This window comes from Thalassophryne amazonica, chromosome 14 (assembly GCF_902500255.1).
Source record: "Thalassophryne amazonica chromosome 14, fThaAma1.1, whole genome shotgun sequence".
NCBI classification, from domain to species: domain Eukaryota; kingdom Metazoa; phylum Chordata; class Actinopteri; order Batrachoidiformes; family Batrachoididae; genus Thalassophryne; species Thalassophryne amazonica.
In genome coordinates this window covers 29,088,800-29,160,888 of record NC_047116.1, presented here as the reverse complement: position 1 = coordinate 29,160,888, position 72,089 = coordinate 29,088,800, and the positions used below count along the sequence as shown (strand labels likewise).

The 72,089-nt window shown below is 41.6% G+C and overlaps 3 protein-coding genes across 7 annotated transcripts in view; 2 read left to right on the top strand and 1 right to left on the bottom strand.

The window, feature by feature from the left end:
* The first annotated feature begins 21,874 nt into the window (after window positions 1–21,874).
* Window positions 21,875–61,967, top strand: itga6a (integrin, alpha 6a). 4 transcript variants are annotated; one of them, XM_034185942.1, is made up of 26 exons: window positions 21,877–22,134; window positions 37,244–37,368; window positions 37,672–37,751; window positions 37,854–38,115; window positions 41,227–41,358; window positions 43,449–43,656; window positions 43,773–43,966; window positions 45,430–45,524; window positions 46,780–46,907; window positions 47,001–47,090; window positions 47,168–47,229; window positions 47,327–47,496; window positions 49,282–49,425; window positions 49,514–49,629; window positions 49,923–50,085; window positions 51,700–51,786; window positions 51,894–51,973; window positions 52,079–52,156; window positions 55,843–55,945; window positions 57,586–57,762; window positions 57,892–57,990; window positions 59,311–59,427; window positions 59,516–59,614; window positions 59,689–59,814; window positions 60,531–60,665; window positions 60,888–61,967. In XM_034185942.1, the coding sequence occupies exons 1-25, from the start codon at window positions 21,956–21,958 to the stop codon at window positions 60,636–60,638; spliced, it is 3,222 nt and encodes a 1,073-aa protein (XP_034041833.1). In that variant the 5' UTR covers window positions 21,877–21,955; the 3' UTR covers window positions 60,639–60,665; window positions 60,888–61,967. The 4 variants fall into 4 exon arrangements, with proteins under 4 accessions (XP_034041834.1, XP_034041835.1, XP_034041833.1 ...); XM_034185941.1 differs by having other exon boundaries at window positions 21,878–22,134; window positions 60,893–61,964; XM_034185943.1 differs by lacking the exons at window positions 57,892–57,990; window positions 59,311–59,427; window positions 59,516–59,614; ... (1 more) ...; window positions 60,531–60,665; window positions 60,888–61,967 and adding exons at window positions 56,885–56,950; window positions 57,314–57,353 and having other exon boundaries at window positions 21,875–22,134; window positions 57,586–57,725.
* Window positions 61,968–64,038: 2,071 nt separating this feature from the next.
* nup62l (nucleoporin 62 like) lies at window positions 64,039–67,989 on the bottom strand. 2 transcript variants are annotated; one of them, XM_034185946.1, is made up of 3 exons: window positions 67,542–67,989; window positions 65,849–67,493; window positions 64,039–64,551 (listed from the first exon to the last, which is right to left on the bottom strand). In XM_034185946.1, the coding sequence occupies exons 1-3, from the start codon at window positions 67,736–67,738 to the stop codon at window positions 64,393–64,395; spliced, it is 2,001 nt and encodes a 666-aa protein (XP_034041837.1). In that variant the 5' UTR covers window positions 67,739–67,989; the 3' UTR covers window positions 64,039–64,392. The 2 variants fall into 2 exon arrangements, with proteins under 2 accessions (XP_034041837.1, XP_034041836.1); XM_034185945.1 differs by having other exon boundaries at window positions 65,849–67,989.
* A 3,562-nt stretch (window positions 67,990–71,551) lies between these two features.
* The window catches only part of pdk1 (pyruvate dehydrogenase kinase, isozyme 1), a 26,826-nt gene continuing 26,288 nt past the window's right edge, over window positions 71,552–72,089 (top strand). Inside the window, exon 1 of the mRNA XM_034186469.1 lies at window positions 71,552–71,955. Coding sequence (XP_034042360.1) covers window positions 71,847–71,955 — 109 coding nt within the window. The 5' untranslated portion in view covers window positions 71,552–71,846. The remainder of the gene's footprint in view (window positions 71,956–72,089) is intronic.

The following is a 72,089-nucleotide window of genomic DNA, read 5'->3' as shown; positions in this document are numbered from 1 at the left end:
CCACTAATCACACACCAGACACAGCCAGTGACGTTGGTGGTGTCTGGGAATCACAGGGAGGAGATTGTGTTTTATGTAACACCTTCTACCTCCCGAGTGATTTTGGGTTTTCCATGGGTGTTAAAACACAATCCCCGGATTGATTGGCCGTCTGGGGTTGTGGTTCAGTGGAGCGAAACCTGCCACCGGGAGTGTTTAGGATCCTCGGTTAGACCCGGTGTGACAGCTACGGAGGAGGTTTTAGTCCCCCCCAATCTGGCGGCGGTGCCGGCCGAGTACCACGACCTTGCTGACGTCTTCAGCAAGGATCTGGCACTCACGCTGCCCCCGCACCGTCCGTACGATTGTGCCATTGATTTGATACCGGGCACTGAGTACCCGTCCAGCAGGCTGTACAACCTCTCACGTCCGGAACGCGAATCAATGGAGACCTACATCCGGGACTCGTTAGCTGCCGGGTTGATCCGGAACTCCACCTCCCCGATGGGTGCTGGTTTCTTTTTTGTGGGCAAGAAGGACGACGGACTCCGTCCATGCATTGATTACAGAGGGGTGAACGAGATCACGGTTCGCAACCGATACCCGTTACCTCTGTTGGATTCAGTGTTCACGCCCCTGCATGGAGCCCAAATTTTCACGAAATTGGATCTTAGGAATGCTTATGACCTGGTTCGGATCCGGGAGGGAGACGAGTGGAAGATGGCATTTAACACCCCGTTAGGTCACTTTGAGTACCTGGTCATGCCGTTTGGCCTCACCAATGCGCCCGCGACGTTCCAAGCATTGGTTAATGACGTCTTGCGGGACTTCCTGCATCGGTTTGTCTTCGTATATCTAGACGATATACTCATCTTTTCTCCGGATCCTGAGACCCATGTCAAGCATGTACGTCAGGTCCTACAGCGGTTGTTGGAGAACCGGCTGTTTGTGAAGGGCGAGAAGTGTGAGTTCCACCGCACTTCTTTGTCCTTCTTGGGGTTCATAATCTCCTCCAACTCCGTCGCCCCTGATCCGGCCAAGGTTGCGGCGGTGAGAGATTGGCCCCAGCCAACGAACCGTAGGAAACTACAACAGTTCCTCGGTTTTGCAAATTTCTACCGGAGGTTCATCAAGGGCTACAGTCAGGTAGTTAGCCCCCTGACAGCCCTGACCTCCACAAAAGTCCCCTTCACCTGGTCGGATTGGTGTGAAGCTGCGTTTAGGGAGTTGAAACGCCGGTTCTCGACTGCACCGGTTCTGGTGCAGCCCGATCCCAAGCGCCAGTTTGTTGTTGAAGTGGATGCCTCTGACTCAGGGATAGGAGCCGTGCTATCCCAGAGCGGGGAGTCCGACAAGGTTCTCCATCCATGTGCCTACTTTTCCCGCAGGTTGACCCCAGCTGAACGGAACTATGACGTCAGCAATCGAGAACTTCTTGCGGTGAAGGAGGCTCTTGAGGAGTGGAGACACCTGTTGGAGGGAGCATCGGTACCATTTACGCTTTTCACGGACCATCGGAACCTGGAGTACATCCGGACCGCGAAGCGTCTGAACCCCAGGCAAGCCCGCTGGTCGCTGTTCTTCGGGCGTTTTGACTTCCGGATCACCTACCGCCCCGGGACAAAGAACCAACGATCTGACGCCCTGTCCCGGGTGCATGAAGAGGAGGTCAAGACCGAGCTGTCAGACCCCCCTGAAACCATCCCCGAGTCCACTGTCGTGGCCACCCTTACCTGGGACGTGGAGAAGACCGTCCGGGAGGCCCTGACACGGAGCCCGGACCCGGGGACAGGTCCGAAGGACAAACTGTAGGTCCCACCAGAGGCCAGGGCTGCGGTCCTTGACTTCTGTCACGGTTCCAAGCTCTCCTGTCACCCAGGGGTGCGAAGGACCGTGGCAGTGGTCCGGCAGCGCTTCTGGTGGGCGTCTATGGAAGCCGACGTCCGGGAGTATGTCCAGGCCTGCACCACCTGTGCCAGGGGCAAAGCCGACCATCACAAGGCCCAAGGCCTCCTCCAGCCTCTGCCTGTGCCTCGTCGCCCCTGGTCTCATATCGGCCTGGACTTTGTCACGGGCCTCCTGCCGTCCAAGGGCAACACCACCATCTTAACGATAGTGGACCGGTTCTCCAAGGCGGCCCACTTTGTGGCCCTCCCGAAGCTCCCGACGGCCCAGGAGACTGCAGACCTCCTGGTCCACCACGTCGTGCGTCTGCATGGGATTCCAGCAGACATTGTCTCAGATCGTGGTCCTCAGTTCTCCTCCCAGGTCTGGAGGAGTTTCTGCAGGGAACTGGGGGCCACCGTCAGTCTCTCGTCTGGGTACCACCCCCAGACGAACGGGCAGGCAGAGCGGACGAACCAGGAACTGGAGCAGGCCCTCCGCTGCGTGACCTCCGCGCACCCGACGGCCTGGAGTGACCATCTGGCCTGGATCGAGTACGCTCATAATAGTCAAGTTTCATCTGCCACCGGCCTCTCCCCGTTTGAGGTGTGTTTGGGGTACCAGCCCCCATTGTTTCTGCTAGTGGAGGGAGAGGTCGGGGTGCCCTCGGTCCAGGCCCATCTGAGGAAGTGGAAGTCGGGTGTGGCGTACCGCCCGCTCTGCCCTGCTCAGAGCCCGGACGAGGGCTAAGGCCCATGCAGACCGCCGGCGTTCCCCGGCCCCTGCATACCAGCCCGGGCAGGCGGTTTGGTTATCCACAAAGGACATACCTCTGCAAACGGAATCCCAGAAGCTGAAGGACAGATTTATAGGACCCTTCACCATCGTGAAGGTCCTCAGTCCAGCCGCAGTGAAGCTGAAGCTGCCAGCTTCACTGTGGATACATCCAGTATTCCATGTCTCCAGACTCAAACCCTGCCACACCTCTCCCCTCTGTGCCCCCGGACCGGCGCCACCGCCTGCCCGGATCATGGACGGGGAGCCGGCTGGGACTGTGCGCCGACTCCTGGACATTTGTCGAAAGGGCCGGGGGTTCCAGTATTTGGTGGACTGGGAAGGATATGGACCCGAAGAACGCTCCTGGGTGAAGAGGAGCTTCATCTTGGACCCGGCCCTCCTGGCCGAATTCTACGCCCGGCACCCGGACAAGGCCTGGTCAGGCCCAGGAGGCGCCCGTTGAGGGGGGGTCCTGTTGTGTGGGCCGCTGAAGAGGAGGTACTGCTGGCCCACCACCACCAGATGGCGCCCTGCTTGGAGTGCGGGCTTCAAGCACGAGAGGGCGCTGGAGCCACTGGGAGTGACAGCTGTAACTCATCCTCAGCACCAGCTGTCACTCATTCATCTCATCACCATCACCATAAAGGCCGGACTGCAACTCCACCTCCTCGCCGAGAAATCAGCTACCATTCAGGTAACTTTCTCTGCTGACTCAAAACATTGAGTATTAATCTGAACTTCTTTGCAGCCGTTTTCCTGGTGTGTCCTTATCTGTGGGATTGGCGTTTGGTGTGATCTGCGACGGCTTCGCCTCACACCCCAAACCAGATAAGTGGTTGAAACAGGAGCTGCACGAGTGTGTGATTGGAGGTGGAGGTGCTCCCTCCTAACTAAACACTGACTGTGGGTATTACTGAGTGTGCGAACTCACACTCATCAGGACTGTCTCTGTTTTCTGCCAGCAGTACCGGGTCTGACTGCTGAAGACAGCGGCCACCTGGGGCGCAGGGCTTGGCGGCTCCGGTGTTCTTCAGCTCCGTTGGTGGTGGAAGTTGTGTGGGGATCCGGCTCTTCTCTCGCCAGGCGTCTTCTATCGTCGAGCCTGCCCACACGTCACCTGGTGTATAATTGATATTCCACCATATTGTTATTGTCTGTACGTCGTTGTGCGATTCACAACATTAAATTGTTACTTTTGGCTTATCCATTGTCCGTTCATTAACGCCCCCTGTTGTGGGTCCGTGTCACGACACTTTCACAACAATCTGAACAGTAAAATATATATAATTGCTTATGACTAACAATGGAAATTTTCAACTTGCAGCTCAAGAGTGCTAATGACAAACTTGATGGCGAGGACAAGGGAACCAGGTACCAGAGGAATGCCCTAATCAATACCTTAACTGCATACACCCCTGGAATGGAACAAGGGAAGGATACGGCAACAAGCATTGTCAGGGGCGCCTTGTACGCTACGGCTCCTGTTTATCTTTGGCAGTCAGGACAAGTCAGGAACCGTGAAAGGTAGCCTTGCCAGGGATGTGCCACAAATTTACAGAGTTGTCATGGTGGCTGCAATAAATATCGCATCAATGGACAGTATTACCATCATTTCTACAATTGTACCATAATCCGAAGATGTCCTCTCCAAGCAGAACAAGTATAGACGGGACCATCCTGAACTTCTTCCTGACCCAGATAACAGGTTTTAGAAACTAACAATCTTGCAAATCTGTCTTTTTTTTGGGGGGGGGGGAAGACAGAGAGGCACCGTGATGTCTGGTCTCTCTCTGGCTGCTAATGTAACATGGCAGAATCTGCTCCAAAACAGCTTTATTTCTGTGTAAATCTAACATGTCTATCATATATTATGTAAAAGCTACTGAAAAACACTTCGAAAACGGAAAACGCTGTTTTCACAACCTGATAACACAAGACATCTCGCGGACATCAGTGTGCACACACATCCTGCAGTCGAAAGCAACTTCCACATTTTTCAGAAGCTCATGCATGTGCACATGCATGTCCTCCTTTAGGTGCCATTAAAATGTTATTGAGTTTACCCTACAACAGCAATATAAACATACAGAGGTGAATATATCAGTGATACACGGATAACACAATAAAGGGCACATATATATACACACACACTTTGCACTGGGATACCAATTAAGTAATTATTAGGAAGACAATGCTCATGCAGCTGAGGGTATTTTAGCATTGTGTTTATATTTCATAATATCAAAGCTTATGAGCAGATTAGCAGCAGCATTTAATTTACATTGTACATGGAATATTTTTGATAAAATTTAATTTTACTTCTGGAGAAACTTTTTCTCTGGGGATCAAACATTAATTTAAATTAATAATTTAGTATTATTTTTGTATGATATATTTTTTTTATCATATGAATTTCCTCAGGAAATTTTATTGTAATGTGTTTGTGTTAAAATTGTTCAATTTTGCTTTAAAAAGTATGTGTTCAATTATATTGTCATATCTGACTGTCATACTTCTATGTGATAAAAACTTAGTGTTTTGTCATGTAAATTTTCTCAGGAAATTTATTGATTGTACTGTGTTTGTGTTAAACTGTTTAGTTTCGCTCTTAAAAATGTGTGTGTTCAGCTAGTTGCATTGTTGTATCTGACTAATGTCATACTGAGTCTTCAAATCTGTGATTAAAAACTTACAATATTTTTTCATAGGAATTTTCTGAGGGAATTTATTGAGAGTAATGTTTGTTTTAAAACTGTCCACAGTTTTGCTCTTAAATATGATGATGTGGATAGCTAAAGTAATACCTCTGTTTAAAACTGGTGACAAACACACCTTTTCCAGTTACAGACCTATCTCACTTTTACCACAATTTTCCAAAATACTAGAAAAATTTTTTGTAAAAAGACTGAATAATTACTTACTAAAGCATGAGATACTCTGCGAAGAACAATATGGATTTAGAAAATGTAGGACTACTTCACATGCATTGATGGATTTTGTGGAAAATATAGCGACTGCAGTTGATAATAAACAATATACAGTAGGTATTTTTTTTTATTTACAGAAAGCGTTTGACACTGTTAACCATGAAATATTACTTTTCCTGTGCCACCGCACCGCGCCGGCTGCGTCCCGACGCGCGGACCAGTCCGCACGTCTTTCATTAAAAAAATCTCCTTTAACAGTGGAATATCCGGATAAAATGCTGAAACCGACTTCTTCTAAAACTTCTCTGTTCTATCACGACGTCCTGGATCAATAGAGCCTGAAATGTGGAGGTTTTCAGCTTGAAACAGGCTGACGACAGTGCCTGGGAATGCTGCGTGACGTCCCGCACCGTGGGAAGTCCTTAAAGCGACAGTATCACCTCAAAATCTCTCATCAGCCATTAAAATTTTCACCGAAAACCAGCTTAATTTTTCGAACCGTGTCCACTTCGATGTGTCTCACAGGTTTAGAAAAAATTTTGATCAAACAAAGCGCCAGTCTCTCAGCAACTTCTCAGACAAAGGAATTCCGACGAGGGGCTGGACGACTCCTCCCACAAGGAGTGCTCACAGGCGAATGACGTCACCGACAGGCGTGGAAAAACTCACGCATGCGCACGAGGGTTCAAGCATGTCTGACGTAAAAACATATGAATGAAATCATATAGTTTTGAAAAAAATAAAAAGGACCTATACTTTATTGACAGCCCTCGTATATGGTATGTATCTGTGGTGTATATATGTATATATAGGAGTGTGAGCAAACATGAATATGTATTTATGAGTCTGTGTTTTTTGAGCATAAGTGTTAATAGTGTTGGACTTGGACTTTTGGTATGGGGGGTGGGTAACTGATAAGCTTTGCTTCTTCCCACCCCCTTTCAGACACACAGTGCAAATTTTGTTTTTGTTTTCGGGTTTTGATACGTTGTGACTGTGCTGTGTTGCTGAAATAAATTTCATTCATTCATTCATTCATTCATGTGTTATTAACTGTATGTAGATGTCTAATAGATTGTAGTTTTTGTTTCAAGCGGTGATTTATGTTTAAGCTGAATTTATTTTTGCTCCTAAAATGTGTAGTTGTTTGTAGATCAATAGATGAATTTTTTTAGGTTTCATTATTATTTCTCGAAGATTTATTCTTATTTTATCTGACCATTTTTTTGCAGTAGTGTCGGTGGTATGCCACGTAAGAAATCTTTTGTCAAGTTTTCATTTTATGTGCTTTTTTTATTTTTGAGCAATGATGTTTAATTCTGTAAAGATGAATTCCATCATTTAATCTGTAAGTGATTTCAAAATTTCTGCATTATTGATTTTATATGTGAATTCTATAAATACATTGCAAGTTACTATTGGAATAAACCTATTGAGTTTTAAAACATTTAGAAAGTTTGTTTTTTAGTTCTCAATAGGAAAAATCACAAAAATTGTAGATATACTGAGCAAGAACATTGCACAAACATCATATGAACAAAGAATGAGGACAGGTAATGTTCGCATTCGAACATTCTACAGATGTTCATTTAATGTTCTGGTTCAACTGCTCATATGATGTTTGTGAACATTTGTGAACATTTGTATAATGTTTATTGAATATTTGCATGCAAACATTACCTGTCCTCATTCTTTGTTCATATGATGTTCATGCAATGTTCATGCCATGTTTGTGAACGTTCTCATGCAAGCGTTCAATGAACATTCAAAGAATGTTCAGTTTCCGGGTGGGCGGCCTGGAATTTACCAAAAGGCACCTCAGACCAAGAAACAAAATTCTCTGGTCTGATGAAACAAAAATTTTACTTTTTGCTGTGAATGCCAGGCATCAAGTTTGGAGGAATACAGGCACCATCCCTACAGTGAAGCTTGGTGGTGGCAGCGTCATGCTTTTGGGGATGCTTTTCCACGGCAGGAACTGAGAGACAGGATTGAGGGAAAGAGACATCCTGGATGAAAACCTGCTCCAGAGAGCTCTTGACCTCAGACTGCGGTGACAGTTCATCTTTCAGTAGGACAATGACCCTAAGCACACAGCCAAGATATCAAAGGAGTGGATTCAGAACAACTCTGCAAATGTTCTTGAGTGGGCCAGCCAGAGCCCAGACCTGAATCTGATCCCTATCCATCCTGATGGAGCTTGAGAGGTGCTGCAAAGAGGAATGGACAAAACTGCTGAAAAATAGGTGCGCCAAGCTTGTGGCATCATCTTCAAGAATACTTGAGACTGTAATTGCTGCCAAAGGTGCATCAGCAAAGTACTGAGCAAAGGGTGTGAGTACTTACGTACATGTGATTTCTTAGTTTTTTTATTTTTAATAAATTTGCAAAAAATAAATAAATAAAATAATTCTTGTTGTCATTATGGGGTGCTGTGAGTAGCATTATAAGGGAAAAATAAATTTGCTCCATTTTGGAATAAGGCTTAACATAACGTGGAAAAACTGAAAATTGGAATATTGGAATCCCAGTGAAATAATCTGCATTAGTAAATCACTGAGGTAAGAGATTCTCCATAGTGCCAACTGAAATGTTTATCCAACCTCTCCCTGAGATGTCCATCATCCAGCAATGTGAGCATCTGTGTTCAAAAGTTCCATTGCAGACTACGTGCATATCAATGGAAGTATCCAATGACTAATACACAAGGTTGGGTAGGATTACTTTGAAATGTAATCCAAAAGTATGTACATACATACATGTAATCCACACATACATACATGTAATCCACATGTATTCTTTCAAAGTAATCCTACCCAACCTTGCTAATACATAACCATGAGTTAAACCCACACTTATGCAAAATCCTAAATTCTTTCAATACCGACACTCATGAGTGCCCAAGTCAGTTACTCCACAGCACATATACTTAAAGATACAATCTCTCCAACAGTCATAAATTCAGTTTAATTTATTTTCATTTATATAGCGCCAAATCACAACAGAGTTGCCTCAAAGGGCTTACTGTTGTGAAAGTGTCGTGACACGGACCCACAACAGGGGGCGTTAATGAACGGACAATGGATAAGCCAAAAGTAACAATTTAATGTTGTGAATCGCACAACGACGTACAGACAATAACAATATGGTGGACTGTCAATTATACACAAAGTGACATGTGGGCAGGCTCGACGATAGAAGACGCCTGGCGAGAGAAGAGCCGGATCCCACACAGCTTCCACCACCAACGGAGCTGAAGAACACCGGAGCCGCCAAACCCTGCGCCCCAGGTGGCCGCTGTCTTCAGCAGTCAGACCCAGTACTGCTGGCAGAGAACAGAGACAGTCCTGATGAGTGTGAGATCGCACACTCAGTAATCCCACAGTCTGTATACAGTTAGGAGGGAAAACCTCCACCTCCAATCACACACTTGTGCAGCTCCTGTCTAACCACTTATCTGGTTGGGGTGTGAAGCGAAGCCGTCGCTGATCACACCAAACACCAATCCCACACATAAGGCAACACCCACAGGAAAACGGCTGCAAAGAAGATCAGACTATTAGTCAGTGTTAAGTACAGCAGAGAATATCACCTGAATGGTAGCTGATTTCTCGGCGAGGAGGTGGAGTTGCAGTCCGGCCTTTATGGTGATGGTGATGAGATGAATGAGTGACAGCTGGTGCTGATGATGAGTGACAGCTGTCACTCCCAGTGGCTCTGGCGCCCTCTCGTGCTTGAAGCCCGCGCTCCAAGCAGGGCGCCATCTGGTGGTGGTGGGCCAGCAGTACCTCCTCTTCAGCGGCCCACACAACACTTACCTTACCAACCCCCAGAGCAACTGTGGTAAGGAAAAACTCCCTCTGAGGAAGAAACCTCAAGCAGACCAGACTCAAAGGGGTGACCCTCTGCTTGGGCCATGCTACAAACATAAATTACAGAACAATTCACGGACGAATATACAAGAAATGCTATTGGCACACAGGAGAAGGAGGATCGCCAGCACAAATACAACTCCCATCTCTGGATAGAGCTGCACCTTAAACAGAGAGAAAAAACAGAATCAGGCATTAGAAAGACAAAAAATACTATATAATTTGCCAGCATTAAACAACAAGAAAAACAGAAGAAATACTAAGGTGATCGTCGGCCACTACCCCTAAACTTCACTAAAATACCCAGAATTTAGGGAAAGTTGAGGCCGCGGCCCGCTCCAATTACTAATAAAATTAATTAAAAGAGTAAAAAGCGTAAAACAAAACTGTACCAGTATGCTAGCCATACGAAAGGGAAAATAAGTGCATTTTAAGTCTGGACCTGAAAGTCTCCACAGAATCTGACTGTTTTATTGATGCAGGGAGATCATTCCACGGAACAGGGGCATGATAAGAGAAAGCTCTGTGACCCGCAGACTTCTTACTCACCTTAGGGACACAAAGTAGTCCTGCACCCTGAGAATGTAAAGCCCGGACCGGTACGTAAGGTTTAATTAGGTCAGCTAGGTAGGGAGGTAGGTCCATCAATATTTGTAGTCTCTCTAAGTAGCCGCTTGCTTGACACATGCTCAAGGATGTCTGAGAAGCCTTTGAAGAGACCTACGACTGGTACTACTGTCATCTAGTCCTAGATCCTGTCATTGGTTTTTAAATCTCCCTAATGGTGTTGATCTTATCAAATCTGCTTTTAACTTATTAGCCTCCCAGAACCCTCAACGTTTTCAGTAAATATTAACCTTTATATTTAACCAGATACAAAGCCGATTGTGATCGAAACCTCTTTTACAAGGGTGACTTGGCCAAGAAAGGCAGCAGCACACGTTGTAAGAAACAAATGAACAACATCAAGATAACTATTAAATAAATAAAATCCAAGTAATCTATAAATAAAACACAATCATTTTTGGTCATCATAATAATAATAATATATAAGTTAAAAACAATTTAAAATTTAAAAACACAGGCACTGTTCAAAAGATTGAGGAGTGGAAAGCATTCAGAGAAATCAAGCACAGCAGTTTCAATTCAGATTGGAGGGCATTCAAAGCAGAGAGAGCAGAAAAACTAAAAGCTTTTATCCCCATTTCAGTGTGAACACGAGGTACACAAAAGCACAACATATCATTCGAGCACAAAGCATAACGGCTTTCAGATCTCCAAAGTAAGCTGGGCAAATAAGTCGGAACACAGAACCAACCCAATAAGAGCCTTGTATACCAGAGTCGTCCAATGTGTATATTGCTTTACATTCAAAGAGGGCATGGCAGCATTAGCATACAACTCACAGTGGCGGGTGAGGCGGCTACACCCAATGATGAATTTCAGAGCACAATGGTACATCGGAGTCATCGGAGACTGTAGACTGTAGACGCCTGTCTGAAGCACACATATACACATCATCACCATAATCCAGTGCAGGCAAGAATGTAGCAGTTATCAGGATCTTCCAAGCTCCTAGGGCAAACATGACTTGTTTCTATAAAAGAACCAGAGCGTCACCCTTAATTTAGAGATCAAGTGTTAGCAGTCCAAAGTTCACACCAAAGCCTGTACTGAAGCCTCTTTTTATTATTATGGTGCATGTCTCCAAAACAGCCTTCCTGAAACCTGAAGGCAGCTGTGAGTATTCAAACTGAAGACCTACCTTTTGACTAGCTGTGTATTCTGGTGTGTGCGGAAAAGAGAAAGGGCACAAGTGGTCTTGAACTGGGAACCTTCTGTTTTCAAAGCAAGTTCACTGATTACTTTGCCTCCATACTGAAGGTAGCCACATGGCAACAAGTCCAATATTGCCATGACATTCATGTCTGTGATGAGTGTTTCTAAAATTCAATTTCAATTCAATTCAATGTATTAAACTTATAGAGCGCCAAATCACGACAGCGTCGTCTCAAGTCGTGTTCACATAAAATAACTCAACAATAAAAAACAAAACAAATTAAATAAAAAAAAAAAATCAAAGAGCATGATGAAAAGGTTAAAACATGATAAAAAAAAAAGCTAAAAAGGTAAAAAAATAAAAGAATAAAAGCATAGCAAACAATATATTAATTATATAAAATAGCAAACAAATGTGTCTTCAGACGTGACTTAAAAAATTCTGACTTGAGCTGCACTTATTAATCAATGATTAATCCAGTACTAAATGAATTGCCAATTATTTTCATAATCGATTAATTGTTTTGAGTCCTTTTTTCAGTGTCCAGATACTTTGATTTCAGCTTCTTAAATGTAAATATTGTGGTGGTTTCATTACTAGCTTCTTTCCTCCTGACAATAACCTGAATATTTATGAGTTGTGGACAAAGCAAGACATTTGAGGACATCATCATGGGCTTTGGGAAACAGTGACTGACATTTTTTCACCATTTTCTGACATTTGATGGACCAAAAATGACTAATCATGAAAATAATCAACAAATGAATTAAATATGAAAATAATCCGCCCTATACTTGTGACCCCACTGAATTGCAGCTCATCTCCTGCTGGGTCACTTAAAGCATAAATCACCATGGCAACTTTCATTTCATTCAAATCATTCATTCATCTTTGTCTTAAAACTTTAAATACCTTCACAAAATCCCATTTCAAATAAATTAAAGCAATAGCAGCTGGTTAATTTGATCTTCTATTGTTTCCAAATGTTTGGATCGTTAGCAATGGATCCCGTCGAAAACAATGGATTCAGCCTCTGCATCCATTCACCTCATTTGCTTCTGGCAAACAGGGAAATAATTTGGCAACTGTTTCTTGACCTCTGCAGTTTAGTTGGAAAACTTCACTGTGGGTTTCCTAAGCATTAGTCATGTTAGCTTTTACCCTGATGAGCAGTTATTTTTAACAACAAAGGCTTAAAAGGTGAACACTGCGGCTCGCAATAACAATTGGCAGGAAGTGTTGAGTCTTCAGCACATAACAGATGCTGAGGTCAAAGTGTGACACTTCTCACTGGGAATAGGATTTTTATGGACAAATATAAGGCTACAATCTTCAAAATGTATGGATTGCACTTATGGGAGCAACACAATTGAGCCTTATTTGATTGTGAAAAGACATTTATTCCCTTGTTTGGAGCATTTTACTACATGTGGAGGTCTAAATCACAGTTTGCGGTAATTCTACAAACTCTCAGACTTGGGAAAACTTTTAAACTTCCACCAGATTTACTCCAGAATAGGCAAAGCTTCATATAACAGACTCAAGGTTATGAAATATGATTTCTCATAATAGTGACATAAGTTAAATTGCCCTAATTGTTATATGATAAAATGCCAACACATCCAAGGGGGGCATTCCGCAATTTGATGGGCCAACAAAGGAATCCCCAGAATTCCCTGTGTCATGTGCACGGCCTTCCTGTGAAAGAATTCATTGAGGTCTGTGAGGTCTCGATCCCTTTATTGTTGATTCAGCAGCACTCCCCCACCCAAGAACCCTAAATGGAAGCGTCCCTTTGTGAGAGGGGAGTGGAGCAGATTTACTGCGGAAGGTCTCCGTACAAAGGCCTGTTCCACTGTCACAACAGGACCGGGATCAGCTGTTCCCTGTTTCACACAGCGCGATTTAGCGCCACGCTTCACACAGCCACTGATGCAGACACAACTTGGCTCAGTATTCACTGTGGTGGTGATGACTTTCATGTTGAAGTGCTTAGAAACTACGTCTGTATGTGTGCCATAAATGGCATTATCAAAAATATAGAGGCCAGTCTAAAAATATTTTTTGTAAACCAACTGGATCATTACATGCAGCAATGGTTTCTATGTTGGAAGATACTCTCAAAGCTAAATCTGTAAAAACAAATATAAAAAAATAAAAATTTTTACCTGAGGCCGTCAAATATGGCCATCGGTATTGCAAAGACGTTGCGTCCTTCGGTCCATCTGTCTGTCTGTGCTCCACATAAGTCCAGTCCTATTACTGCCAGCGTCTTCAAATTCACAGGAAACATTTTTGGGTCACAGACCTTGGACAAGTTAAAAAAAAAAGGCTAACCTGGATGTATTTTAAGTGGTTAAAAAGTCACATTCTGTTCCTATTTTTATGGTATGATCTTGCGGACGTTAGCATGGTGATGTGACTTCCTGGTGTTGCTAGCTGCTAACTACGCTTCGCTTTTTGTTAAATATAACACCTTTATTATATATTATATAAACGCTAGCGAGTAATAAACACTTCTAACACTGGAAATGCTGTTTTTGTAACCTGATAACACATCTGAAATGATTTAGAAGACATTTTGCAGATGTCAGGGTGCACGCTAACGTCCGCTAACTCAAAGCTAAACTTCCGCTGTTGTTTAAAGCTCATAAGAGTAAATATCATGAGTGATAGAGGGGCTTTATTGAACATGTACAAATTGTAAGTAAGACAACAGGATCTTAATAATTAATGTAATTAATGTAAATAAGATATATATATATATATATATATATATATATAAATACTTTGCACTGGGATATCAATTAATCCATTCATTCATCTTCAACTGCTTATCTGGGATCGGGTCGGGCAACAACTCCAGCAGGGAACCTTAGACTTCCCTTTCCCGGGTTACATCTGCAAATTATAAAGAAGACAATACGGCAGAGGTTATTTTCTTCTATTAACAATCAAATATAGTTGAGGTTTCATGTTAAAAAATCCCACAGTGTAACTGCATGTAGGAACCCTCCATCTATAAGCAAACTCTAGGCCAGAAATGGCTCATTTTACAATTCACAGAAGCCCATATGTCGAATCCTGCTTGCGTTTTTGTGTAAATCATGCTCACATATTTTCCTGGGAGAAAGATGGTGAGATGGCCCCTTTCCCAAAGTAAAGCTGGATTTACAAAATAGATAGAACTTATGACTGGATATGATTTCCTTTTTGACAGTCCTACAAATTGGGGAGACATTTAGAAAAGAACCCTCTTTTGGTAGAAATGTTCATAGAACTATGTAGTCTGTGACAAAGGCTTACATGTACACATGTACATACTGTTTTATTTTAAGAGATCATCAGCTGAAAAAGTTGGAAACCACTGATGTACAGTGATCAGTATGTTTTAATGCCTTGCAACAGCAGCTGGCAAAATGCATACGCCAACTGTGCTTTTTGGCCTTGTTTCCCTGCCTCGCCTTTAACATGTGACCTTGGTTTCTTCTGCCATTCCCTGGTTTGTTGGCCTCATTACAGTGACACTTAAGGAGCTCGCCCTTCTGTCTTCTCAAGTGTTTGAGTTTCAGCACCTTCTAAAACCTAATTTCAGCAGTGTGGTTGCAAAGAAGTGAAATGGCCTGTAATTGCAATAAATATCCATGTTGTGTTTGCAGTACACGTGCATCCTTACAAGCACACAAGAATATGAAACCTTTTGAGCAAATATTTCTTTCATGTTTCTTTCACGCATATTTGCATATGTAAGTTGCGTCAGAACATTGCACCCTTTACACAGTAAATTTTGCAGAATAAACTATACTCTGCCAGCATAACATTTCATCCCAGTTCAATAAAGTTAAATATACTCTATCACAGTGCTAAATCAATTCTATCGCAGGCAAAATCAACTGTATCATGTTGTGAATAACTCTTATTGGAGTTGAAAAATGCGATTTGACAAGACGGCAGAGCTGATTTCACTCTATAATAGAGTGTATTTAACTCTATTTGGACTGGGACCAAATGTTATCCAGGCAGAGTATATTTTACTCTGCAAAATTTATTGCATACATGCCACAAATACACTGCACTCAACTTTAAACCAGGTTTTTGCTGGTCTATGCACAATCACTTCCTGCTTCCATGTGATACCAATGACCCATCACTGCACCTGACCACTACTCATATTTAGTCCAACATGCCCACAGATGAGCACAGTACGTATTTACATGATGTGGGCAAAAAACAAACAAACAAAACAAAACCCCAAAACAACCCACAATTGCATCCAATGGAAACTACTAATAATATTGGCATAGTGCTGTGCGCTGCTTTGCTCTAGGTGGCAGATAGGGCCCTTTACATTTTAGTTCATAATGTCTATAAACACATAAAACTTGAGATGAAATGTCATTTTTAACACAGAAGAAGAAGAATAGAGCTTTATTTGGGAGCAGAAGGTGCACACAACGAATCTGGGGGAAAAAAAGTCCTTGTCACCTCTAGGGTTCCACCTGTTCAAGCTGCATGACCTCTCTGATTTTTCTCTTCGTATTGACCTGAGACAATACAGGGCTGAGCTGTTCACCCCCCGCAGCTCATATTACTGAAACCCAGGGCAAATGTGGACATCAAAGCACTGTTTGTGTGGTCAGTTGAAGCCAGGTAAAGGTATTTCTACACCTTTTAGCTTGGAGCTTGGTGTGACACTGCACAGTATGTGTGTGTGCGTACTTGCTTTTTACATTTTTGAGGAACCTATACGTAATATTATGTTATGTTCATTACCTCCACCAACTGACAGGCAGATGTTGTACGATTGCTTATGTTTGTTTGTGTACATGAGATCTCAAAAAATAATGTGTTGATTTCAATCAAATTTTGTGGAGACATGGATGTTGGGTCTCCAGAAAAGCACGTTTGTTTACAATAGTTTTATTACTGAACGAGTCTTTCTGTTATCATGTACAACAGAGCAAACCTACAAACAAGTCTAATTAAAATGAGCTCACTTCATAACTGATTTGTATTGGAACTGAAAAACTGAGAAACATTACAACTTTGATATGATGGGGCAGAATTCACTGCATTTTTATCAGCACTTTAGGGTGTGGAAAACATCTGCATATTACTGTGTTTGTATTAGGGTGTAAGTTATTGACAAAAAAAAAAAAACACATCAAAAACACAGTTTCACATGATGTAAAAGATGCCAATGTTGTAGTCTTAGATCTACTTGTCGGTCTTCACCAAGGTTGTGGGCCAAATATGTCCAGATCAAATTCAAAATAAAATCCCTCCTTTTCCAACACATTTTCCATCTGCTCACCAAATTTCATCAACATCCTCTGACAACTTTTGGAGTTAAATATCGCCATGTGAAAAACATTTTTCTGGATCTCAGTTCCAAAATACAATTTAGATCACCTCCAAAACTGAATCACCTATTTCTTGGAACATCATCTATCAGCTCAGAAAATTTAATTGAAATCTGTTCATGACTTTTTGGGTTATCCTGCTTACATTACCTACTTGGTAAAGGTTAAAAAAAGATTGTTTTTGGAGTAATGCTGCTAACACTTAGAGAGATATAACATGGGAAAATATAACCTCTATTTTATATATAAACATAAATATGGCAACGTGTGGTTGGGTTTCACCACAGATTGCAGTGAGTAATTTAATTTATTTTAAAATGTCTTATATCTTAACATGTTTGCAACAACTACATTGTAAGTCAAAAATGTATTTCTAATGTTGAGACAAGTCTGATTTGCTGAAACCTTATTCAGTGCAATGGTTATGTTGAGATGGGCATCCGAAGGAGAATTTCCTATCAGACAGTTATGAAGAAAGTTGCTGACATCAGTGAAGAAACTTGTGAATTGTTTCAGCGTGATGCATCTGTGACCAAACCCACAGCAACAGAGATTCCATTCACATATCTTACACTACAACCTCCTAGATCATTTGCTGCAATTACATGCATGCACGCGCACACACACACACACACACACACACACACACACACACACACACACACACACACACACACACACACACACACACACACACACACACACACACACACACACACACACACACACACACACACACACACACACACAGTGTCCACAGTGTCCACGTTGTGTTGCGGTCTTGTGTGTGTGTGTGTGTGTGTGTGTGTGTGTGTGCTCGGTTAAGGTCACTTCAGACTTCATGTACATTATCATCAAACACCCAGCGACAAACTGAGATAAATGTGCTGGTGATTCATGAAGCTGCTGTTCCTCAGTGAATGTCTTCATTCATTGTTGTCTGGCTGTTTATGAAACAGTTTCTCGCTCTTATCATTCAGAAGTTAAAGCAGGAGGATTTTGTAAAACAACAGCGATGATCTTGTTTATATAAAATACTGTCAATATGTTTGGTTCAAGGTGATGCCCGTGTGTGAAAATGGGCCTGTTTGACATTGTGATTATTTATTTACCAGCTATTCATTTGTTATTAAGCAGCAGGTGTTACCAATGAGAATTTACATTAATATTTTATTACTTTTTGTGTGTGTGTGTGTGTGAGATAGATGATCTTATGCAAAATCAGAATACACTCACCGGCCACTTTATTAGGTACACCTGTTCAATTGCTTGTTAACACAAAAGGCTAATCAGCCAATCACATGGCAGCAACTCAGTGCATCCAGGTATCTAGATGTGGTGAAGATGACCTACTGAAGTTCAAATCAAGCATCAAAATGGGGATTTAAGTGATTTTGAAGGTGGCATGGTATAGTGCAGCAGATAAGAGAATATTTAGAGCAGAATCCTGCAAATGGTGATAAAAGCATCAAATTTGACAGAAATACTCCTCAGACAATCCTCTTTTGAAAAAAAACAAAAAAACAATTGGCCACTTGAATTTTCAGTTGGTGTTTAGGTAGAGGTCAATTGAAGAATTACAAAGGAGTCAAAATTTAAAGATGCTCCAATCATATTGAAACCTATGCCACATTATTTGCCTGATCATAAAGATTCCAAACGGTATGCTTTGGATGGTCTGCAACTGAATTCTATGGAGTTATGTGATAAAACAGCAAGAATGGTGACAAAGGTCAGTGTCGGTTTGTACAGGGGTCAAAAGTTAAAGTCGCTCCAATTTTGATAAAAAGTGATGGAAATTACAAGTTGAGTTAACACGGTTTTAAAAAGGAATAGTCTGGACCATGTATCATCCTTACTTATCACGTTACAGGGTAACATATGTCACATGTCATAGAATCCAATAGATGTAGACCTTGTTTGACCTTTATTTTGGAGACCAAGCATTCAACACTGTCAAAACTATTCCATTTATTAATCCTATTAGCTGAACCAATAATTTGCATCACTTTTTACCAAAATTGGAGCAACTTTAACTTTTGACCCCTGTACAAGATGAAACTGACCTTTGTCACCGTTCTTGCTGGTTTTATCCCATAACTCCATAGAATTCAGTCACAGATAGTCCAAACTATACCTTTTTGGAATCTTTGTGATCAGGCAAATAATGTGGAATATGTTTCAATATGATTGGAGCATCTTTTAATTTTGACCGCTGTGTAATTCTTCAATTGACCCCTACCTGACCACCGATTAAAAAGTCAAGTGGCCAATCGTTTTTTTCAAAATAGGAGTGTCTAAGGAGTATTTCTGCCAAATGTGATGCTTTTATCACCATTTGCATGATTGTTTCAGTTATCTGCTGCACTAGTAGTTGGTTTCTCAGTATTTCAGAAACTGCTGATCTACTGGAATTTTCACGCACAATCATCTCTAGGATTTACAGAGAAGGGTCCGAGAAGGAGAAGATATCCAGTGAGCGGCAGTTGTGTGGACAAAAAAAATGCCTTGTTGATATCAGAGGTCAGAGGAGAACAGGAAGACTGGTTGAATGGGCGACTGCATGATGCCATCATGTCAGTATGGACCAACATCTCTGAGAAATGTTTCCAACACCTAGTTGAATCTTTGCGATGAAGAATTAAGGCAGTTCTGAAGGCAAAAGGGGGTCTAAACTGGTACTAGTGTAATGGAGGCCAGCAGGTGTCACTGTGCAGATGTAGTTAGTAAACCTCACTCCCAACAGCTCAAAAGGATTCTCTGGGCACAAGGCCAGAGCCCTGGGTTTTAGCCATCTGGTTAGAGAGTCCGACACCCATGCCGGAGCTCGTGAGTTCACGTCCCGAGGGGAGGGAATGGGCGGAGTCATAACAACACAACGCAGAGTGCAGTCGCTACAATGGTGCCGTGACCCGGATGGGAGTGAGTTTAGGGGGGTGAGTGTAACAGAGGCCAGCAGGTGTCTCTGTGCAGATGTAGTTAGAAAACCTCACTCCCAACAGCTCAAAAGGATTCTCTGGTCACAAGGCTAGAGCCCTGGGTTTTAGCCTTCTGGTTAGAGAGTCCGACTTCCATGCCGAGGATCGTGAGTTCGCGTACCGAGGGGAGCGAATGGGTGGAGTCATAACAACACAACGCAGAGTGCAGCCACTACACTAGCAAGGTGTACCTAATAAAGCGGCTGGTGAGTGTATATGACCCCTGTTAAAACAGTCATCACTGTCCTGTTAGAATCTCAGTGCATGATTTCAATTCACAGGTTTCTCCAAAAAATGCAAAAACTAACTGAAATCAAAGACTTTGTCCACCTGAATTTGTCCAAATGTGTAACTGCTTCAAGCCAAGTACAATATCAAAGCACCCTTCTTTTTTTAAATAAGATTTTCTATTGTTCTGAAGTAAGAATTGCAAATAGTGTACAAGTATGCAAATAGTATACAAATGGTGACCAAATGGGGCCATTTATGATTCCAGCTGTGTTCCATCTTTAATTGGAAAAATGTTGACTTTGTCAACCTGCTTCTCCTGCACCTTTTCATAGTGTCTTACAGGAACTGGACCATTGGTGCGGCACAGATAATCGAAAGCTTTGCTGGGTAAGTTATGACCCCAGAAAGATATGTATGCTTTTTCACATTATAGGTTGTGATTTTATTATAATGTTTCACTTCTAATCACTAATGCTTTGCAGTGATCATGGTTAACAGATTTCAAATAGCAAGATTTACAGTGAGGAAAATAAGTATTTGAACACCCTGCGATTTTGCAAGTTCTCCCATTAGAAATCATGGAGGGGTCTGAAATTTTCATCTTAGGTGCATGTCCACTGTGAGAGACATAATCTAAAAAAAAAAAAAAATCCGGAAATCACAATGTATAATTTTTTAATAATTTATTTGTATGTTACTGCTGCAAATAAGTATTTGAACACCTGCCAACCAGCAAGAATTCTGGCTCACACAGACCTGTTAATTTTTCTTTAAGAAGCCCTCTTATTCTGCACTCTTTACCTGTATTAATTGCACCTGTTTGAACTTGTTACCTGTATAAAAGACACCTGTTCACACACTCAATCAATCACACTCCAACCTGTCCACCATAGCCAAGACCAAAGAGCTGTCTAAGGACACCAGGGACAAAACTGTAGACCTGCACAAGGCTGGGATGGACTACAGGACAACAGGCAAGCAGCTTGGTAGAAGACAACAACTGTTATGATTATTTATTAGAAAGTGGAAGAAACACAAGATGACTGTCAATCTCCCTCGGTCTGGGATTCCATGCAAGATCTCACTTTGTGGGGTAAGGATGATTCTGAGAAAGCTCAGAACTACACAGGAGGACCTGGTCAATGACCTGAAGAGAGCTGGGACCACAGTCACAAAGATTACATTAGTAACACATGATGCTGTCATGGTTTAAAATCCTGCAGGGCAGCAAGGTCCCCCTGCTCAAAACCCTGCACTCCAAACCTGAAAGATCTAGAGAAGATCTGTATGGAGGAGTGGACTAAAATCCCTGCTGCAGTGTGTGAAAACCTGGTGAGAAACTACAGGAAACGTTTGACCTCTGTAACTGCAAACAAAGGCTACTGTACCAAATATTAACATTGATTTTCACAGGTGTTCAAATACTTATTTGCAGCAGTAATATACAAATAAATTATTAAAAAAAAATCATACATTGTCATTTCTGGATTTTTTTTTTTTTTTTTTAGATTATGTCTCTCACAGTGGACGTCCACCTAAGATGAAAATTTCAGACTCCTCCATGATTTCTAAGTGGGAGAACTTGCAAAATCACAGGGTGTTCAAATACTTATTTTCCTCACTGTACTGCTACAGAAACCTCGACGCAGATATTTAATGGCCAAAGTGAGGTGATGAGGATCTTCCTGCAAGGGGAGGAGGTGGAGGTGGAAGTCAGGCAAGGACCGGCTGGTGGTTGAGTCAGAGTTTGTGAAGGAGCGAGAAACTGATGCCAAGATCTGCCCCCCCCCAGTGGGCCTACAAGGTGATCAGTCTGTCTGTAGGAAACAATGGACTTCCTGATCAGGACAGGATTTACAGGCCATACACAGGAAAAGATGGAACCATATGGGAAATACAAACTACAATACTTGATCTGGAAAATAAAGCCAGAATGTTCAACTACTGTTGAAAAACAGTTTTGTTTTGTTTTTTGTTTTTTTTGCCATATCTTTGATTTGTTACACAGAGTGGTGATTCCTTCCTTTCTGTCACGCAGGAGCTGCTCGCTGATAAAAGGTGATGTTCGTCCTGATGGCCGGAGGGGGCGCCGTGGAGCAGCAGCGGAACCCAGATCGGCGCGCGGATCGTCGGGCTTTGCGCCGCACACCGGGACCGAGCCGTCATGCGGGCGCAAAGAGCACAGTGCGCCGTTTCTGTGGCGCTGTTTTACATCCTGGAGCCGGCTCTGGTGTTCGCCTTCAACCTGGACCCCGAGCAGGTCCTGAGGAAGGACGGGGAGCCCGGCAGCCTGTTCGGCTTCTCTGTGGCTCTGCATCGGCAGCTCCAGCCCGATCACAGGATGTAAGTCATGCGTTCGCAACTCAACACTCCAGCAAGTGTTTTTCTCTCCTTCTTCACAAACCTCATTGTTCCAACTCAGGGAAACGAATCAGACAAAGAACAAGTGGCTTTAATGACCGTGCAGATCTATAATCCTTCAGGTCAAACACTCTGATAAGTGAACTTTTTTATATTCTTAACATTTTATTATTATCATTAGTTCGGCGTTATATTTGTGATGTTACTTCTGGATGTTAATGTTCATGACATTTGCAGAACTGAAATAATCTTTTAATGTTGCAGACATAATTGTATTTACAATAAAAATTGAAAAAACAAACAAACAAACAAAATGAGCTGTTTTACTCATCAGTTAAGAGTTTGTCATTGAAAAAATTCCAAACATTTTCTGGTTTCAGCTTTTCTCGGTTTTATATTGTTAATATTTTAGTTTTGGACAAGGCATTTGAAAGACATCACTTGATCATTGGAAAAATACACTGTAAAAAAATAGTTGAGAATACTTCAAATTTGCAGGCAACAGTCTGCACTAAGACTTTTATATTGTGCCGATGATGAACTATATACTATAACATATATTTCATCATCTGAACAACATAAAAGTCTTAGTGCAGACTGTTGCCTGCAAATTTGAAGTATTCTCAACTATTTGTTTTTATCATTTTCCATATATATATATATATATACATATATATATGTGTGTGTGTGTGTGTGTGTGTGTGTGTTGAACAATTAAACATCTTAATCCCAGGCTTGTGAGAGACCAAAGTGCACCCTTGTTGAGGAGTTCACTTTCTTCCTAAAGAAAGCAGTAGGAGTTGAGGACTAAACAATATTGAATGGTGGAAAAGATATCATTTTACGATGGAAAATGAACTAAAAGAGCACGGCTTCCAGTGCACAGTTATAATACCTGCAAATAAAAAAAAGTAACTTTATTTGTTGAATTAAGACATTGAATTAAGAGATGATGGTCTCGTGGTTATGCAGTGGGCTTCAAACCAGAGGATCCTTAGTTCAAACCCCAGTCTTGCCAGACAATCACTATACGGACCCTTGAGCAAGGTCTTTATTCCCCAAATTGCTCCTGATGTGTAGTGAGCGCCTTGCATGGCAGCACCCTGACATCGGTGTGTGAATGGGCGAATGTGAGGCATCATTGTAAAGCGCTTTGAGCATCTGATATAGATGGAAAAGTGCTATATAAATGCCGTCCATTTTCCATTTCAGTTATGTTATCAGCCAACAGATGGTTTTATTGGTCAGTATGAATCACATCCAGAATTTGCTTCCTCTGCCCCCCACCACCCGACCCCACCCCTTTGTAATATTTTTCAGTTCAGCTTCGAAATGTAAAGATTTGTATTCCAAACCACACATTTTTGACCAGTTTTGGGAACCCAGATTTCATTAGCAGATCTTATTTCTTAACTATAAAACCAAAAATAAATGTGTCCTAACTCCACCCCTTTTTCTGACTGTCTCTAAATGGAACACTGACTATTGATGAGCAAGCGCAACATTTTGTTTTTGACACATTTTCTTAAATATTCCTTTTTTTTTTAAACATCCTATTTCCCATAATTCCCTTTCTCCTTGAATGTACTTCAGAATTAATTGCACGCCATTCTAGAATACATCCAAGCAAGTAAATCTACTATAAAAATTAGTAAAGTCAAGCCATTTCTTAAATTGTAATTCTTAAAGATTAGGTCGAGCAGGTGTATTGCTCAGTGAACGCTGCGTTAAATTGCTGGTGCCTCTGAAACACACCCACACACTGAGATCACACCAAATGGTTTTAGTGTCAGACTGTGACCATCCCACTTCACAAACTGTTTGTTGGGGGGGGGGTGTCACAGCCTGAGACTGCAGAGAAGCTCAGGGAGAGATTGTGCAGCAACATGTTAAGAAACCAAGAGTGAGAATGACAAACACTGATGAGAACATTTCCAGCAGTGCTTCACAGATAAGATGGATCGGCCTTGGTCTGGAATTTTATCAAATTGTTGTTTTGGCTGCTATTAGACTCTTGTGCATGATGCACTAAATCTGGGCGTCACTAACACCGAATTTGGAAACTGTCTACATCTACAGATTGTGTTGCATGATGCTTTTCAGTGGAAATAGGTTTCACAGAATCCAGCATCTTAAAGTGAGACTGTTTCACACTTGTCACATTTTATGAATGAATGAGAAAAGTCACAAAAAGCAGCATATTTGTTGGGCAAACACGCTTGGAATGTGGCGGTAGCCTGAGAATTTTTTTTTTTTTAACTCCAGATAAATTCAGAAGAGAGCAACACTTGAACTCCTGACCTTTGAGAAGTGCACTCTCGCTCTGAAACAAATACCAAACAGAATCATGGTGGAAATAAGTGCTTGTAATATACAACAGTAAATGTAGGCGCAGTTCACAAAACAACATCATGCACCTGCACCGATGAACATTTTAACTGGAAGATAAAAAAGACTCTGCACCTCTTACACTGCACATTCTTATCATACGGAAGGACCGGGAGCCATGATCTCAGTTCTAGATCAGCATGTGACCCTGAGATAATCAGCCGAGCATGTTAAAGCTCAGTTGGGCGGAGAATGTACCTAAACACCACGTGTTGACTGGGCTGGGGTGGGAAAAAAAAAAAATGTTGCATGGATTTGTCCTCTTTTGTTATTCAGACAAATTCACTCATATCACAAATCCTCTGTGCTGTGATCATGCCTCTGATTGGTCAGTCCTTCCTAGCAGTGCTGCATATTGTAATTGGATGTCAGGCTGATTGTAGAGCAAGTGTTGATGGAGAGATGTGCATGTGAAAGAGTGGCTTCAGCAGCCTGTATTAAACACGTGGCTGAAAGGCCGGTCCTGATTCATTCAGCATGGTGACATCTACGTTGGTTCCATGCAAGTTGGATGCAACGCTGTGCAAAAAGTGGATAGTGCAACAAATAATGACAGGTATTGCAGGGGGTTATGCATGTTTTTTTCTATAACTTCATGAGGTTTTAAGTAATATCATCATGAGCCTCATTTATACCCCTTAATGACAAATAATTCAGCTGATTGAGATCAGCTTTGGATCATCTTCTTGGCCCTTTTGGTTGTGGTGATATCCTGAACAATGTATGTTTCAGAACGTTACTCATTTGAAAGAGAATGATTTACTGATGATATAAGCGTTACATCGTCACACTAACCTTGTTGGTTTTGGAAATATCTGGAAACATGTATTTTATTTAGACTGTATTTATCATGATGTTGACATTTGACCTGATAACTGGAGGACACTTAATGAAGGAGTATTCTCCCAAATTTGGTGAATTTCTGAGTTATTTTGGACACAGACAGACACACAAAGGATGGATTATTACAATACCATGTGTTACCGCCGGTGCACAAGGTAAAAATGCAAGTATACACTCACAGGTAGAGGTGGGTGATACCGGGAATTTTGGTATTGATCCGATACAAAGTAAATACAGGCCCCAGTATCGCCGATATCGATACCATTACCAATACCGATACCAATACTTTTCATATTTAAGCTTCATAGAGCAAAGGATCCAAAGACCCTAGGATAGAATTTCGCCAAACATGTACGTGACAACAAAATACTTTATTATCACAATCACCATTTTTTTTTAAAAATATCACTCAACACAACTTTAAAACAAAATCTCCTGAGGTAGAGAGCCTGACAAACCAAATACAAGGGTGCGCTGCTCGTGTTGTATGACACAGCGCAGCGCTGCTTTTACGACAGAGAGTAGACTTTGATGAATCTGCCCGTGAGCAGCAGTCAGTGCGTGCAGGAGAGAAAAAAGCTTGAGTATCGATCTTTTACACGAGGATTCGTTCAATCACATACCAGCATTGGTATCGATATTATCGATATTAGGGATCGATCCGCCCCACCTCTACTCACAGGGCTAAATTAATCATCTGATTTGGTCTGATGAGAATTCCTAAAAGGTTCAGTGTGGTCTCTGAACAAGTGCCTTAGATTTAGATAAGTGCAAACATCGCAAACTGTCACGGACTCGATTGTATTGCATCATGTACAGATATGAGATAGGCTACTGGCTTTTACATTTTTACGAGTAGTTTGTCCTTTCAAACTGCCACAAACTTCATTAACAAGTCACAATAACATGGTAATATCAGTTTATCTCAGCGGTTTATTGACTGTTTCTGTCTCACATCTTGTAGGTTCCGTTTGAGTGGAAGAGGCAGGATAATGTGTCGTATCAGAATGCTGCAACTGGATGCCTCTTCCATGAATAATCTTTTGGGTTAATTACATGGATATAATATTCTCCCATTTGGCTGAACATGCAAGGCCATCTGTGCACGTGTAACCCGATAGATTCAATGCATCAGCAAATCATTAGCTGAGACATTCCACTCAAACAACACACTGAGGTTTGGCTGGATTGATCCCACGTGGAAATAGAGTAAATCAATTGCAAACATAATTTAAAAAGTCTATATATATATATATATATATTTTTTTTTTTTTTTTTTACTTTATGCAAACTTAATTTAAACTTGCAGCTGATCTGAATGTTAATGCTTCCTGCTAACCAGAAACCTAACAGAACGGCCTTGCAGCTGCCATTGTGGTTTTGACGTGCACAGCTGTGGTTGCAGAGCAGCACATCTGCTAACAAAGCCCAGTGAAGTCACTGTTGTAACCCCACGCCGCTCGCTGTGCATTCGTATTTACACTGCACTGAAAGACAGGCTGCATGATGGGCCGCGGTTTCACACCGGCTCTGCAGCAAGTTGTCAACTTTTCTGCTTGGTTTTCACCACATGACAATCCTGGGAAACCGTATGACCTTTAGCTGCTTTTTCCCTCGGGTCAGAGTATTTGCTGCCTGTGTTGAACTTGAGTGTGCTGTAGTAGATACATCCTGAGAGTGTATAGAAGAACACACTTTGGCATTTATGGATTTAGTTTCATGTAAGTTAGCTGTTTGAAATAACTTTGGATTTTCTCTGATGGGGGAAAATAAGATTACCGGTAATTGCTCAATGTCTGTCCTTTTCAGAGAGGAAGAGCATATTGTGTTTCACTAGGCCCGAGGTGTTGCATGGAAATGTCAATATTGCCCTTTAGTAACTTGCTAATTTTACAACCGTGGTGTTGTCAGTAGCTTACAGGTTTATGGCAATCCTGTGTTAGAAGCTTATTGCGGTTGTGTTTTCCTTCATGTGACCAGTTGGACATGAATCAGAACTGTTGCAATATGAGCGATCATTGAGACAAAAATATGTTCTGTGGTACTGGGAATTCAATTTAATTCAATTTTCATTTATATAGCGCCAAATCACAACAAAGCTGTCTCAAGGCGCTTCACACCAGTAAGGTCTAACCTTACCAACCGGTGTGAAGTCACCTATTGTGAAGTCTGAGTACATATGGAAAAGGTTTTCATTTGCTTCTCGAACAAGCCTGTGTTCTGTATTTTGTCTTTGTTTTTAATTCCAAGAAATATTAGTTACATGCATTATTGCATCTTAATTGACCATTCTGCATGACACTTCAAACTGGCTGCAGTCTTCTTATGTGATAAATGGATACAATACTAATCATCATTAATAATCTCACGTTCAGTGTTTTACTTTGAAAATAAGCAGCAGTGGCCAAAACTTCAAGCTTCTGTACATGTATCTTCAAAACCAGACATATTGAGAGAGACAGAGAGAGAAGGAAGAAGTGTCTGCTTTGGTTGCATTCATGAAACACCGCAAAATACAAATGTTTGACAACCCCAATTCCAGTGAAGTTGGGACTTTGTGTAAAATGTAAATAAAAACAGAATACAATGATTTGTAAATCCTCTTCAACCTATATTCAACTGAATACACCACAAAGACAAGTTATTTAATGTTTAAACTGTTAAACTTTATTGTGTTTGTGCAAATATTTGCTCATTTTGAAATGGATGCCTGCAACACATTTCAAAAAAGCTGGGACAGTGGTATGTTTACCACTGTGATACATCACCTTTCCTTCTAACAACACTCAATAAGCATTTGGGTACTGAGGACACTAACTGTTGAAGCTTTGTAGGTGGAATTCTATCCCATTCTTGCTTGATGTACGACTTCAGTTGTTCAACAGTCCGAGGTCTCTGTTGTCGTATTTTGTGCTTCATAATACGCCACACATTTTCAATGGGCGACAAGTCTGGACTGCAGGCAGGCCATTCTAGTACCTGCACTCTTTTATTATGAAGCCACGCTGTTGTAACATGTGCAGAATGTGACTTGGCATTGTCTTGCTGAAATAAGCAGGAACGTCCCTTAAAAAGACGTTGCTTGGATGGCAGCATGTGTTACTCCAAAACCTGGATGTACCTTTCAGCATTGATGGTGCCATCACAGGTGTGTAAGTTGCCCATGTCATGGGCACTAACACAACCCCATACCATCACAGATGCTGGCTTTTGAACTTTGCGCTGGTAACAATCTGGATGGTCTTTTTCCTCTTTTGTCCTGAGGACACGACGTCCATGATTTCCAAAAACAAGTTGAAATGTGGACTCATCAGGCCACAGCACACTTTTCCACTTTGTGTCTGTCCATTTCAAATGAGCTTGGCCCAGAGAAGGCGGCGGTGTTTCTGGATGTTGTTGTTGTATGGCTTTCACTTTGCATGGTAGAGTTTTAACTTGCACTTGTAGATGTAGCGAGGAACTGTGTTAACTGACAATGGTTTTCTGAAGTGTTCCTGAGTCCATGCGGTAAGATCCTTTACACAATGATTTCAGTTTTTAATGCAGTGCCGCCTGAGGGATCGAAGGTCACGGGCATTCAGTGTTGGTTTTTGGCCTTGTTGCTTATGTGTAGAAAGTTCTTCAGATTCTCTGAATCTTCTGATCATATTATGGACTGTAGATGATGGAATCCCTAAATTTCTTGCAATTGAACCTTGAAAACATTGTTCTTAAACTGTTGGATGATTTTTTTTCACACAGTTGTTAACAAAGTGGTGATCCTCGCCCCATCTTTGCTTGTGAAGGCTGAGCCTTTTGGGGATGGTCTTTTTATACCCTGTCATGAAACTCACCTGTTTCCAATTACCCTGTTCACCTGTGGAATGTTCCAAACAGGTGTTCTTTGAGCATTCATCAACTTTCCCAGTCTTTTGTCACCCCTGTCCCAGCTTTTTTGAAACATGTTGCAGGTGTCCATTTCAAAATGAGCAAATATTTGCACAAATACAATAAGGTTTATCAGTTTGAACATTAAATATCTTGTCTTTGTGGTGCATTCAATTGAACATAGGTTGAAGAGGATTTGCAAAACATTGTATTCTGTTTTTATTTACTTTTTACACAACGTCCCAACTTCATTGGAATTGGGGTTGTTGAATGTAACTGCTTTTAGGCAAAAATAAAATAAAACAACTCTCACACCAGGCTGACTTTGGTGCTGTTTCACCCACTAACTGACCGAGTTAAAAACTCAGTACACCCTAGTTGATTTCCCCAAGCACTTCTCATCTGGCAGCGTTTGGCACCAAGTCTTCCTGAGCAGGCACATCACTTGGAACAAGTCAGGGAAATGATACCCCCCCCCCAGAACTCATTCAAATTCCCACACACCTCAGCCCAAAGCCACAGCACATTCAAGACAACCTTGAGCAAAGCTTGGCACAACTTGGAGCAACTCCAGGCAAACTCATCCTCGACTTTGGACAGAGCAGGGTAACGGGGTAATGGTTTCCTTGCTTGACTCAAAAAAAAAAGTTGACGCTGAGGTGAGCCTACCTTGAGCTACCTTGAGCAGAATACGAACTATGCTGAGGCAGCCAGGAGTCCCACTGAGCTTCCAAAAATTTTGAACATGTTCAAAACCAGTACGAGTTTAAGTCATGTTGAGTGAGCCGCGACTCAATAATACTCTGCACCACAATTGACCACATGTGAGACTTGCTTATACAGTGTCATGGTGGAGCAGCACAGACAAGAATTTTCTAAAAAAGAAGACATGAAATTTCAGCTAGTTTGCCAGAAGGGGCTGTTTATTAAAAAGGGCAGTAATCTGTAATTAGCTAATGTGATATTTTTCTTAAACACCTTGCATTGAAGCTGAAAATCTGCTCCACAAGTACATCATGATTGTTTAAATTCAACTCCATTGGTGGTGATTACTGAGAGGAAATTGCAAAAATGGTGTTATTGTCCAAATACTAAAGGACCTGACTCGATCTATCTGTCTGTTTACTCACTACATTTTAAAGGGAACATTCTGAGGTTTTTCCATAAACTACAAATGTGTGTGTTAATCTCTGCAGGAATTCCTGTGGCTTTTGTTTATGGTCTTGTGTTGTTGCAAAATTCTCATTATAGCATTCAATATCCAATTGTTGGATTATCTCTAAACTGTTAGGGTTATCTTCTAATTCATGTTAGGCTGAGACTGCTAGGAAACTGTAATGTTACATTGTTAGACTTTTTTGCCCCAAATCAGAAAAAAAGTTGGGATGATACGGAAAACGCAAATTAACTCCCCCGTTGTGATTCTTACATTTACGTTGACTCGTATTTCATTGCAAACAGTATGAACCCAAGATATTTCATGTTTTGTGTGGGTGTAAAGAATCTTGGTTCCAATTTGTATTTGACATGCTGTTGACTGAGGACAAAGTTTGAAGTTTGGACCACAGTCTTGTCTGATCTTTTCAGGGGAGCCACAACTTCAGATCAATATGTGGATTACAGAAGGAGAGAGGAATAGGGTGGAGAGGATTTCCTCTCCATCCTTCCACACATTTCCTACCGTGGCAGAAACAGTGTGCAACTTGGTCAGACAATTGTAGTCTTTTCCCAAATCTTAGTGGAAAATATTGCTTTTCACAACTTGGTTGTAATTTTGGTCTTTTTGTTTTGGCTCACACACCTCTTTGGTATGATAATATTGTGTTCAGAATTTTCATATCAGATTTATGTTGGTAGCAGCACATTTACAGCAGAAGACAAATACATCACAAGTCATTTTTATAACCGTGCATGTTTAGGCTTTCAAAATAAAAAGTAGAGCGCTCAGAGATTGCTGAGCACTTCCCATTGTGACCAGTTTCCTGTTTCTTCAGGCAGATTCCTGGGAATACTATGTGTCTCATTTGGAACATCACAGTTGCTTGATTAGTGTGACACCTTAAGAAAGAATGCAGAAGACCCTGATGAATCATTTGATTAGGCTATTTCATGAAGTTGATTGGCAATTATGGCTGAGCAGTTAATTGTAAATGTATCAGAATTGACAGAATCTCTAAGCGACTTAATCTCACGAGGATTAATCTGATTCATTTTTGGATGTTCTACTTTTAGCTCTATCCCTCATCCTCTTTGGCAATAAGCCATGCTCTTGATGTATCATTTTTGGTTAGAAAAAATATCTGTTTTAATAGTCAGAGCACTATAAGGGCAGTACACACAAGAAAAAAAGCCTTTAAAATGAATACTTGCTCATTAAAGCTACAGTGTGTAGTATTTACTGGTTTATTACCATAGATGGATTATAGCATTTATAACTGCCTGTTTATTAGTGTATAATTACCTGTAATAATACATTAATATGTTTTCATGGAGGCCAGCTTGTTGATAGAGTAGCCCAAAAGGGATGTACCTACTACTAGTGATACAACTTTTTTGCTACCCCATAGGCCTGTATCATATATTCCAATGATCTTTTGCAAGAAAACAGTGAAAAGCAATGCTTTTTTTGTATTTGATCAAAAAAGTATCCATGACTAACTTTGAAATTTTTATACTCTGTTGCATTTGGGTGGATTTCCAAAAACTAGAACCCTGGTTGAATAAACAAAAAAAAAAAAAAAAAAAAAAAAAAAAGGGGGGGGGGGGGGGGGGGAGCATGATGACTCAGCAATACAATCTAATCACCAGTGAAGTCTTACAAATTCTAAGAATTTATTGAAAGCAACCTTACCCATACTCAAACACGTTTTGCATAAGAGTACAAACATGGGTTCATGGGTGAAGATAGCTCAAAAGTGAGTTCACTTTAGCTATTTATGCATAAAAACTAATCTAAATATGATACAGGAAATTGTTTTTGAGGAAAAAAAATGTTAAAAGTTGTATCCCTTGTACCTGCTCTGTCTTTTGCATTTTGCAGCGCTGCTGGACGTCTGAAGAAAAAAAAAGAAGAAGAATCATTGACCGCTCCCCTATATGCTGTCTACCGGTTGTTAGTGCAGTAAAAGTCTAAAATAATCGCGGTATTGATTTGGAGTCATATCACGCAGCTATATGTACAATATTGATGATTGATAAATACCAAAGATGAAGTTACACTATGCATTTTCTTTCTTTCTTTCTGAGGTAAAGAAGTGAGGTTGTCTGATATCAAATATTTTCACAAAAACAAATGTTAATAAGCCATTTTCTGAGGGCTCCAAGACTCAGCGCCCCTCACATACACATTTTCCTTTCTGTTAGATGAAGCTTTGCAACAAAGTGGGTCTTGTGGAGAAGAGGTGGTTTATGAGCTAATGTGCAGAACAGATGCATTATTGAGCACGCTCCAAATTAGATTGTCTGCTTCGGTGCTCTTTTTGCCCCATGCAGAATGTTAGGACAGTGGCCTACTGTCCCGCAGCGAAGCTTTCTGTTTTGTTTCTCCAGCATAGAACGTCTGTTTGGAAAGCCCAAAAGACCGCAGCCAACCTTTAATAGGGTGAATCAAACTTCCTGTGAAGTTGGTTTTCCAGTCACGGGCATGTTTTTGCTGTTGCATATACAGATAGCAACTCTATGTGTGTGTTATCTTCTTTTTTCTTTTTTTTTTTTTTTTTTTTTTTGAGGTAGCAGATTTTTTTACATTTTGGTTATAATACAGTATCAGTGGTGGGAGATTTTAACTTGTGATTTTGCTTTAGGTACCATCTGGCATTAAATACATTATTAAACACAATAACTGTTAATTATTGAAAGTCACAGTCAATCAAGCATGAATTCAGATGTAAAGAATCTCTCACAGTCTTTAAGTACGCTAAGAAGAGGTGGAAGATATATCCATATCATGATAATCGTATTGTGGAGCCCGTATCGAATTCTTTTTTGTTTGTTTGTTTGTTTTTATTGTCAACCACTTCATGGAAGTGCAAAAGAATCATAAATGATTTAGAAAATATACAAATAGGAAATAGATAACATCAGTTATTGGAGTTTATTGCAGTTTGTAATTATGTGTTTTGTGATAAGTATCCACCCATAGCACTGTGTGATGCAGTTCTTGTAGTATATTCTTTTAGTATATTACTCTTCTATGGAACATAGTCGTGGTGACACTGTTTGAAGATATTAGTGGTGCAATGTGTTGTACTTTCTGGTTTGACAAATTTCTGTCATAACAGCATTCAGTCAAAAAGCAGCACTGTAACCACGTTTTTTGTTTGTTTGTTTGTTTTTTACTTTTGAGGGTGTGAAATCACATGTGCACACTCTGTAGCGACTGTTCCATTTTGCATGACGATCATGTGGTCAGTCAGAGAATTCAGGTAACAAGTTTGTGCACAGAATGACACATGGATGAAGTTAAAACATGCTACATCATCATTTGACCATGTCTAAGGGCACGATGGAAGCAGACTAGCGCACGAAGGAGGAATTGCATGCCATTCGTGAAAAATCGGAACCGCCTCTAACGCCTCGTACACCTGTTGCCACAACCATTTGTGCACACCAGCGGTCAAAAGACAGAGAATGCCCTTTGAGTGCCCGTTCAATCCCTCTCTCGGCAGGTGTCGGCCAAATTCCAGGTACCACACATGAACATCAAATACCACTCGCGGAATGCTTAGGAAATGTGGGGCCATTTGTGCAGTCAGCACGAAAATAGTGAGCAGGCAACCACTTTCGAGCTGGCTGTGAAATTTGTGTAAGTGCCCCCATGAATGTGGTGCTGCCATGCAACACACGTGGCGTGCCAGAGTGTCAGCTCCCCCCTCAACACATGTGGTGTGCGTGTGTTGCACCCCCTCTGCTCCCCCTGCCAACAGCAGGAGCTGTTGAGATGTCCGGTCCTGGATGTCACAGCTGTAGCACACGTACTGTGTTTTGAAGGACATGACCTTACAACTGTCCACCGTGACATGCATGTGTGTGCTTGCTGTCCTCATGTGGAAATACATAAAAACATATAGCGCTTTTGACTCGGGCTGGAGCAAGCATGCACATTGAATGAATGTCACGTCTGTCTGACAGGACAAGCATGCGGGCCCGGCCTGACACGTGTGTCCTTTGAGCGGCAAGCCGTAGGACTGACACCGTGTCATGTGGATCATAGCTCACATGGGTGATGTGACATTCAGATCGCCTGCTGTGTGTTCACATGATCTGACAGTCCGTTTCACCCGGCACAGCCTGTCAATGTGCGCACTTGCTCCAGCCTGTGGCAAAAGCGATATATGTTTTTATGTATTTCCATGTAAGTACAGCAAGCACAGAGACGTGCATCATGACGGACAATTGTAAGGTCATGTCCTTCAAAACATGGTACATGTTCCCCAGCTAGGATGTCCAGGACTGGAGATATCAACAGCTGCTGCTGTTGACGGCCACGTCCCCTGTCCCTTCAACACACAGACTAAAGTGCCACTCTCTGTTTCTGTGATATGTGATCATTTTATTTAATTATTTTGGAATGTAATTGTGTATGTAGTTATTGTAGTGATTATTTCAATACCTGGATGGACATAATATAACATAATAAGAGCGCACTGCTTCAGTCATGTCATTTCATGACTGTACGTCTATGACCATGGGTCATATACGAGGGCTGTCAATAAAGTATAGGTCCTTTTTATTTTTTCAAAAACTATATGGATTTCATTCATATGTTTTTACGTCAGACATGCTTGAACCCTCGTGCGCATGCGTGAGTTTTTCCACGCCTGTCGGTGACGTCATTCGCCTGTGAGCACTCCTTGTGGGAGGAGTCGTCCAGTCCCTCGTCGGAATTCCTTTGTCTGAGAAGTTGCTGAGAGACTGGCGCTTTGTTTGATCAAAATTTTTTCTAAATCTGTGAGGCACATCGAAGTGGACACGGTTCGAAAAATTAAGCTGGTTTTCGGTGAAAATTTTAACGGCTGATGAGAGATTTTGAGGTGATACTGTCGCTTTAAGGACTTCCCACGGTGCGAGATGTCGCGCAGCGGTCCCAGGTACCGTCATCAGTCTGTTTCAAGCTGAAAACCTCCACATTTCAGGCTCTATTGATCCAGGACGTCGTGAGAGAACAGAGAAGTTTCAGAAGAAGTCGGTTTCAGCATTTTATCCGGATATTCCACTGTTAAAGGAGATTTTTTTAATGAAAGACGTGCGGATGGGTCCGCGCATCGGGACGCAGCCAGCGCGGTGCGGCGGCACAGGAAAAACACCTCCGTGTTGATAACCATTTGTATCACGACGTCCTGGATCAACAGAGCCTGAAATGTGGAGGTTTTCAGCTTGAAACAGGCTGATGACAGCGCCTGAGAGCGCTGCGCGACGTCTCGCACCGTGGGAAGTCCTTAAAGCGACAGTATCACCTCAAAATCTCTCATCAGCCGTTAAAATTTTCACCGAAAACCATCTTAATTTTTCCAACCGTGTCCACTTCGATGTGTCTCACAGGTTTAGAAAAAATTTTGATCAAACAAATCGCCAGTCTCTCAGCAACTTCTCAGACAAAGGAATTCCGACGAGGGGCTGGACGACTCCTCCCACAAGGAGTGCTCACAGGCGAATGACGTCACCGACAGGCGTGGAAAAACTCACGCATGCGCACGAGGGTTCAAGCATGTCTGATGTAAAAACATATGAATGAAATCCATATAGTTTTTGAAAAAAATAAAAAGGACCTATACTTTATTGACAGGCCTCGTACAGAGGCACATAGTTGTATTGTCCGTTCAAAAAGAGGGATTAAATATTGGGAATTGTGGTGTTTTATATGCTGTGTGGTTTTCATTTCTTTTCTCCACAGCAGCTGCGCGATGTGGTGCAATGCATTCCAGCTGCTCACACTGTGTTCGTGCATGCGCACAAGCATGCACAAAGCCGTCACAGTGGGATCATTCATGCCTGCCCGACCATCTGTCCCTCCTGATGTCGGCTCAGTGTTTTCGTGGTTTGCTCATTCGGGCTGTTTCGTTGTGCTTCGCCCTGATTCGTACTTATTCGTACTACGTGTGAAGGGGCCCTAAAGTTTGTGCAACATACCGAGTGTGCACATAGAAAAATGGAGACCTGATGTACTCAGCAGAGTCCAGTCGACCAGATTTGATCACATTCCAGATTGTTACCCTGCATGTTGGCAAAGCGACAAAGCAGGGTATTGTTTTCACTGGTGTGTCTGTGGACAAGATAACTCAAAAAAATGGAAGAAAAACACCTTTTTTTTGTTGTATATCTCAACAACCAAGAAGCTTAGATGGATGGTCTAACACCATATATTCATCAGCAAAATAATTGTGATTGATTAGTGTGAATGACTTCATAATGATGTCACACTGAAGTCACATGGTGAAGTCATACAATTGTCAAAAACAGTATTACATACACATGTATGTTGTACATTTATATCTGATGCCTTTCATTTCTACTTTTGACAGATTACCTGAAATGAAACCTTGTGCTGTTGTGGATTGTACCCCCCCCCCCCCCCCCCCCCCCCCCCCCAAAAAAAAGAATTTAAATAAATAAAGTTGGTGCAAAAGGTTATGGGCCTGAACTAGATTTTACTGCACACATTGAGGAAACAGGAAGTGGAAACACTTTTTCTGAAAACATGAGCCTCTGTTGTTGTCGATTTGAAGCCAGGAGATACATGACATAATTTTCTTAATGCATCTTACAGTTTGAAGTTAGTGTAATATCGCTGTTCTATTTTTTATTTTATTTTTTTACATACAGCACTGAGTGCAACGAGCTGCTGCTGTTTAGCAAATAGACAAACTACATCAGGGTGACAGTGGACAAAACCCTGCAGTACTATCAGTAATTGTTGGAATTCTGCCGGCATCACAAATCAACTTTACAGTACACTGTATCTTGAAAGTACAGTATTCATTTTATTCTCCTTTAGCTTGTTGATTGGTGCACCCAGAGCCAGAGCGTTGGGCAACCAGAGAGCCAACATCACAGGCGGCCTCTTTAAGTGTGAAATCACACCATCCACTCAGTGTGAGCGCATTGAGTTTGATCATGAAGGTAAGATATGAACCCGTCTGTGTTCCATGTTGAGTCTTCCTTAATGCAACACTCTAAAAAAGGGAACCGCTATCTCAGCTAGAAAAATTGCAACAATTTCCATGGATTTTTTTTTAAGTTATTTCAACTTAACTACAGAAGTCTTGTGGCATTATGTAACTCAGTAATGGCTAAGTTGAAATTAGAGTTTGTTTATCATTAAGGAATTGTTTGGAAATTCAGGAAACTTCGCACACACTTTGTTTGACATGTATATTTCAAGCCAGTGTTTTGTAATATTTTCATTGGTGGTGAATTTTGAAGAGGACAAAAGCGTAGAGAACAAGGAGAATCAGTGGATGGGCGTGACCGTTCAGAGCCAGGGACCAGGCGGGAAAATTGTGGTAAGTCACTCGGTCACACCATCATCTGTGAGGAGGTTTTTCCTGGTCTTGTTCTTATGTCATTTCATGAAGTGTGTGAATTTATTTGTTTTGTTGTTTTAGACATGTGCTCATCGCTACCAGAGGCGCTTTTTTGTTGACACGCCGCAGGAATCCCATGACATCACAGGGCGCTGCTATGTTTTGAGTCAGGATCTGACCATTGATAGGTCATTTGACGAAGACGGGGGAAGCTGGAAGTTCTGTGAGGGCAGGGCCAGAGGCCACGAGAGGTTTGGGTTTTGCCAGCAGGGTGTGGCTGCCACCTTCACCAAGGACTACCATTATGTCATGTTTGGTGCACCAGGGGCTTATAACTGGAAAGGTGTGTGTGTGTGTGTGTGTGTGTGTGTGTGTGTGTGTGTGTGTGTGTGTGTGTGTGTGTGTGTGTGTGTGTGTATGATTATTTATATATATATATATATATATATATATATATATATACGAGGGCTGTCAATAAAGTATAGGTCCTTTTTATTTTTTTTCAAAAACTATATGATTTCATTCATATGTTTTTACGTCAGACATGCTTGAACCCTCGTGCGCATGCGTGAGTTTTTCCACGCCTGTCAGTGACGTCATTCGCCTGTGAGCACTCCTTGTGGGAGGAGTCGTCCAGCCCCTCGTCGGAATTCCTTTGTCTGAAAAGTTGCTGAGAGACTGGCGCTTTGTTTGATCAAAATTTTTTCTAAACCTGTGAGACACATCGAAGTGGACACGGTTCGAAAAATTAAGCTGGTTTTCAGTGAAAATTTTAACGGCTGATGAGAGATTTTGAGGTGATACTGTCGCTTTAAGGACTTTCCACGGTGCGAGACGTCGCGCAGCGCTCTCAGGCGCCGTCGTCAGCCTGTTTCAAGCTGAAAACCTCCACATTTCAGGCTCTATTGATCCAGGACGTCGTGAGAGAACAGAGAAGTTTCAGAAGAAGTCGGTTTCAGCATTTTATCCGGATATTCCACTGTTAAAGGAGATTTTTTTAATGAAAGACGTGCGGACGGGTCCGCGCGTCAGGGCCGCAGCCGCCGCAACGCTCCGCCACAGGAAAAACACCTCTGTTGAAAGCCTTAAGGACAAGTTGGAACATGTCCTGCCTGTTAAACAATTTCTCATATACTCACTCCACTGAAAGCCATCAAAAGCCGCCTGGATTTTACAAATGGTTATCAACACGGAGGTGTTTTTCCTGTGCCGCCGCACCGCGTCGGCTGCGTCCCGACGCGCGGATCCGTCCGCACGTCTTTCATTAAAAAAATCTCCTTTAACAGTGGAATATCCGGATAAAATGCTGAAACCGACTTCTTCTGAAACTTCTCTGTTCTCTCACGACGTCCTGGATCAATAGAGCCTGAAATGTGGAGGTTTTCAGCTTGAACAGGCTGACGACGGCGGCTGAGAGCGCAGCGCGACGTCTCGCACCGTGAAAAGTCCTTAAAGCGACAGAATCACCTCAAAATCTCTCATCAACCGTTAAAATTTTCACTGAAAACCAGCTTAATTTTTCGAACCGTGTCCACTTCGATGTGTCTCACAGGTTTAGAAAAAATTTTGATCAAACAACGCGCCAGTCTCTCAGCAACTTCTCAGACAAAGGAATTCCGACGAGGGGCTGCATAACTCCTCCCACAAGGAGTGCTCACAGGCGAATGACGTCACCGACAGGCGTGGAAAAACTCACGCATGCGCACGAGGGTTCAAGCATGTCTGACGTAAAAACATATGAATGAAATCCATATAGTTTTTGAAAAAAATAAAAAGGACCGTTACTTTATTGACAGCCCTCGTGTATATATATATATATATATATATTTATATATATATATATATATAATATACAGTGAGGAAAATAAGTATTTGAACACCCTGCAATTTTGCAAGTTCTCCCATTAGAAATCATGGAGGGGTCTGAAATTTTCATCTTAGGTACATGTCCACTGTGAGAGACATAATCTAAAAAAAAAAAAATCCGGAAATCACAATGTATGATTTTTTAATAATTTATTTGTATGTTACTGCTGCAAATAAGTATTTGAACACCTACCAACCAGCAAGAATTCTGGCTCACACAGACCTGTTAATTTTTCTTTAAGAAGCCCTCTTATTCTGCACTCTTCACTGTATTAATTGCACCTGTTTGAACTTGTTACCTGTATAAAAGACACCTGTTCACACACTCAATCAATCACACTCCAACCTGTCCACCATAGCCAAGACCAAAGAGCTGTCTAAGGACACCAGGGACAAACCTGTAGACCTGCACAAGGCTGGGATGGACTACAGGACAACAGGCAAGCAGCTTGGTAGAAGACAACAACTGTTATGATTATTTATTAGAAAGTGGAAGAAACACAAGATGACTGTCAGTCTCCCTCGGTCTGGAATTCTATACAAGATCTCACTTTGTGGGGTAAGGATGATTCTGAGAAAGCTCAGAACTACACAGGAGGACCTGGTCAATGACCTGAAGAGAGCTGGGACCACAGTCACAAAGATTACATTAGTAACACATGATGCTGTCATGGTTTAAAATCCTGCAGGGCAGCAAGGTCCCCCTGCTCAAGCCAGCACATGTCCAGGCCCATTTGAAGTTCACCAGTGACCATCTGGATGATCCAGAGGAGGCATGGGAGAAGGTCATGTGGTCAGATGAGACCAGAATAGAGCTTTTTGGAATCAACTCCACTTACCATGTTTAGAGGATGAGAACAACCCCAAGAAAACCATCCCAACCGTGAAACATGGGGGTGGAAACATCATACTCTGGGGGTGCTCTTCTGCAAAGGGGACAGGACGACTGCACCGTATTGAAGGGATGATGGATGGGGTCATGTATTGCGAAATTTTGGCAAAAAACCTCCTTCCCTCAGTAAGAGCATTGAAGATGGGTCATGGCTGGGTCTTCCAGCATGACAATGACCCCAAACACACAGCCAGGGCAACTAAGGAGGGGCTCCGTAAGAAGCATTTCATGGTCCTGGAGTGACCTGGCCAGTCTCCAGACCTGAACTCACTAGAAAATGTTTGGAGGGAGCTGAAACTCCAAACCTGAAAGATTTGGAGAAGATCTGTATGGAGGAGTGAACCAAAATCCCTGCTGCAGTGTGTGCAAACCTGGTGAAAAACTACAGGAAATGTTTGACCTCTGTAATTGCAAACAAAGGCTACTGTACCAAATATTAACACTGATTTTCACAGGTGTTCAAATACTTATTTGCAGCAGTAACATACAAATAAATTATTAAAAAAACCATACATTGTGATTTCCGGATTTTTTTTTTTAGATTATGTCTCTCACCGTGGACATGCACCAAAGATGAAAATTTCAGACTCCTCCATGATTTCTAAGTGGGAGTAAATAGTATATGTAATGTAATATCATCACTTCCCATTAAAATCCTTCAACATCCGACGGGTCCCTCACTGTCTGTCACTGCAGGGACTGTACGGGTAGAGCAAAAGAACAACACTTTGCTGGACATGGGGCTGTATGATGATGGTCCTTATGAAGTTGGAGATGAGAAAATACTGAATGATGATCTAGTACCTGTACCTGCCAACAGCTACCTAGGTAAATATTTACCCATGACATCACTATATATGTGTTTTCAAATACATCAGGAGTGCATTGTGAAGGGTTAGATATTAACACTGATGGTTTGTTACAAGTAGAGAAGGTATTTGGGATCACCACAGCTAGGATAGGAATCTACAGGCTGATTTGGCACAAGTTTTATGTTGGATGCCCTTCCTGATGCATCTCCAGATTACATGGAGAATAAGCATGGATGGTCTTGAATGAGGAAACTTCTGTTTTGAAACCAAGTGCTCTCACCACTTGGCCACTGCAGTGCCAACACAGGGCTACTCTGTATATACTGTATTTAAGTCAGACAGTTGCTAATTTGTAGTTTAAAGTGGTGAAATCCTTTATTGTCTCTGCACTGTTGACATGGAACTCATAGACAGAAATTGCCATTGTACTTTTCATCTTGCGACAATGGTATGTTGGGGTCAGTGTTCTCCAGAATCTTTGGAATGCTCCTCCAGTGGCCCGAGGCAAAAAGCCACATACAGTTATGGATTTATGAAATGGCTGATAGAGCTCATAGTATCTCTTGGAAGATGGAATTTGGTGTAAATATTTCATCTTAAGGAGCAATACACAGTAATAAACAGCAGATTTACTAAAAAACAAATCATTTTTCACAAAACTTGGTGGAAGGGTCAGTTACAGCCTGAAGTAGAAGCCATAACATTTTGAGAGGATCCAAAATAAAGGGCAGAACTGAGAAAAACGAGATGAGGCTTTAAGTGTCCAACCAATTGCTTCACCAAAAGCTGTATTACTTCATGCCAAGTTCAACAAATTATTATTATAATTATACAAATATTATTATAATTATAATGTACTAATGTATAGTACATGCACTATGATGTTACAAGCTGGAGGCCACACAATGCAATTTCTGTGTAACAGCATGCAATATTACTGTCATTATGGATTATTACCAAATAAATATGTATGCTAGATGTTATGCATTAAATGTTTGCAATATTTTTCATGTTGGAATTTACCTGTTATTTTATGAAAATGATCTTTCAGTCCATTCAGTCAGTTTTTAAGCACTTAATGCTCAAGTCCTTGGTGCATTTTTCAGGACATTTTTTTAATGGTGGCACTCTTTTCATCATATGCTGGTTTGACTGGTTGGTTAGTTCTCAGATTTACTCAAAACAAATCAGTTTTCATAAAACCTGGTGGAAGGGTCAGTTATAGCCTGAATTAGAAGCCATAACATTTTGAGAGGATCCAAAATAATGGGTAGAAGGGAGTAACATTTTCATTTGAATTTCAACATAGGTTGTAGTTATGACCAATTTTCACAAAAGCAGGTCAGCTGTTTGTGTCTGATCTGGAAGATCAAACATTGCATTTTATGGGTTATCCAGTTACAGTGGCAGCTAAGTTTGGTGGAGCTGTGCACTCCAATGAGGGCATCTTTCTGGTTTTCATTTTAGATTATTTTCAATGCTTAATGGAGTAAATTCACTTTCTGGCAGTTGCGTGAACATAATCTTTTGTTTGGTTTTGTTTTTCTTCATTGCACTGACAAATTGACAGCTACATGGTCTGGACAGTGGCACAGATGGTGGGGCTGATTTGTAAGAGATAGTGTGAACCCTCCCAAAGAGACTCTGTGCTGGCAGATGGGGGCACCGCCTGTATCCAAGCAGACATGTGGCTTTCTACACCCTCAGCGGCCCAACAGCAGGAGTTAGCAGTCACAGGAACCGCTGTGCTCTGGTGGTCATTTGGAATTGTACTGTGGACCAAAAAAAAAAACAAAATAGTGGGGCAGGAGACTGTTTGTCAATGTAAGATAAGAGTATTTTTTTTTCCCTCCTCCAATAACCCATCAGCAGGGGTGGTGGCCAAGTGGTTAATGCGCTTGGTTTCAGTTCAGAAGGTTCCGGGTTTAAGTCCCACCCCTGCCACATTTCTCCATGTAATGTGGAGTTGCGTCAGGAAGGGCATCCGGCGTAAAACTTGTGCCAATTCAACATGCAGATCCACCTTGGATTTGCTGTGGCGACCCCAAGTGCAAACAAGGGAGCAGCCGAAGGGACTTACTTTACCAATAACCCATCACTCTTTAGGATTCTCCCTTGATTCGGGACACAGCATCACCAGGGGCCGTGGCCTAACAGTGGTGGCCGGAGCTCCCAGAGCCAACCACAGTGGCGCAGTGGTCCTGTTAAAGAAGCAGAGCGACTCCAGACTCTCCGAGGAATACACGCTGCACGGGCCGGGACTGGCTTCTTCGTTCGGATATGACGTAGCTGTGGTTGACCTGAACGGTGATGGGTAGGCAACATTCCTCACTGCTTTAATTCAAGCTTTAGGTTTTGATCAAGGCTCTGAGACTGCATTCATTTTCACTTTTAATACTGTTAAATGTTTCCATCCCTTCTTTAAAAAAGTTGGCAAGATGTAATTGTTGGAGCTCCTCAGTTCTACGTGAAAGACGGAGATATTGGAGGAGCTGTTTACGTCTACATCAACCAGGCAGGAAAGTGGGAAAACATCACCCCCATCCGCCTGAACGGGACCACAGACTCCATGTTTGGACTGGCTGTGGAAAACATCGGCGATATTAATCAAGACTCATACGAAGGTATTTTTAGGTGTCGCATCACAGCAGAGTTCATTGCAGCTTTTCATTTGCATCATGTTTCTTGGTCATAGCTTCATTAACCTTTTAACGAAGGCCGTTACTTTCAGTTTGATTTTTATACCATGTTTGAGTAGCTCATGTCCAAGACCTTAAATGTATTTTAAATTTGAATTAATTATTTATCTATTTATTTGTTACATCAATTGCCTCACCAGTTAGAAGTCTTTTTTTTACTGCTTTTCAATGGTGCTGTATCACAGGATGACAATCACAGGAAACACATAGCGATACATTCACACAGGTCAGATTTGTGCACGTGTGCTATTACAACAGCTAGAGTAATAATGCTCACTACGGCAATAATTATTAGAGTAGCAACCAAAATTGCACAGGGAACGTAACTACTACTGTAGTAATTTACTAATTAATTGTTAATATCGTCACTAATTCCATTTTCCATTATTGTAAGAGTCTGTTTACAGATTCTTAGTTAACACATCCCTAGTAATTGTTAAAATATCTGGAAAAATTCCGTGACCGCCATTGCAAGAATTATTAGTATTGTCACTAATTGTTTTTACCATGAATGTAAGACTTTGTTTACAGATTATCAATCAGATAATCATTTTTTATGATAATTATTAAAACAAAATTGCATTTGAAAATTGTGTGGGAAACTTCACCAGTATTACACTAATAAATGCAGTTGCAGGTGCAGATGCACAGCTATCTCATTCACTGTTGTAACAATTATTAGTATAGTAAAAGTAATTAAGTACGGTAATTTCTTTTGGCTTCTCCCTGTTTGCTCAGGGTTGCCACAGCGGAACCAATATGGATTTGGTCCGAGTTTTACAGTGGATGCCCGTGCTGAGGCAACTCACTATCATCTTGAGAATGGGTGTAGGTCATCTTACACTAGGACCCTTCTATTTGGAAGGATTCCAACGCGTTGCTCAATAATGATCAGTATCACTGCAAATTTCTCTTTGCTTGAGTGAAAATTGCACAATAAACTCAACCACTCTCAACTGTATTGCAGTAAGTAATGCGTCATGGTAGCAACAGCACCAACCCTGAGAAGCCACAACCACAACACAACACAACACAACAGAATCATCCTGAGACACTGACTTGCAATCACCCAGTCAGACAATATGAAGCTCCATTGTACTATAGTAACTACAGCAGCTTAGTTTGGGCTTGGTAGAGCTTTGTTAGACGTTTGTTTGTTTGCTTGTTGCCGAGGTGGGACGAAGTAACCAGCAAGTCACTCTCAAGTCATGAATCAGCAAGTCTCAACTCAAGTCCAGAGTCAAGTCTGAAGTCATAATGACCACCAATTGTTTGCAAGCTGACTTGAGACTTACCAATTCATGATTTGACAGTGACTTCGTCCCACCTCTGGCTTGTTGTAGAGCTAGAGTTGCTGTCACACAAACTGGTTATTTTCTCTCATGTAGATGTTGCAGTTGGAGCTCCATATGATGACGGCGGGGCAGGAAAAGTCTACATCTATCACGGGTCTGCCCAAGGAATCAACATTATTCCTTCACAGGTTTGTAGATTTAAGTATGGCTTAAACATTTAGTAAGTCAACATTTTAAAAAATGGCACCCTGCTTTAGGGTAGAATGAGAGGAATTTTTTTTTTAAGAAGATGCAAATTTTCAGCTACAGTTTGGATGCATGCCCCCCATCCCCCTTCATGGACCAAGAAACATGCTGAATGTTGTTTCTGTTTCTGAACATAATGACTCAGCTCAGTAAATTTGTACCAGACCATGATTCAGCAAGGTTTTAGCCAAAGACAGTTAAATTCGTAATGTCATAGCATCACGTTCAAGATCGAACAATACAAGTTGAAATGAATAGAAAACAGGTTATAAAGTATCTTTGCTCTGTGATTGCATTTTGTGGTGAAATATGCACCAAAATGCATTAAATGGCACCTAAAAATTCAAAATTATACCCCCAAATCCAACAAATCCAACTCCCCCCACCCCTCCCACACACACACTTTACAAAATCCTGGATCTGTCTCGGTAAGTCTAGATTCAATAGGTTTTCTTGGATTAAACTCCTTCTGTGTTCCACTGTGTAACTGTGAAACTGGTGATACAACAAACAAATGTTGCACTGTGCACAGTTTTTCCAGTCACATTTACAAAAGCCTGTAACTCCTTCAGAGTTGCCATGGGTGTCTTGGTGGCTTCCTTCACTAGTCTCCTTCCAGCATGGTCACTCAGTTTTTGAGAACTGCCTTCTCAAACAGATGTAAATGAAGTCCAAGATACAATCATTGACTTGGAAATGTTCATGTGTTCATCCCCTGACTTGTCTAAAGAATACTGGCTGAAAAAGTGATTATGTTGTATATTCATCAAAGTGTGCAGTAACAGTGTACAGAATACTTTTTAAGTCTCTCTCTTTTTTTTTATTCCACTGTTTGTACTGGCAAGCATTTTGAGTTATTGTTGTTGTTCATTAACTTTGGACATTTTAATCAAAGCTCTGTTTATACAAAATCGGTTAATTTGCATTTGCTTCTAAAGATATTTTAAATTCTGTACATAAAATTTATTAATAATTCTGACTAGGTTTGCATATTACATAGCTTATATAAATTAAAGCAAATTACTTATCAGATTAGTCCATATTTTTGGCACACATCATATCAATCAATCAATCAATCAATTTTTTTATATAGCGCCAAATCACAACAAACAGTTGCCCCAAGGCGCTTATGACAACAAATAATTGATCTCTGTTATAAATGTTAATGGTTTCATAAATGTTTATCATTTGTTATAGGTGCTTTCTGGAAAGCAGCACAACATCCAGTTTTTTGGATATTCTCTGGCAGGCAACATGGACTTGGACCATAACAATTACCCAGATTTGGCTGTGGGATCTCTATCAGATGCAGTGTTTATTTACAGGTTAGTAACTTCTTACTCATTCTTGTCATTTTAAACTCAACTGAATATTATAACAACTTTATTTATGAAGGATTTCTTTCTTTTTTCTATAAGAGCACGGCCAATCATCAGCATAAATAGAGATGTCATCGTATCACCAAAGGAAATCGACTTTACCAAAAAAACCTGTGGTAATGGCATTTGGTAGGTATTCTGATATTTTAATGTGCTTTTTAGTCAAAACTCTGTGTTCTAATTGAATAATAATCCATTACCTTTAGTTTCACTGTGGAAGCCTGTTTCTCCTATACAGCAAAGCCTGCGTCCTACAACCCAAGGCTCAGTAAGCAAAACACTGATTCTTCCAAATTATTCCAACATTATCCATTGATCCTAACTCACTTGATGTTTTGTTTATGCATCATTTATCTCCACTGCAGCTCTCAACTATTCTGTTGAGGCAGAAGAAGATCGAAGGAAGCAAGGGCTGACCTCAAGAGTGATGTTTCTGAACTCATCCCACACTGAAAGAGACTATCAGTTTAATGGCACATTTGACCTCCGTGGGCAAAACAAGAGGACGTGCATCCAGATAAAAGCCAAAGTGAAGGTGATACAATTCAATTTCAATTTATTTAGTTGATATAGTGCCAAATCACAACAAAGCTGCCTCAAGGCACTTCACACAAGTCAGGTCTAACCTTACCAACCCCTAGAGCAAGCACACAGGCAACAGTGGTAAAGAAAAACTCCCTCTGATGATATTGGGGAAGAAACCTCAAGTAGACCAGACTCAGAGATGTGACCCATGGCTTAGGCCATTCTACCAATAAGGTTTACAATACAGAACACAACACAGCAGCAATTGATGAGAGTCCATGCAGGCATCCAGTTCACCATCGGGGGTGTCATCGAGCCACTTGTTGGATCTGTTCCTACATCAGAGTCCGTCCCGCATCCAGCAACAGAAATCATCCAAACCAGCACGTGGATCCAGCTGCATCTCAAACAGAGAGAAAAAGAAAACAGAATCGGTGGGCCAGAAAAACTACACTTAAGGTATAATTTGTCAGCATTAAGCAACAGGAAAGCAGAAGAATTACTAAGGTGATTGCTGGCCACTAGCCCTAAACTTCACTAACAGACCCAGACTTTAGATAAAGTTGAGGCTGAGACCCGCTCTGTTTACTAATAAAATTTAATTAACTAGCCATACGAAAGGGAGAATAAATGCGTCCTAAGTCTGGACTTGAAAGTGTGGTCGCGACTATTGATACACCTCAATAAATTGCATTGCCAGTTTACATTCCACACAGTGCGCAACAGGTTGGAACATTTTTAACCAACGACCTGCGGCACACATTTACTGATTGATATATGTCGTGTCAGCCAGTATGTTTGCAAAATATCTTTGTGCTATTCAAATAAATTTTTACTTGTACAGTAGGACTTAAAAAAAAAAAAACAAGAGAGACTCCTATTCTTGTACAGTGAAATATGAGTTTGTAGAAAGTATTCACACATATTAAAGACTGATAAACTGATATTGTCTAACATGTTTATTTTTGTCTAATACGTGTTTTAAAAAGTCTCAGAATTGTAGTTATGACCATTTTTATTTCATATTTTTAGTTGTTTCTGCTCACAAATTCTCCTTTCTGTTTGAGTTTGCGGGGCCCATCAAGATCAATGCCATTTTCAGGTTCACATAACAACAGTAAATATTTACTTTGTTTATTTGTTTGTTTTTTGTTTTTGATAACTGCAGCAATTTTATCATAATGTTAATATTTTTTAATTAAACTGTTTTAATTCAATTATTTATTTATTTATTAAATAATTGTAAAAGCCATTTCCACGTTTCCACTACCACACTTTCTGTGAGAGTGGATTTGGGTTGCCTGAAGGACCCTGACTAATTGTGGACTAGGTGTCCGTGTTCAAAGATGTGGGCATTTTTTGGTAGGGGTCAACTTCAAGGGTAAAGTCTGCCATATTGGTTGTGACATTTAAAAAAAAAACATTCACTTTGGTGGCCACTGTGAAATATCTACATTAAGACTGATGTTTTGTTTTTTTCGAGTAGCTCACTTGAATTTATCATGTCAAAAAAATACATGATTAGACATCAAAGTTATGCAAATTGGAAGTCATGGTCATGGGGTGAACTTGGGACAAATCCATGCACACACACACACACACACACACACACACACACACACACACACACACACACACACACACACACACACACACACACACACACCCATTGGTGGGTGGGTGGGGGGTGGAGTGTACTACCCATCATGCAATCCAAACCCTGTTCCCTGTGGAAGTGTTTCTTCCTCTACCATTATTCTACTCTTCACTGTAATGATATTTCTGCTTTTCCCAGGACAGTATTAAGGACAAACTGCACAGCATTCCGATTGCAGTGTCTTTTGGAATTGTGGGTGTGAAGCGACACAAGAGGCAGCACGCTGTACCTCAACTTGTACCGATATTAGACAACACTCAAACAGCCAGCGTCATCACTGAGGTAAATGCGACGACCTCTATTGCAACACAATAGTATTTTAAAACAAGCGTTTGATACAGTCTTGTTGTTATGCTTGCTCTTATTGCAGGTCAGTTTTGTGAAGGAGGGGTGTGGGAGTGACAATATTTGCCGAAGTAACCTGCAGCTGCAGTACAAATTATGCCAGAAAAAAGCCAACCAGGATGTGTTCGTCCCATTGCCCGTGTGAGTGCAAACATTTCAACTGCAGGAAAATCCACTCAGGATGTATCTTATAAATGGGTCAAATTAATTATTTAAACCTGTCTTGGACCATAGTTCTGATACTAACACTGAATCTAGTTTTTGTGTGGAATGTCCACTGCAGTTCCACTGAGCGGTGACATTTAAATGTGCACCTCTGTGTAGCGTTTAGGTGCCTGGTGTTTCTGAGTTTGGTTTTTGGGTTTGCATGCTGCCCCTGTGGTCAGGTCTCATATTATCATCATTTTACATGCAGATTATTTGTGCATCTGCAGTGAGAACGGCGTCCCCGTCTTTTCTCTGAATGACCAGAAGAAGGACTTAGCTGTGCAGGTGACAGTGAAGAACAAAAATGGAGACGACGCCCACGAGGCAAAGTTGGTGGGGACGTTTCCAGAATCACTCTCTTATTTTGGAGTCCGGTCGCAAAAAACAACGGTAAACACACCGGCGACAATTTAGTTTGTCCTGAGGATAGCAACGATTAAAGGTCATGTTATTTTCCACTATATCAACAATTATACTTTTGAAAAAGCCAGTAGACTGATCGTGTACATGTTTTTAAGATTGTTTGCTAATGTCCATCCCAGAAAAATCCCAGTTTGAAAACCTGTCCCTACCATAGAGTGTCCAACAGGGTGTCCATAATCAACTGTGATATTTCATCACTGTGTTTCTGTGAAGGCTCTCAGTTGTCCAGGTGGTTTCCATAGTAGAGAAGCTTGAATCTTCGACTGGACTGGGTTGCTTGACCCGAGGACATTTCGCTTCAAATCGCAAAAGCTTCCTCAGCTAAAATTCTTGCTCTGGTAGTCTGACTTTCATCTTGACCCTTGTAGAGAAGAACAAACAGAAGCCACAAAAGCTGGAGTTTTAAACCTAACCAGACCCCTCCTACCGAGAGGCAGACTGCTATTGGCTAGTGACTAAACAACTGCTTTAATTAGCACCTATTGTGCTCTAGTTAGCACCCTCCTAATGACAGGGTAGCTGTCCCTCCTAACGATGGGACTGACGCCTCTCCTGATGGCTCTCCTGATGAGTCTCCTGATGATGTGAATGACTCATTACCATGAACAAAAGACTGAAACTGCTTTGACCTGAGTACCCCATTGTAAACAGGGGATAAAGCGTGTCTGAGACCGGTTAAGGCTGGGTTTCAACTGTTTCACATACAGTGCCTCCTTCACCCCTCTCTCAAACCATTTCTTCTCTCTGGCTAAGATTTTAACTTCCTTGTCCTCAAACGTGTGGTTAGTGTCTCAAAAAAGTGTCTTTTTTTGGTCACAAATTTGTGACCGTGAAAAATGACTTATACATTGACGATCTCATGTATCTACATGGGTCTGTAACATTGTCGTTCACGCCATCACATCAGTGAGGTGTTCCACAAGCACCAAGGTTGTACTGAAATTATACTAGGGGTATAATATACTATAATTTGAGAATTTGTTCCTCTACTCCTCCCAGGTCTTTTGGCCAATTTCCACCATCTTGATATATATGGATGAACGTCAACCTCGAAGGTTGTAAAAGATTTGTTTTGGCAAAGGTCAAGATTATTATTTTTCACTCTGTTGTCCACCAAATTTGACACATATATGAAGGTGGGTTTTGAAATTGAGATCAAATTTTCCAAAAAGCCAGTCATTGGGTTCAGGTTGCTGAGGTCAAAATTGAAGTGTTTACACTCTGATTTGCAACAAAACTGGCACACATATGGAGGTGGGGTCCGTCAGTGTCAAATTTGCCAGAGGTGAATCATTGGGGTCAAGGTCATGTTGGCCTGTCTGTTTTTTGACCTACTCCATCCAGGTCATTTATGTGGAACACACTTTGGTGTATTCCAGGAACTAGTCAGCCAGATGGCAATCATTTGGGTGAAGGTCTGGGTCACTGGGGTCAAAGGTCAGATTGATGTAGCCCTTACTGTCTTTTATGGCCACAGGTACTATTAGTATGCGTAAAAACAAAGGATTGTGCAAAGTACTGTGAGCTTTATGTTTTGTAAATAACACAGGTACTGACGTTTTATAATGTCATCTTTGCCAGAGTGAAAAGAAGATCATCTGTGTCGTGAATCAGAACGGCTCTCAGGCAGAATGCGAGCTGGGAAATCCTTTTAGGAGAGACTCAGAGGTACAGACTCGCTATCAACATGAGTGTTTCACATCATGATGACTGTGACTGGTTATTGATATGCAAATGTGAAAAATGTCTGTATTTCCATTTTTCCAACCTGCAAGATGACATTTTACATCATCCTGAGTGCTGCCGCTATAACCCTCGACACCAAACAGATTGACATAAGCCTCCAGCTGCTAACGTAAGATCCCATGAGTAGTAATTTATATGTCATGCTCAGCTCCACATTATGTATGTTTCATGCATGTTGCTTATGTCCTGTTTGTTGTCTTGGGTTTAATTTTAGAACCAGTGTGCAGGAAAATATCGTTCCTGTGAAAGTCAAAGCTAATGTGATCATTGAGCTGTCGCTGTCGCTCACTGGGTAAGTGTGTGGTTTAAACGCGTCGCGTGATCCAGTTTCATCATGCTAAGGTAGACTAGTGGGTGTTTACAAAGCAGATAATTACCTCCGCCAAGGAGGTTATGTTTTCGGTCGGGTTTGTTTGTTTGTTTGTTTGTCTGTCTGTCAGCAGGATAACTCAAAACGTTTTGAATGGATTTTGATGAAATTTTGTGGAGAGGTTGGAAATGACAAGAGGAACAAGTGATTAAATTTTAGTGGTGATCCGGATCACGATCCGGATCCCGATGCTAGCGAGTTAGCATGTCTATGGTATTTTCAATGTTAAAAGTTAGCATTAAGCAGTTGCAGCTGTCATCACGTTTGGGTGTATTTGTTTTCAAATTGTAATACGAGGTCTGTCAGAAAAGTATCCTACCTTTTTATTTAAAAAAAAAACTATATGGATTTGAATGACATGCGATTACACCAATCATGCTTGAACCCTCGTGCGCATGCGTGAGTTTTTTCACGCGTGTCGGTGACGTCATTTCCCTGTGGGCAGGCCTTGAGTGAGATGTGGTCCCGCCCTCTCGGCTGAATTTCTTTGTTTCACACACTGCTTGAGACGGCGCGCGTTGCTTTATCAAAATTTTTTCTGGACCTGTGAGGACTATCCGAGTGGACACTATTCGAGAAATTAAGCTGGTTTTCGGTGAAAAGTTTAACAGCTGATGAGAGATTATGGGGTGTTTCTGTCAGTGTAAGGACTTCCCACGGAGCGGGACATCGCGCAGCGCTTCCAGGCGCCGTCGTCGGCCTGTTTCGACCTGAAAACATCCTAATTTAAGGCTTAATTCACCCAGGATGTCGTGAGAGAACAGAGAAGATTCAGAAGAGGCCGGCATGAAGACTTTATGCGGACATTCCACTGTTTAAGGACATTTTGTAATGAAAGACGTGCGCGCAAATTCGCTGAGTCGTTTCCGTGACGACTCGGCGAATCTGTGTGCGCCGCGACAGGAAAAACACCTCCGTGTTGAAAACCATTTGTAAAATTCAGATGGCTTTTGATGGCTTTCAACAAGTGAGTAACTGAGAAATTGTTTAACAGTTTGGGCATGTTCCAACTTGCCCGTTAAGGTTTCCAACGGAGGTGTTTTTCCTGTCGCGACCCCCCGCGGTCGGGTCCGGCCCGACATGCAACTCTGCCCGCACGTTCTTTCATTACAAAATGACTGTTAACAATGGAATGTCCGAATAAAGTCCTCATGCCGACTTCTTCTGAAAGTTCTCTGTTCTCTGACGACTTACTGGGTCAACAGAGCCTGAAATGTGGAAGTTTTCAACTTGAAACGGCGAGACGCTGCCTGCCTCGAAGCGCAGATCGCCGTCGGGCGCCGTGGGCCGTCCTTACGGCGACACTACCGGACCAAAATCTCTCATCAGCCATTAAAATTTTTACCGAAAACCAGCTGAATTTATCGAATGGTGTCCACTCAGTTGTGCCTTACAGTTTTGAAAAAAGTTTGATCAAACAAAGCAGCAGTCTCTGAGCCATTCACAAACAATGAAAAAACGACGAGAGGGTGGGAGACTCCTCAATCAAAGACTGCCCACAGGCTAATGACGTAACCGACAGGCGTGAAAAAACTCTCGCATGGAACAAGTGATTAAATTTTAGTGGTGATCCGGATCCTGATGCTAACGCGTTAGCATGTCTATGGCATTTTCAGTGTTAAAAGTTAGCATTAAGCAGTTGCAGCTGTCATCACGTTCAGGTGCATTTGTTTTCAAATTGTAATATTTCTTAAATTTATTTTTGTTTATATATTAATAAGCTAATGATTATTATATACAATTTTAGAGAAAGAGACAAAAAGAAATACATCACTGTGCCAAGGAGGGAATCTCTTTAGGGTCAGTGACCCTATGGCCTTGTTTAGAGAAGTGTTTCATAAATGTTAAAAAATTCATATATTTGCAGTTTAGTTGAATAATAAATTGAATTTTGTCTCTTATTTGTTTTTGTCTATAAGCACATATCAGTGCTCAGATGACAGTAGCTTCTGGGAAAGGTGCAAGTTGCAATAAACTGTGATGCCAAGCGCTAAGGATACATGCTATCCAGTCACAGCCGATGAAACTTTTTTTTACTACTGAGCAAACATCATTGTTACACTTTTTTAGGTTCAGTGATTCCACGGCGTGTAGATGGTATGGCGTCAGTGACCCCGTGGCCTTGGCGGAGGTTTGCACTCTCTGAGTGTTTCTAGTTAAAGTTTGTTGTCGGTTCATATCCCAGTCTGACTGAAAAATACTAAGAGCCCTTGGGCAAGGTCCTTAATCCCCTAGTTTCTCCCAGTGTGTAGTTTATTTAGTTGACATCAAGGGGATTTGTCCTGAATAACAATAGTTTTCATGTTTTTAGGGAGCTGTGTGTTTTTGTGCCTGTTGCTTTAAATAAAAAGGGGCTGCTGTGTGCCACACCCCCTGTGTGTTTCCCGCATGTCTTGTGGGCGTATCACATACAGTACAGACCAGCCACGCAGACGTTATCTCCATGTACTGGACAAATCCAATGTTAAGGTCACCCATGAGTTTTCTGAAGAGCTGTTTTGAAGCTGAAATAGGGCCGGCCTGGATGCCACCATCTTTGGCGGTGTTGAACTCCGCCTAACTCCTGGTCTTAAATCATTAAAGAGGTGGATCGTGGGTGATACCAGTCTCACCTGGGAGGAACGAATGGAGCCCAAATGAGTTCCTCATCTCGGAGTTCCTGAACACGCTAAGGTTAACAGACTTACTTTGGTTAGGGTGTTTGATTAATGCACATTTCAGAGCACTGGGTGGTGGTTTTCATGGGGGGGTATAACATAGCATGTCTAACATATTGCCTCAGTAACAACTGCACCATCAGTGGATCTAATGTCACCGTGCTGCCCATACCAATCAGTGCTAACATGCAAATTAAAATCTACTAAAATTTCACTCAACGGAAATACTGAAGCACAAACTTCTTAGATGGTCAATTAGTACAATTAACTGCACAGTAAGCCATATTATCTCAGATATTTGTAATAAAATTTTCGCAAAGGACAACCACAGTTGGCCCACAGCAGCTAACAGCTACTGCTGGCAGCCTTTGCTAGCGGGGCTTTGGGTATGGTTCGTCGTCACATGTTGCCAAAGTGACCACTTCCCAAATTATTCATAATTTTGTGCCTTTAAATATCTTAAACTGATGCGTTATATAACAATTCACTCCATGTACATTGTCATGAATGGGGAAACTAGCTATGGAGAACAGAGCTGGTATTTGTACCAGGCTGTAAACATGTTTATTTCTGCTCCAGAGTTGGGGATTTTAACATGAGGATCTATGGGCAGTGACTCATTTTTGTAGCCAACCTCAAGTGGCCATTCACAGAAATACAAAATTCTTCACTTCTGCGTCGGCTTCGTTTATAAGCCCCGGGGGTTGGGGGGGGGGGGGGGGTTGGTCATTGGACTTGTGTTTAAGTTTTGTTTATTGCAGCAGTATTTCTACGTGCATAGTCATGTGGGACTTTGAGAACGATGAACGTAAAATCTCGTTAATGCTTAATAAAACTTGTTTTACTCATCGCAGTCCCTTTAAGATACCATAATGTTAAACTCTTGTTAACCCAGATGTTATACAATACATCCACCAGTGTAAGAAAAAGATGTTTTTTGGTTTCTTTCAGAAAGGCCAGACCACGCGAGGTTTCCTTTGGGGGTTCTGTAAAGGGTGAAAGTGCCATGAAGACAGAAGATGAGATTGGCAGTTTGATTACCTTTGAGTTCAGAGTAAGTTTTTATTCATCAGACCTGAATTTATATGTGATGACCAGTAACCAGTAAGAAATCAAGTTGTGTTCAGCTGCAGCTGTGTTTGGTTTATGGTAGAGCAACAATAAATACCTCATATTATGTCCATGAAAGCAACATTTTGTGTTCCAGTTTGCTGATTTATCAGTTTCCAGTTGCTTTCTCGCTCATATCCTTGCTTATTATCCTCTAATATTTTCTTCTGTTTGATATAGCTCCTTCGTTGTGGTCCATTGCCTTACATTCTGTTGTCTGTATGTTTGCTAGATCTTCTCACCTCACATACATCTGGTCCATTGGCTGCTTTGCCACAGTTTCTAACTCCTAATCTTCATATGTGATGCCATCTGTGTATAAATTGAAAGCATTTCATCTTGAAGGCTTGGGTTCTCTGCTGCAGATCAGCTGTTTAAATGTGAGGGTCCATGACTCACATTGGCAGAGGAGGATTGAGATGCAGCAGTCTTGTGCTTGTTGGTGGTGTTGCTATCCTTCCATATTTTCCTTGGTTTGGTCAGTACTGCTGTCACTTGTGTGACAAGGTCAAAAGAGTGGTGGAGGAGATGCATTATGTGACGCGAGTGGACTGAAATATATACCTACTTGGTTGGTTAGTGGGGATTACCCATTAGCTGACCTGGAAGAACATTGGTCCTGTGAGTGAGAAGTTCAGTGTTCAAATCCCACCACAAGCTGCAGAGATATGTCACTCCGTTACATTTCCACTATTCTTTTGAGTGCCTCTTTCCATTATAATGATTTGCAGATATTTGAAGCTGATGATCACCTCCAGCTTTTGATCTTACACTTATTTCTCATTGGAATGGTTGTTACATCTACTCTGTGCTGATCTCCACTCCATAGGCTGGTGACATTTTGTCCATCTGCCCCAAAAAGTTGTCATTTTCTTCTTTCCAGCTGCTCCATAAGGATGTCATGGTCTTCTTCCTTGCCTTGCCAGTCTATCATGGTCATCAGCAAAATGTAGGTTATGAATCGGTTCTCTCTGTTTAAGGTGCAGCTCCATTCAGAGATGGGAGTTGTATTTATGTTGGCGACCCTCCTATCCTGTGTACCAACAGCATTTCTTGTATATTCGTCCGTGAATTGTTCTGTAATTTATGTCTGTAGCATGGCCCAAGCAGATTGTCACCCCTTTGAGTCTGGTCTGCTTGAGGTTTCTTCCTCAGAGGGAGTTTTTCCTTACCACTGTTGCTCTGGGGGTTGGTAAGGTTAGACCTTACCTGTGTGAAGCGCCTGATTTGGCGCTATAGAAATGAAAAGAAATTGAAATTGAAAAATGAATATTCTGGCTCCAGTACTAACTGAGCCTTTGTGATCTTCCAGTGTATCACTCCTGACCGTTTCAAGGAAAAAGTTGAATAAGGTAGGTAGATACCATTCGCCAGTGCTGCTGTTGTATAGCACCGTGCTGGGGTCTTTATCATGCAAGTTCTCAATGACATTATGAGGTTGGCGCTAATGTTATGCATATTGGTCCTCATGCCAAAACACCATCCATTTTTTTTAAACATTTGAACTAATTAAGATGTGCTACAGATCTTAATTTTATAGTCTATGAAAAAATGTTAATACATACGTATTGCCTTTTCTTACAGATAAGCAACTTGGGGAAGCCTTTGAAGTCCTTTGGAACAGCATCACTAAACATACAGTGGCCCAAAGAGACCCGAGATGGAAAATGGCTGCTATACCTGGTGAGGGTCACAGTGACGGGCCTGGACGACGTGCCGTGTTCTCCTGATTCAGAGATCAACCCTCTCAAACACATTCAGGTGGTGTTGTTATCTCTTCACCTTCATGTTGTTGGAGCCAACATGTGATAGGCCAGAAGTCAATAATTCTAAGCAAACCTGCTCTATGTTACATCAACTTTAATTTAACTAGAAGCAATGTTGTTTCAGGAGTCACCTGTATCCAGGACTACACGGGAAACCAGAGAAAGAAAAGCTGCTGGTGGCAAAATGCCTTCACTCTCAGACCAAAGAAAGCACAAACTTTTGGTCAGTGTTGGAATTTTTATTAGACTGATGTTGTATTGTTTGATGCATGCATGAAAAGAACTCTGGAAAGTCGCTGGTGTGGAACGCCTTGGGGTGCAAAGCAGTTGGACATATATATGCTCCAACATAACACACTGTAAAACTCAATGAGTTAGTTGAACTCACTTTGTGTCCCGAGGGTGAATAAGAAGTCTGCGGGTCATAGAGCTTTCTCTTATCATGCCCCTGTTCTGTGGAATGATCTCCCTGCATCAATAAAACTAGTGCAGCAGATAACTGAAAAAAATGCTTCAAATGGTGATGCAAGCGCCAAATTTGGCACACATACTCCTTAGACATTACTTTTTTAAAAATGCCGGGTACCCACGTGAACTTTCAATAGACGGCCAAGAAGGGGTCAATTGAAGTATTACACAGGGGTCAAAATTTAAAATGCTCCAATCATATTGAAAGTATTCCATGATCATAAAGATTCCAAAAAGGTATAGTTTGGACTATGTGTGAATGAATGATCTGGAGTTATGAGGTAAAAACAGCAAGAACACTGAGAAAGGTCAATTTCAGTTTGTACAGGGGTCAAAAGTTAAAGTTGCTCCAGTTTTGGTAAAAAAAAGTGGAGCAAATTACTGGTTGAGCTAATAGGATTAATAAATGGAATAGTTTTGACTGTGTTGTGTGCTTGGTTTGCAAAGTAAAGGTTAAACAATATCAGCATCCATTGGATTCTATGACATGTGACATATGCTACCCTGTAACATGATAACTAAGCATGATAGTGAGTCCCTTCGGCTGCTCCCTTGTTTGCACTTGGGGTCGCCACAGCAAATCCAAGGTGGATCTGCATGTTGAATTGGCACAAGTTTTACGCCGGATGCCCTTCCTGACGCAACTCCACATTGCATGGAGAAATGTGGCAGGGGTGGGATTTGAACCCGGAACCTTCTGAACTGAAACCAAGCACATTAACCACTTGTCCACCACCCCTTCATGATAACTAAGCATGATACATGATGCAAACTATTCATTTTAAAACCATATTCACCCAACTAATAATTTGCATCACTTTTTACCAAAACTGGAGCAACTTTAACTTTTGACCCCTGTACAAACTGAAATTGACCTTTCTCAGTGTTCTTGCTGTTTTTACCCCATAACTCCAGACCATTCATTCACAGATAGTCCAAACTATACCTTTTTGGAATCTTTAACTGGACAAATGTCACCCTGAAATTTGGGAAATTAAGTGAATTTCTTACTATTTTCTAGCATTTTAATTATCCAGGTTAATCAAGATGATGTTGGTGTCTTTCTTCTTCACAGATCTGTGGGAATGGGTTTGATGCCAAATGTGTGGTGCTCAAGTGCCCCCTACAGGGACTGGACAGTACAGCAGTTATTACACTGAGATCTCGCCTGTGGAATTCAACCTTTATTGAGGTAGCGAGTGTGTTGTAATTCTTGTTGTCCTGCTGACACAGATGCCTGTGCGATTCCAGCTGACCGTCTCAACTTATTTTTGACACAGAATTACGCCTCGCTCAGCTACGTTGACATATTTGTGAGAGCCTCACTCATGCTGGATGATCCTGCTGAAAACATGATCCTGAGAAACGCTGCAACTGACGTACGTAGCTCCACAGCTGAGTTCTTCTTATTCGGATTCCGTCCTAAATCACGCTAGTTGTGCGTTTGCCACAGGTGAGAGTGACGGTGTTTCCAGATAAGGCTGTATCGCAGTATGGCGGCATCCCGTGGTGGATCATTCTGGTGGCTGTTCTTGCAGGCATCTTGATGTTGGCGTTGTTGGTGTTTCTTCTCTGGAAGGTGAGCGCAGACTTTTTTTTGTGTTCAGATTCAGCGCCCCAAAATGACACTAAATCAGTTCTCAAAGTGCATGCAAGAATTTTTCTCTTTTTTTGACCAGTGTTATTGGTGAACTTGAATGTTTAAAAGTGCATAGTAGAGAATCTTGAATCTTTGACTGGACTGGGTTACTCATGTCCAGTCCAGTCAAAGATTCAAGCTTCTCTACTATGGAAACCACCTGGACAACTGAGAGCCTACACAGAAACGTTTAAAAGTGCACATAACACTTTCTCTACATGCCTGAAACAAATTGAGGGTGTGACATCGTTACACTTTCTGACCCCTTTTGATCTAGTTGGTACGATGGGGTGATATAAACCTGTATGTTCTAAAATGAATAAATATATAAGTAGTTGGCTGTATTTCTTCAGATAGTTGTACCACTAATGTATCAACTATTATATTACTCTAATATTTTCTAAAGAACTTGTCACAAGCTGTCAGACATGAGTAATGCAGCCACAGATGTGATTGCTAACACTATTTTGATGACTAGTGTTGCTAAAAATGTAAATTCATCCTTTAAAATGTACAAGTCTGCATCCTGGGGGAAAAAAAAAAAAATTTTTAAAGGTGCTTGAAAGTGAAGCATCCTGCAGATGAACACCGAAGTGATACTTTTCCCTGTAAGTGCAGATGGATTTACTTTGTCACTCCTAATAATTCATCCCCAGTGCGGCTTCTTCAAGAGACCACCAAAAGACCAGTACGATGCAGCGTATCACAAGGCAGAGATCCATGTTCAGCCCTCGGACAAAGACAAACTGTTCACCGAGACCTAAAGGCCAAGTTACACTTTCTGAATGATGGTAAAAACTGCTCAAAGCCACTAAATATCTAACAATCAAACCTGATGGGGGGGGGCAATTTAGACACATATTGTACAGAATTAATGGAAAATAAGAAAATGTACATTAAAAAATTGCTCGCAGGTCTGCTATGCTGCTTTCTCCTGCACAATTCCTCTGTCAGACTGAATACAACGAGCGCACGCACTCACAGTATCTAATACTTTGAAAAATATCTGCTTCCACAGTGTGAATTCTTCCAATGCTCAGCGTACGACAGCGTTCCTCGACACCACGCGGTGGGGGTTTAAAAACAAAAATAAAAAGCAGCTCCTCGGTGTACAGATGGAAACATCATCAAGCTGGATCCTTTTGGAAAGAAGCAGCGCATCTCAGCTCGGACTGAAAACGAGAACTACTCCTGAAACGTTTCACTGTCAAGATGGTTTCATAGACTAAAACAGCTTTTTTTGTTTATATGAATCAACTGAACTGTTTACAACTTGTAAAATTGGTAAACCCTATGCTGAAGTTTTTTTTTTTAATAATCCTCAATTATTTGGGCCCAAATCATATCTTTGCATTTTTGTACATACCGGTAACTACGTGCACACTGTATATTTAATTTTATTATAAAAAAGTTTCATATGTCCAAAACTTTTTGTGCAGAAAAAAAAGCTTCATAACTTTTATATTGTGTACATTCTCTCACCAAAACTTTTGTAAAAACAAATCAGCATTTCTAAAATCTACAGAAGGGAGGTACAATCAGCTGAGTGTAACACTACTGTTTATGCACAAAAACGTGGTGTAGTTTAACTCTCTTTGGAAGTATTTAGGTACATTAGTACGCAAAAACAAAGCAGCCAACAAGATGTGAAGCTAATGTAAAATTTTGTCACCGTTTGTGGCGTTCAGGTAGCATCCACTGTACTGTAGCTTATCACTGACAGCCGCCGTCTTTCCACGTCAACGATTCAGAGAAGATGGCGAGAAGCAGCTGTAATCACTTTTTTTAAAGCTGTAATTCAAAGTGAATGTTTTTGATTTGTTAACGTTCAAATATAGTATTATGTCTGAAACACACCAGGTGTGTGGTGAGCGTGTTGCGTGCTGGTTTTCAGGTCAGCGGTCGTGTTAACAGGGTACAGCGGGTACACCGCCTTTACGAAAGGAGCATCTCTGAAACATTTTCTATCACCACTGCTGCACAACTCGAGGTTCGGGCCAGTGTCAATTTCAAGTGTCACACATGGTGTGCAGCTAAAAGTACACAAAGAAATTATCTAATTTTGACATACCACCACAGACATGTAAACAATATTTTTTCAAGCTATTTCAGCGACTGAAAAGTCACAGCTGCTACCTGCTTACAATTTTCTGGTCGGTTTTCCCCCCCAGATGATCCGCAATACAGCGCCCTCCAAAAGTACTGGAACACTTGGTATTGCACACATTCTACACTCAACAAAAATATAAACACAACACTTTTGGTTTTGCTCCCATTTTGTATGAGATGAACTCAAAGATCTAAAACTTTTTCCACATACACAATATCACCATTTCCCTCAAATATTGTTCACAAACCAGTCTAAATCTGTGATAGTGAGCACTTCTCCTTTGCTGAGATAATCCATCCCACCTCACAGGTGTGCCATATCAAGATGCTGATTAGACCCCATGATTAGTGCACAGGTGTGCCTTAGACTGTCCACAATAAAAGGCCACTCTGAAAGGTGCAGTTTTATCACACAGCACAATGCCACAGATATAAGATTTGAGGGAGCGTGCAATTGACATGCTGACAGCAGGAATGTCAACTAGAGCTGTTGCTCGTGTATTGAATGTTCATTTCTCTACCATAAGCCGTCTCCAGAGGCATTTCAGAGAATTTGGCAGTACATCCAACCAGCCTCACAACCGCAGACCACGTGTAACCACACCAGCCCAGGACCTCCACATCCAGCATGTTCACCTCCAAGATCGTCTGAGACCAGCCACTCGGACAGCTGCTGAAACAATCGGTTTGCATAACCAAAGAATTTCTGCACAAACTGTCAGAAACCATCTCAAGGAAGCTCATCTGCATGCTCGTCGTCCTCATCGGGGTCTCGACCTGACTCCAGTTCGTCGTCGTAACCGACTTGAGTGGGCAAATGCTCACATTCGCTGGCGTTTGGCACATTGGAAAGGTGTTCTCTTCACGGATGAATCCCGGTTCACACTGTCCAGGGCAGATGGCAGACAGTGTGTGTGGCGTCGTGTGGGTGAGCGGTTTTCTGATGTCAATGTTGTGGATCGAGTGGCCCATGGTGGCGGTGGGGTTATGGTATGGGCAGGCATCTGTTATGGACGAAGAACACAGGTGCATTTTATTGATGGCATTTTGAATGCACAGAGATACCGTGACGAGATCCTGAGGCCCATTGTTGTGCCATACATCCAAGAACATCACCTCATGTTGCAGCAGGATAATGCACGGCCCCATGTTGCAAGGATCTGTACACAATTCTTGGAAGCTGAAAATGTCCCAGTTCTTGCATGGCCGGCATACTCACCGGAAATGTCACCCATTGAGCATGTTTGGGATGCTCTGGACCGGCGTATACGACAGCGTGTACCAGTTCCTGCCAATATCCAGCAACTTCACACAGCCATTGAAGAGGAGTGGACCAACATTCCAAAGGCCACAATTGACAACCTGATCAACTCTATGTGAAGGAGATGTGTTGCACTGCATGAGGCAAATGGTGGTCACACCAGATACTGACTGGTATCCCCCCCCAATAAAACAAAACTGCACCTTTCAGAGTGGCCTTTTATTGTGGACAGTCTAAGGCACACCTGTGCACTAATCATGGTGTCTAATCAGCATCTTGATATGGCACACCTGTGAGGTGGGATGGATTATCTCAGCAAAGGAGAGCAAATGTTTATGCCATTTAAAATACAATAAATAAATAAAAAATAAAAATCTAAAGTTATCCTTATATCCTTGGCCCCTTTGGTATAACACATTTTATTAATCAGTTTTATTACCAGTTTTCTTCAAACAAGTCAGGGGATGGATACATGAACATTCCCAAGTCACTGAATATGTCTTGGACTTTATTTACATCAATTATGAAGAAATACAAAGAGTACTTTGTGGTAACTCTGTGTCGAGTATATAGTTCTCAAAAACTGAGTGACTGTGCGAGAAGGAGAATAGTGAGGTAAGCCAGGTTGTCCGGGTGGCTTTCCTCACTCTGTTTCTTGCGCGGTCTTCCAATATTTTTGGAGGGCACTGTACACACCCATGAGCAGCAGCAGTTGAGTGACTCACCCACCACACACACATACATAACACATCTGGTGTAAAGCAGCTGTTTGTGCCTGCATGTACTTTTTTATGTTTAAATGAACAATTATAACAGTTTTGTCTTAAATGTACAAGAAGGTTTGCAAACTGTCTGAACCACTGCCACTGAAATAAATGGTGTTTTTTTTTTTTTTTTTTAAAACTAAACAGAGCCAAAGCTTTATTTGATCAAACTTTCTGAACATTTACAGCACGTTTCACTTTTGGTCAAAGAAAAGTGTTATACAATATTTTATAAAACTACTGAAAATATCCATTTTTATGGAGGCAAACAATCACACGAGCTTAAACATGACAGCAACTGTAAATCAAATGCATGCACACCCACATAACGACTTTCAAATGTGAATGTGTGACATGAATGTGAGTGGATGCATTTACTGCAGATCAGTCGAAGGTTAAACGAAAGGTTTTCTCCTGCTCCTTGCGCTGGTTGTCACACAGTTTGGACACGTCCTCCACTCGTCTCTGCAGAAGAACTGAATTCTGATCGATCCACTGAAGTGAGTCCATGTGGGCGTTGAGGATTTTGCAGATCTGCTGCAGCTGAGGATTAAAAGACGAGATGGTGTTAATTTAACTGACACTGTACGGTCAGGCCCATAAGTACTTGGACAGTGGCAATCTGCCTGTGTTCCACGAGATGTGTTTGTAGTGTAGCAGGAATCTGTCCAGCCCTCACTACGTCACACACGGTGAATGAATGAATGCATGCATGCATAATGTGGTGAGCTAAGCTTCCTTATGAACTGCCACAGTGGCAAATATTTAAAAAGAAAATTCTGCCAGTGCTATGAGCGAAAATTATGACTCCTGTCTGTTTGTGGTTTGTACAGTTCAAACATTTTCTCTATGTGTTCAACCTTCACAAAAATGTCCAACTACAGACGCCACTGCCTACTCAACAGAAATAAATAATTCATTGCAAACGTTAGGCATATTTAACAGTTTCCTCTGCTTGTGTTCTTAAGAATAAATCAGTCTCCATGAATAACAGGTGACCCAGTTTCACACAATGAACATAAAATACTTTGAAAGATACTGTGAATCATTGACACACTCAAATGTATCTTCATGTGAAGACTGCAATAAATTTCATGAAAAGTGGAATAAAACTTGATTCTATAATGTAAATAGCATTACGTTATTTTAAAAATTTTAAATCTTGCACAATATTTGGGCAGCAGGGTCACTTATTATGTTGCCTCACAGCAAGAAGGTCCTGGGATTGATTCCCACTTGGTCCTTTCTGTGTGGCGTTTGAATGTTTTCCCAGTGTTTGGCTGGGTTCCCTCCTCTGTGTCTCTAAACTGACTGCTGGTGTGAAAGTGTGAACACGTTTGGCCCTGCGATAGACTGGCATCCTGACCAACGGATAGGCTCCAGCTCCCCTGTGATCCTTAACTGGAATAAGTGGGTTTATATGCCTGAATAGATCCTCGTCAATTGATTGGTGGTTTGTATGTTATATGATTTGGATTATTTATACCATTTGCCATTGTGTTGTTCCACTGACTGTGCAATTTGGTTCTATACGTTTTGTGCTATTGCACTCTGCAACACTAGCAGCGACAGCGCTTCGCTTAAAAACAAACATAACTCCTGTAACTCCTTTGTAGTTGTCATGGGTGTCTTGGTGGCTTCCCACCTTGTCGCAAGATCACTCAGATTTTGAGAACTGTCTACTGCAGGCAAATCTACTGCAGTACCATATGGTTTGTATTTCTGAACGACTGATGTAAATGAAGTCAAAGACATATTTAGTGACTCAGAAATACGCATCCAACCCAGATGTCATCTCAAGAATATTATCAAGAGATGTTTGCTGATTGTGTCATCTTACCGGATCACTAGTATCTGCGGGGCCGCTGGATGTGTTCAGGTGCTCGATGATCTCCTTCAAGTCCTGAGACATCCTTTTGAGCTGCGCATCCACGTTCTCAGCCAGCTTGTACGTTCTCTCACGCTCCTCGTCTGCGTTCTGCATGTAGACGGTGCCGCTCTGCTCCCTGACTGACTCCTCCAGCGGGAGGAGCAAGTCCTCCAGCTCTTTCTGTTGAGACAAGATGAAATCCAGCTCCTGGTTCAGCCTCCTCTGGTCCAGCTTCACCTTCTCCATCTCCTTGTGCAGTGCTGTGATCTTGTCACCGTTCTCCACCAGCAAACGGTCCCAAGCGTTCACCTGAGTTGCCTGCTGCAAGAAATGGCGCTCTTGGTCCTCCAGCTCCAGGCTCCACTTGTTAATGAGACCCTCCAGCTGGGCGTAGGTCATTACCGACGGAGCGGTGGATGTAGGTATGATGCTGGTCGTCACAGTCGTGGTAATCGTGGTGGCTGCAGGTTTGAATCCCAGAGAAAAGCCTGATGTGGAAGCGCTTGTTGCCGCTGATGTTGTAGCAGGAGCAGTGGTGGTGGTGGTAGCAGCTCCCAGGGGTTTTAGTGAAAACGCCAGACCGCTACTAGCCATTGTGGTGGTTGTGGCAATAGTGGTACTTGCTGAGGATGAAGTGGCACCCAAAATGAAGCCGGTGCCCAATGTGGTGGTGGCCGCAGTAGCCGTGGACACTGGGAGAGAAAAGAGAGACTCAACTCCACCTTGGGCCGCCTGAGTTGACACAGGAGGAGCTGGAGTTAGTGATGGTTTCACTCCAAAGCTGAGCCCTCCACTTTGGACTGTTGTGGCTGCAGAGGTTGAGGCTGGCTGGGACAAGGTGAGGGTGGAGGAAGGGGTGCTGCCGCCAAAGATGAAGCTCCCCCCAGAGGATGCAGTGTTGACTGCTGGTGTGGTCACCTGGACCTTGGCAGCGCCAAAGCTAAAGCCTCCAAATGACAGGCCGGTGGACGTGGTTGTCGCTGGTGGTGCTGCTGCTGCTGTTGTTGTTGTTGCTGCAGCAGCAGCAGACTGGACCTGAGATTGAAGCGGATTCCCAAAGCTGAAGCCGCCACCTGCAGGAGCAGACGCCGTGGTCTGCGTGGAAAACCCAGCGCCCAGGGTGAAGCCCGTCCCAGAGGATGGTGTGGAGCCTAAGGTCAGCCCTGAAGTGGTGGTCTGGGGGGTTGAGCCCAAACTAAAGGTGGTGGTGGTAGGAGTCCCAAAGGAGAAGCCACCAGTGGCCGATATGGTCTTCACTGGGGTTCCGAAGCTGAATGTTCCAGCAGGGTTGGTACTGAGAGTCCCGGCTTGATTTGTACCCAAATTCCCAGCAGGGTTAGTACCAAAAGTACTCGCAGGGTTGGTAGTACCAAAAGTACTCGCAGGGTTGGTAGTACCAAAAGTACTCGCAGGGTTGGTACTACCAAAAGTACTCGCAGGGTTGGTACTACCAAAAGTACTCGCAGGGTTGGTACTACCAAAAGTACTCGCAGGGTTGGTACTACCAAAAGTACTCGCAGGGTTGGTACTACCAAAAGTACTCGCAGGGTTGGCTCCAAAAGTACTCGCAGGGTTGGCTCCAAAAGTACTCGAAGGGTTTGTCCCAAAGGTACTGGCAGTGTTAGTTCCAAAGGTACTTGAAGGGTTTGTCCCAAAAGTACTAGCGGGGTTAGCTCCAAAAGTAGCCGTCGCGTTGGTGTTGTTCTGCGGGTTCGTGACGAAGGTGAAGCCTCCACCGGAGGCTGCAGGCGCGGAGCTCGTCATGCTGAAGCCGGTGACGGGAGCCGTCGCTGTAGTCTTCTGGTTTCCGAAAGTAAAGCCTGTGGTGTTGACTTGACTGAAGTTAAAACCGCCACTCATTCTCCTTTTTTTTTTTTCCAAAAACACAACTCACGTTCAAGATGGACACTTCCGGCGCGGAGTCCTACGTAGCTTTTGGCGGGCCAACAAAACCTTCAGAAAACGGATTGATTTGAAATTACTTTCGGACTTTAACATCAAATACGATCATTAATTGTTTGGTAGCATTGCGTTAAACGAGATAACGATTTTTAAAAATGCGTATGGCCGAGAACGTTACCCGGAAACTGTGGCACATTTCGAACAGGCATGTCAGTGGACAACATTGTTGCCAGATCTTGCGAGGCAAATAAGGAACCACATCTGCAAAATAAGCCTAATATTATTATATTGCAGATATTAACATAATTATTACAAAATATGATATGTAATATTATTGACTCTTGCGGCCTGAATTTTATTAAGAGCACATTAAACTGAAACAATCAGTAGGTTGAAAAGAAAAAGTAATTTCTTTTACTTAAAAACAAACAATATTTTGGTTACAATTTTTTATATATATGCATGTTGATTTGGCACAAGTTTTTTTGCTGGATGCCCTTCCTGAAGTACCTCTGTATTATATGGTGAATGGGCACTGGTGGCCTTGAACCGAGAACCTTGTAATCTAGAAAAAAGTACTAATATATAGATTTATAATACATTAGGACAACATGTAGCAGCTCTTGATATGTATATACATGATTTTAGTCATCATCTGTAATAACAGATAGAAAACATTGTAAAAAAAAATACATTATTTGACTGACTGATTTTATTGAGCCTCCAATAGGAGAGAATTAAAAATCATGTACATTATAAAATCATAAAATAGTCCAACAGATGCACAATACATAGATGAGAGAAAAATAAGACATTAACTAAAGTGATAACACTAACATATTAAGAACAGTACGATCATAAAGGTTAAAACCTACTAAAGGTTGCTGCACAAAGTCTGTCATTAACCAGGAAACAATTCTTGATTTTACGTTTACAATCACTGGTATACCTACAATCTAATATGTATTTAACGAGATAGTCCATAATTTCGGCATGTTTGACTAGCACTGGTGATTAAATTACTCTGACTAGAATTGTCACATAAGTGTAAATACAACAAATAAGTATAAAAACTAGCTGCCTGTTAACCAGGTCTAAAAATATTACTCAACACGTTCATATTAGAAATTTATTAATCCCTTGGAAAGACTTCCTCAAGGAAATTGAGGTTCTAACAGCATTGGATAGTAGCACACAGGGTAAGAAGCACACAGAGTATCAAAAGTAAAGTAAAAAAAATATTTGCAAAATAGAAATAATATCAGAAATACTGCACGCTACTGGCTACTACTGTTCCTCTCCTTCCCCTCCTCTGTCTTCCTGTTACTCCTCCTCCCCCTGAGTGAGGGGTTGTACAGTCTGATGGCCTGAGGGACAGTTGTTTTTCAGTCTGTTGGTCCTGCACTTGGGAAGGAGCAGTCTGTGGCTGAAGGGGCTCCTCTGGTTGCTGATGACAGTGTGCAGAGGGTGACTGGCATCATCCAAAATGTCCAGCACTTTGTCCAGTGTTCTCTTCTCTGCCACCATCACCAGAGTGTCCAGCTTCATGCCAACCAGAGAGCCAGCCCATCTGATCAGTTTGTTCAGCCTGGATGTGTCCTTCTTGGATGTGCTGCTCCCCTACCCCCACACACCACAGTATAAAAGAGGATGCTGGCTACCACGTACTGGTAGAACATCCACCAGAGTTTTCCTGATTTCAGATGTTAAGCAACCGCAGCCTCCTCAGGATGTACAGCCTACTCTGTCCCTTCCTGTACAGATGGTGGGTGTGGGTTGTCCAGTCCAGTTTGCTGTCCAGCCACAGCCTGAGGTACTTGTAGGAATCCACAGCCTCCACAGCTTCCTTGATCAGAATTGGTCGAGATCTTAATCTGGACTTCCCAAAGTCACTGACCAGCTCCTTTGTCTTTGAGGTTTTGTAAATGGTTTGTGTGGCACCAGACAGCAAAGTCCTTCACTCGGCTCCTGTACTCCTCCTCTCTGACATCCCTGATTCATCCAACAATGGCTGTGTCATCTACGAACTTCTGAATGTGACAGAGCTCAGAGTTGCAGCAGACGTCCGAGGTGTACAGGGTGAAGACACTAAGTCAACACTAGCCTAATTGCCGTGTTGCAGTCTGAACTGCAGTTTGTCTTACAAAGTCTGACACCTTTTAAGGCATAAAATGCACCTCTATATGCACCCGGTTATCAACATGACTACTGATTTGACAACATCAGTTTCTACCAAGGGAACATCATTTATGTACCACATAGATAATGGTGAGAGAGTACATTTGCTGAAAATTCAACACTGTTTTAACTGTGTTAAGCCTCACTCCATGATCTACTATATCTGTTGAGTATATCAATGACATTCTGCAAGCCAGTTGCAGTCAAACTTGTCAATAACAGATCATCTGCATAGAAGAATTCATTATAACTAAGTCCCTAAGTCACTGTAAAACAAATTAAATAAACTTGGTGAGGACAGTCCTCCTTGTCTCTCATGAACACTGATAGATGGTGTAATATTGCCACCCTACTTCACTTGCACAGTGAGGCAAGAATACCGATCTTCCAACAATGTTCCCTGATCCTGCCAAATGCTTTCCTGCACAAATAAAATATTTATTTAAAAAACATTGAATTGCTTACCTTATTAAATACAGACTTGGAAATTCTGAAAGTGGTGGAATGTGGGGGTTTGAAGGGGCTTATTATTATTATTATTATTATTATTGTTGTTGTTATTATTATTATTGATGTGGCGATAATATCACAATAATAATAGCATGTAAAAAAGAAGGCGGTTACCAGAAAAAACTAAAAAAAAAAACAAGCAACCCGTGACTCACTATTTAATAATAACTAAAAAACAAACAAAAACATAAACAAAAACCAACTCGCGTATTATAAGCGGATTGGGCAACTGTAAAAGTGAGTGACGTCAAAGGATTAGGACCCAATATGCAGGTTTATTTTGCCCTGGGTTTTGTCTGTCAGAATATTTTATACCAGACTCTTTGTAGTTTCCAATCCACATTTTTATTCATAAATTTGATTTATTTGGCAATGAAATACAAAATACATACATACAAGATATAAAATTGCCGAGGATAACACAAAAAAGCATAAACACATTTCCATTGTGGTCCTCGAGAAAAAAAAAAAAAAATAATAGTAAACAAAATCCTGATGACTATCACCTAAAAGTTTAGACATAAAAAATCCTTAACACTTTTCTTAAAAACATCGTTAGTCCTTAACAATTTAACAGAAACAGGGAGATCATTCCATAATTTAACACCTGTATGACTAAAAGATTTCTTACTGAAACTACCAACATGATTAACAATGAAAGATGCCTGACTATTTCTGGTACGGTTAATGCGGAGTTTAAAGTTGTTATTGTGTAAATTGTGGTTGGAAGGTTCCAGATCACCCACTGAACGCTCAAAATGTCATCTTTTTTTTCTTCTTTCTGCTCAAAATTTCATCGTATCCCTACAAACAAACGCCGGTGATCGTCACTTCTTTGGCAGAGGTAACGCAGAATGACAATAAGCGAGACAAGAAATTGCCGGCAGAAGATCAGTTCACACTCGTTTGACTCGTTCATTTACAATGAACATCATTTTGAAAAACTGATCGCAGATCAGTAGAATTAGAGCGTTTGATAGTGAATCGCCCCCTAGCGTTGAAAGCGCATAATGTGAACTGCCTTGCAGATCCAGCTACAGGGCGAGCGGCGTTTCTAAACAAAGACGTGAAGCAGCCACGTTTCATCTCTTGGTTTTGGTGTTAGTCTTTGCTTACAGGTTAGACGCAACTTAGCATCTTGATATTTCGCAGTCATGAAGTAGCGACAAATGTCGTTTTTGTTCACAGTCTATGGTTATAGTCATGTCACGACTTTACTCGGTAACATAGTATTAATTTGTGCGCTTGCGATTGTGGTTAGCTAACATGCTAATGTCAACAGGCTAAGCTAACAGTGAGGTTCTTGTTTTGTTAGCACCTGTGAGTAAACAATTGTTAAAAAAAAATCTGAACCACAGTCAACCAGCACAAAACCACAATGCGGATCTTAAGGTTTCTGAGGAGCAGCGTGTCCATAGGAAAAGACATCGATTATTACTCCAAATTCTCACCTTCCCCGCTGTCAATGAAGCAATTTCTGGATTTTGGTAAGGCATTATACACACAGGCGTTACACTTTATTGTGCTATCCTTGTATTTTGTACATCATTTTGTAAGTAAATCGGTAACAAAAATGCTTTTCAACATCGATACAAAAATTGTGTCAAAAGAGTTAGAAAGT

Coding starts and splice junctions, on each gene's coding strand:
- itga6a (XM_034185942.1), top strand. CDS start 21,956: ATGCGGGCGCAAAGAGCACAGTGCGCCGTTTCTGTGGCGCTGTTTTAC. Junction 49,426..49,513: donor CAGCCAGCGTCATCACTGAG/GTAAATGCGACG, acceptor CTCTTATTGCAG/GTCAGTTTTGTGAAGGAGGG. Junction 59,428..59,515: donor GGAATTCAACCTTTATTGAG/GTAGCGAGTGTG, acceptor TTTTTGACACAG/AATTACGCCTCGCTCAGCTA.
- nup62l (XM_034185945.1), bottom strand. CDS start 67,738: ATGAGTGGCGGTTTTAACTTCAGTCAAGTCAACACCACAGGCTTTACT. Junction 64,552..65,848: donor CCGCAGATACTAGTGATCCG/GTAAGATGACAC, acceptor TTTAATCCTCAG/CTGCAGCAGATCTGCAAAAT.